Source organism: Carassius gibelio, chromosome A4 (genome assembly GCF_023724105.1).
Source record: "Carassius gibelio isolate Cgi1373 ecotype wild population from Czech Republic chromosome A4, carGib1.2-hapl.c, whole genome shotgun sequence".
In the NCBI taxonomy this organism is placed as follows: domain Eukaryota; kingdom Metazoa; phylum Chordata; class Actinopteri; order Cypriniformes; family Cyprinidae; genus Carassius; species Carassius gibelio.
This window is the reverse complement of record NC_068374.1, coordinates 20,668,661-20,740,749: the sequence shown is the minus strand read 5'-3', so window position 1 is coordinate 20,740,749 and position 72,089 is coordinate 20,668,661. Positions and strand designations below refer to the sequence as shown.

Here is a 72,089-nt window from a genome sequence, read left to right as displayed (position 1 = left end):
ATAATCATAGCATAAGATGTAATAATCCAGTGAAGTGGCAACATGTTGTCATGTTGTAAGACATCATCAGTATTGCAAACCTTGTTGGTTGGGTGTAGGCAGACCAACATTGACACATAAACCAATGCAGATATGCATTAATATGATCTGAACAGTTGAGATGCACAGTTTGGACAGTCGTTTAGACCAGATTTCAATTGGATACTCAAATAATCGGATTTGGATTGTCATGGGGGAACACGGTTTTAAATATTTTTCATTCCATGAAATATACCAGCCAAAATGATATACCACATATTTGATCAACTTCCATCTAATGTCCCTAATCTCACCCTCTTCTCTTTTAATATTTTCATAAAATGAATAAAGTTTTATATTGTTTTTAAACCATGGTCTTTGTATGTATATTGTTCAATGACAAAACGCACAAGCAACTTTTAGATCAGTGTTTCTCATGTAGTAAATTTATAGATGGTTAGCAGCATCAGCAATTTCTGGTTGACGCTGGTATTTAAACTATGTGACTGCAAACATTGTCAGTCAATGTAAATCATTTTTATGCAAGCACACTTATGTCTCTATATCTGTCAGGTGTTGGTGCTGTAAAGAGCACAGCATTCCAGGCAGCATTCCAAGGCTGAGCGGCAGTGTGTCTGGGAACCGGAAAAAAAAAAATTTTCATCCTTTTCTCTCGCCTCGTCTGTCTGTCCTTACCCCCAGGTACTCTGCGGCCACCGTGATCGGCTCCCCCGGAGGGGGGAGGGGGGTTGAGAGCAGTCTCATGAGTACCCCCTGGCCTGCGAGGGGCGATGGGGGGGTATGTGACCAGAGGGGCGGGCCGAGAGCCGTGGGAATGGAACGAGGCCGGTGGAGTGAGACTGATAACATTTGTTCACCAGTTCTCATGTCCTTCTTCCCGACTTATAAACTGTGTTACAATTACATTAGGATTTTGTGGTTTTAACAAAACCCATACAACAGAAGGAGACCAATTAACAGTAGAGACCAACAGGCCCCATTAGAATTTCCATGAAAACAAATACAGTTTCATTATAACCAGTAACATGCATTGGGATCATTGTCATTTTGGAAGGTAAACCTTCTTCCCATTGACAATTTTCTGCCAAAGGGCAGCACATTTTCCTCAAAAATTTGATGGTATTTTGCCCCATTCATTTTTCCTTCTGTCCTGAAAAGTGCTCCAGTCCCTGCTGCAGATAAAGCACCTCCATACTTTACGGGAGGAATGCTGTAATTTGGATGGTGAGCTGTATTGAATTTACACCAGACCTATCGTTTGGTGTTGAGGCCAAATAATTTAATTTTAGTCTCATCTGCCTTACAATCTTCAAGGTGTGTTGTGGCAAAGCTCAGACGTGACTGCACGTGGCCTTTCTTGAGGAGTGGCTTTTTTCTTGCAATCCTCCCATACAATTCACATTTGTGGAGAACTTGTGATATTGTTGTCACATGCACACAATGACCATTATTTGTCAATTTCCTGCAACTGCTTCAGAGGTGCTGTAGGCCTCTTGGTAGTCTCTCTGACCAGTTTTCTAATGGCTCTTTCATCCAGTTTGTAGGGTCTGTGTTGTATCAAAAACCTTTCATTTCTTAGTAACAGACTTCACTGTGCTTCCAGGCATTGACAAAGCCTTTGATTTTATTTATTTATTTGTTTTGTATTCATCTCCTGACTTCTGCCTGTCCAGTACTTTATCCTGGAGATCTTTGGACAGTGCCCTTCCACCCGTAGTTGATTTTTTTGCTTCAGTTGCACTATCAAGGGCTGAAATGCTCCACGAAAGTTATTTTCATGCTGAGCTAAACATAATGACCACAGGAGATCACAGTTGAAAGTCAAATGGCTCTCTGTGCCAAAAGGTGATTAGCTATAACTGTTTGAGTTTACTCATTTTCAGGAGGGGGTGATTTTCCAAATAAGTGATCCCGTTTTTTTTTTTTATTATTATTATTATTTTATTTATTTATTTTTCTGACATGTTTGTCTATTTTTCACTTGAATGTTATAAGCTGTTATACAGCTGGATAAAACAAAAAACTGTGTCAGACTTCATTTCAGGCTGCAAAGCAACAAAATGTGATTGCTTTAAGTGGCGGGGGTGTGGGGGGGGGGTATTTTCTTTACCTATTATTTAGAATGTGATGTCATTAAAGTCTGTGTTGGTGTAATGGTCTGATGTCCAAATATACAGTCATGGCCAAAAGTTATGTCAGTGACATAATGTTTTTTGCAAAGCTGCTTAAGCTGTTGTGATGTTCATTCACATTGTTTCTAGATTATTGTGTAGAGTGATCAGATGCATTTTAAATAACTGCACAAAATTACTTTTCACAAAAAATTATATTAATAATAATTCATTGTTTTTGGACCATCACACAAAAGGACCAGCTAACATTAATTAACATTAATTGACTTTCAAAAGTGCATATCAACAGCACTTGTGAATGTGTGAATGAGTACTAATCAGGTTAATTACTATCATACTTATTAGATTGTAAGAGCAGACTGATTGCTGTAAAGGGAGGGAAGAAGCACTTTCAATCATTGTGTTCTTGTTAGCAATGGTTACTTTCAAAGAAAAAAATGCTTTGCATCAAAATGTCTTCACATGCAAGGAAATCGTGCTGAAAGAAACATTTACCGGATCATCAAGAACTTCAAGAAAAGAGGTTCAAATGCAGTGATAAGCTTCAGGTGTGGCAGCCGCAGTGAAAATGCTGTTTGCCTTTCAGTTTACTTTCATTTTTTCACTTTGCGTGTTTGGGGTGGAGCGTCTCAATTTTCAGAAGGAAAGAGTGTATATAAGGAAGTAAGTCATACCTTAAACTGTAGTAATCATGTCATCAGGACAAGATTTCAGTAGTGTGGGAGTGATGGTTTGGAGAACCCTGCAAGGTGGAAAGGTAGCCATTTGTTCAAAAGTTGGCTTTTCTTGTAAGTGATATCTGGTGTGTTGTGAAGTTCCAAATTCCTTTTAAACGTGGCACTGCCTGATCATCTGCACTTAAAGTTTTTCTGGAGACAACTATCGGCTGCTCATCCACCTTTCCTGGTGTCTGAAAATCCCGTTTCACTCTCCAGTTTCGTCATGACTGCAAACTTGGTCAGTACTCTCTGCTTCTATTACACATACTCATTTCACTCACTACTACACCTAAATGCACTCGCACCACATTCACTTTCGCACATTCTGTGTGCATATTGCTTTCTTTTAAGTGCTAAATGATTAGCTTTGAGATTGTTGTTTGATAATTATGAAATGACCAAATGCTTAATGTTGCTATTTTTTATTTTTCCTCAATGGACAATTTATAAACCGTTCTGGATGTGAATCTGCTGTGTTGGAAAAGTACACTAGTGTGACACAATTCCTATGTGGACTTAAAAACAAAACTTAATTTGAACTGTTGTAACAGGTGTTTTTTTAAGTTTGCTATCCTGTGTTAAAAGGTGAATGCTAACATGAGTCTTGTGGTGTGCCAACAGTGAAGCATCCTGAGACCCTCCTTATTTTGGGGTTGCTTTTCAACCAAGGGAGTGGGCTCTCTCATAATTCTGCTCTAAAACACTGCCATGAATAAAGAACTGTGTCAAAACATCCTGCAAGAGCGGTTTCTTCCAATGATCCATGAGCAATTTGGTGATGATCCATGCATTTTACAGCATGATGGAGCACCATGTAACAAAGCAAGAGTGATAAAGAACTGGCTCAAAGAACATTATGTTGAAATTTTGGATCCGTGGCTAAGCAACTCCTCAAAAGTCCTCAAAAGACGAGTGGATAAGCTGAATCCCACAAATTATAATAAACTCTGAGAATTAATAAGGCAAGAATCGATCGCCATCAGTCAGGATTTGGCCCTTAAATTAATATCCAGCATGCCAGAGTGAATTGCAGAGGTTATGAAAAACAAGGGTTAACACTGTAAATATCGACTATATATATATAGCCAATGAAAGCCTTTAAAACTTATGACATGCTTATCATTGTTTTTCAGTATGCCACAGAAATGGGGAAAAATATTCTACTGTTAAAAATGCATAAGATTCAATGACCAATAATTTTTTTCCTATTTAATTCGGATAAGACAGAGATTACTTTTTTTGACCAAAAAACAATACACAAAATCTTGTACACTACAGTTTGCAACTAAATGAATGCTCTATTACTTCCTCTGTAGCCAAAAATCTGGGTGTTATATTAGACAGCAACTTGTCTTTTAAAAAAAAAACACATTTCCCATGTTTCAAAAACAGCATTCGAAACCCTATGAAACATGTTACCTGTTTCTGATGCAGACAAGCTAGTTCATGACCTCTAGACTGGACTATTGTAATGCACTAGGTGGTTGTCCCAGATGTTTTGTTCCTCCCTTGTTTTTCTTGGCATTGCTTTATCCTTTTTGGAGAGTGTACGTGCTCTATCTTTCTCTTCGATAGACGCACCTGTCTGTGGTTTGAATGGCTGATTGATACGGTAAAAACGTCAATGAGGAGGAGAAAGGAGATGGACCGATCTTGTGGGCTAGACAGCAAACAAGCATCTTTATTTGTATTTAGTTTTCTTCTTTGTATGTTGTTGTCTGCTCTGTATAATTTCGTTCCTGGGTTGGTATGTTCGTTATTATTGTGACGTCTGTTGGGAGTGAGTGAATAAACAGATTTGAGCGATTTCGCTATTTATTTGTTTTTGTTTTTTTAAGCTACGTAGATCTCTTCCCTCTGAGCTGATATTTTCATGAGAGGTCATAACACCACATCTTCAATAAAAAAAAAAGCTACAGGTAGTCCAAAATGTAATGGCTAGAGTCCTTACCAGGTCAAGAAAATATGATGATATTACCCAAATTTTACAGTATCTGCACTGACAACCTCATTTACAAATGATTACCTATAAGGCCCTAAATGGTTAAGCTCCTGTGTGCCACTAGCCTTATACCATGCTACAATCCACCACGTTCACTAAGGTCAGAAAACACTAGACTTTTGGTAGTTTCTAGGATAGCAAAGTCCACTTCAGGAGGTAGAGCTTTTACTCTGGAATAGCCTTCTTGATAATATTTGGGATTCAGACACACTCTCTCTGTTTAAATCTAGATTTAAAACATATCTCTTTGGCCAAGCAATCAAATAATGCATCTCATAATTTGTGACTACAGTTGTATCTGATCAAATGCACATTATTATTCTTTAGCTTGGGTTAAACTAATTAATTTCACTTGGTTGGAACAGCAGCTATGCTAATTATGTCTATTTGTTTCTCTGTTTTGCCACGGGATGCAACTAAGATTTACACAAGCTACAGTCTGGATACAGAACACCTGAAACGAGATGATGCCAACCCCTCAGAAGACCTCAGATGATGCTAACTCTGAAACAACATACAGAACTAACAAATATTGCCTAAAGTGTGATTGCATCATATAATATTTGCTGTTAATAGTGTTCATCATCTGGTTGACTATGTCTTATATTATGCACATATGCACATAAACTGACAGTCACCACTGATAAGCTACTACCATATATTGTAGAATTTTGTATATTGTATATATTTTCTGTAAAGTTGCTTTGCAATGATTTTAATCGTAAAAAGCGCTAACAGATTAACAGCTCAGTACCCCATTGTACCTTCTCCACAAAACTTTTGAGTTGGCACAATGCAGTCAGACAAGTAATGTTCTCCTGGCATCTGCCAAACCCAGACTAACCCAAACAAGGTGATTTATCATTCCACAGAACACGTTTCCACTGCAACACGGTCTATTGGCAGCATGCTTAACCATACGCCATCCAATGCGTGGCATCATATTTGTTGATGTGAGGCTTGCATGCAGCTGCTCAGCCGTGGGAACCCATTTAATGAAGCTTCCATGTATTTGAGTATATTCTTTTTAAAAAATGTGTGTGCTTTGGTGTTTGGTTCTTTGAAGTTCTTTTGGAGTGTCCAAGTGTCTGTATTATTTTTTTTTAGGACATCTAAATTTATCTTGAAATAGGCTTGCATAAAATACAGTTTTCTGATAATCACCCTTTAATATTTTGATCAACTTTGTTGGATATAGCAAAGTATTTCAGTCATTAATTTAGTGAAAAGGTATTTAGTTCACAAAAGGTGTTATGTACTTTGTTCATTTGGAAATTTGTATTTGAGTTTAATAAAACTAGGCAATAGTGACACCTAGAGGTGAAATATGTGCAACGTTAGTTGAATTTCTCGTGATCTTGTTAGCTGTGTAACTATACATTTACATTTATTCATTTAGCAGACACTTTTATCCAAAGCGACTTACAGATGAAGACAGTGGAAGCAATCAAAAACAACAAAAAGAGCAATGATATATAAGTGCTATAACAAGTCTCAGTTAGGTTAACACAGTACACGTAGCATAGGATTTTAAATAATATAATAAATAAAAAGAAAACAGATAGAATAAAAAAATTAAAAATAAAAGAATAGAGCAAGCTAGTTAGAGGTCTTTACACATACACACACACATACATATACAATTGCATAATAAATTAAAAGAATATAGAATACAAAAAGAACTATAAGATCCACAAAGAAATGCTGAAGAAAAAGAAACCTGAGAGGTGTCTGATTGTAAGATTATTTGTTAGAAGGAATGCTTACAAATGTCCCAAGATGTCGATGGATGACAATGATTCTTTTTTATATATATTTTTTTTTTATTCCCAGTCCCCTTCAGTACTTACTGAAACCACTCAGACACCTGCATGTCGAGGTGGACTGGGCCTGCGTAGTAGCTCTGGCCCCTTGGAAAGACTCTCAGTGGATGGATGGAGAGTGCCCCTGGGAAAGGTCTGCAGAAAGAAGGTGGTCTTAACAAATGCTTCCAACATGGGATGGGGAGTGCTGTGCAATGGCAAACTGGTCATTGGTCAAAAGAGGAGGGTCAGCTTCATATCAACCGCCTGGAAATGCTGGGCCATATGTTTGGGCCTCCACACCTTTCTGCTAGACCTAAGGGGATACCACAAGCTAGTCAGTTCAGACAGCATGACAGTGGTGTCATATATAAATCACAAGGGTGGTCTCTATTTGAAGTGCCTCTTCATTCTGGTAGAGCGCCTCTTGCAATAAGCTCAGCTCAACTTGCATTCGCTGAGAACAGCACATGTGCCGGGCAGGTTGAACCTAGGCCTAAACATCTCGGAGTAACATTCCCTCAGAGGAGTGGATGTTCAATTCACATTTGGTTCAGAGAATCTGGGTGATCTTCGTCAAGGCAGTGATTGATATCTTCGCCCCAGAAGGCAACTGATGAGTTGACCTGCAACTGGCCAAACCTCCTCCTTTATGCTTTCCCCCCGATTACCCTGATCCCACATCTGCCCTTTCCACCTGGGGGTCCTGCCCATGGAGCAAAATCTTGCGACATATCCTGCGGGGAAATCGTGGCTTAGGTGTTAGAGGGGCTCTGCAAACCCTACATTTGAGCCACTACAGTCCGTTGACCTTCATTTCCTTGACTCTTTTCAGAGGACAGGTAATAGCTCTATTGGCGCTTCTTGTTTCGGAGCAGGACCAAGAGCTGAATTAACTCTGTGCCATCAGTGCATTTTAACAGGTTCTATAATCTGGATGTCCCAGCCTTACAGGCAGTGGTCCTTTCTGCATAATCAAACTCACTCTGGCCATATAGAAAAACCAGTGCTTCAGGCATTTGGCTTCTTCACTGGACACTCTTGGCCCCCACTGGGTGTCGAGGTTGTACAATTTCTCTTGGAACGATTACTCACTGCCCCCACCTCTGTGAGTTTGGCTCTCATGCCTCCTGCGGGGCTTCGCTGCAAAATACTTGGTCCCTCTGGTCCTCATTTGGTGCTAAATTCAAGTTCATTTTTAGTCATTCCTCTAGCATAGCATGGTGGGATTGTACCATGCTAAACCTTGGCTCCCTGAGATAAGGGAATGAGTACTGCGTTGCTTGCCATGTTATGTACCTGCACGACATAAAGACATAATGAGTTGTCACTTCAGTCACAGTGAGCTTAGGATCCTATGGCAAAGTGCCCGCTTATATAGCCAGATGCCTCGCCCATTCTTGTGAGCTTTGTCACCAGAATAGGTTTTTGAAATCACTACACGAAACAATGGCCATGCAGTTACATTGCATTATTGAAAAGAGTTTTCTCATAGCATCTTAGCAGACGCAGTAATCGTTCCCGTATCTCAGGGAAACAAACCTTAGTAACAATACAATTTTCAAAGATTTACACACACTGTTTTTTTTTTTTGTTTTTTTTTTTATCAATTTCTTTATTTTTGCAATCTTTTATTTTTTAATTAGAAAGTACACAGTGTGTTTGATTGAAAAAAAAGACAGACACTCTAAAGATGACATTAAAAGCACAGAACTTTCAGGCGCAGATGACTTACTATTGTTGTAAATGAAGGTCCCTAAATGAGCATGGATTTATAGGTCAAAATTATAATTTAAAATCAGTAAGAGCTAGATTTATACACATTTACTCAAAGACTCGACTACTTTCTATGTTGTTTTGAAATTCTCGCACTCTGAGAGAAGGTAATGTTAAATTCCTTCAAACTGGTTAGCTATATAGTAGTTCGCACAAATTAACCAAAAACATTAAACAACTGGAAGTTTACAACAACTGGCTTGCGTTCATATATGTGTGATCTCTATCAGTGTTTTTCTGGGATTGCCCCCCTCACAGATTTAACAAATTATGTAACAAGTTTGAAAAATGCCTATCCCAGTTTGAAAACACCCCAGAATTGAGAAATGCATTTTTTGGTTCTGCAGAGACCTCATTCTCCACCCAACGACTCAACACGGTCCCCAAACCACGTTTTGTCATAAAAAACACATGCAAGAAGTTGAACAGGAATGACATGAAACAACATGTGAAACAGGAGTTGTTTATTTGAAAATGGACATCAGGAAGAAATTAGAGCTGCAAGCTGTTTGTGTGATATGTTCTGAAAAATTAGCTCAATTTTTTGTGTCCAAACTTTTCTTAAAGCCATGTTGCTGCATCTGTTTCTTCTGCTGACCTTAACCCATGCCTTACTCTCTCAATGGCTGTAGCTTGTTGTGACACTTGACACCACGTGATGTTAATCGGCTGACCGGTCCAGATATTTAACTAGATATTCACCTTGCCGACATGTCAGCGAGCCTTTTTGATGTGTTGTTGAGTAGTTCACACATAAAGATTGCAGCGCGCTGAACACCCACTGATTTCCCCCATCACAACCCGACCTGTCGGCAAGCTCATTAACTTACAATTTGGGCTTAAAGCAGGCTTAAAATCCTGTAGTGTGAACTAGGCATGAGTTTTTCAAAGTACAATTGTAGGTTATTTTTATAAAGCACACTGACACAGAGTCAGTTGTACAAGTTTCCTCAGCTCCTCCCACCAGATCAGTCACCGGAATTCTAACCACCCCCAGACAGCAACATAGTGTTGGCCCAGATCCGGCCCACATCTGGCCCACATGAAATCCATGCGGGCCAGATGTGGGCCAGATCTGGCACGAAACTGCTTGCTGTCTGGTCCCACACCTGCACCAGTTAATCAAGTAACATTTTTAAGCAGCCACTTTTCATCACATTAAGGGAGCACTTCTACGTCAGCTCAGTACTGCATTAATTAAACATTCTTTGAAGTGGAACTTTGATGCTGTTGAATGTTGATGCTATGGGAATGCCTTCATTGGGTGCCAGTGTCCGTATGAAATCCATGCGGGCCAGATGTGGGCCAGATCTGGCACGAAACTGCTTGCTGTCTGGGTTTAATCGTGATCACTGATATCTAGCTAATTTAGCTCTTCAAACATGTTAGCAAATTTGATTGAAATATTTTTATTAAATTGTGCAGATACAGGGTCGATAAATCAATCCGGGCAGTGAATGTGTGCACGGCCTTATATAATGCGGGGCTCGTGTTGGGAGACATGAGTGGATACAAAACAGCTTGTTACGCTCTCCGACGAGCTGTGAGAACTGCTAAACAACAGTACAGAGAAAAAGTGGAGTCTCATTTCCTACTGAATGACTCCAGGTGCATATGGCAATGACAGAGAACTATCAGTTCTTTTAAAAGTAAACCCTCCGTCACGGTGAGTGCTGACTCTTCACTGGTCAACAAGCTGAACACTTTTTATGCAGGTTTCGAAGCAAACTGCTCTGGTGATATCAACAGTCTGCTGACGTTCACAGAGGAAAATAACAGCGAATCAGTGACAAATGCGCAATCACTGTATTGGAGGACATGGTTCATCGAGCACTAAAGTGTGTGAACATCAGGAAAGTGTATTTCCGGTCATGTATTGAGATCATGTGCCGATCAGCTGGATAGATTGTTTACGTTAATCTTTAACTAAGTCCCTTGAACAGTTAGTGGTCATTACATGCTTTAAAAAAAAATCATGATTCTTGTACCAAAAAACAACAATCCATTTTGCCTAAATGACTATCGACCAGTGGCACTCACATCAGTAAGTATGAAGGTTTTGAGAGGCTTATCACTATCTGCTCCACTATCCCTAACAACATTGACCCACTCCAGTTTGCCTATCCCCATAATAGGTCTTCTGAGGATGCTGTCTCCAATCTCCTGCATGCCACTCTCACCCACACTGACAGCAATAAAGGGAATTATGTGAGGCTGCTGTTCATAGATTATAGCTCAGCCTTCAGTCCCCAACAATCTGGTCTCCAAACTCAAAAAACCTCAGACTGAACGTCCCACACTGTGACTGGATACTTGATTTTCTATTATGCAGACCTCAGGTAGTGAGGGTGGGTCAGACCACCTCCAACATCCTCACCCTGAGTACAGGAACCCCACAAGGTGTTTTGAGCCCGCTGCTCTCCAACAACAATGGTCTCAATGACTACCTTGATGAGGTAGAAAGCCTGACATCATGGTGTCAAACAAACTGGTGTCTCTTTCTGAATGTCAGCAAAACCAAGGAGCTGGTAGTGGACTTTAGTATGAGGCAGCAGCGGATCTACACACCACTCATCATTAAAGGGACCTCTGTGGAGAGAGTAAGCAGCTTCAAATACCTTCATGTACACATTTCTGAGGACCTGACCTGGACTAATCAAGACTAAGCTCAAGTTAAAAAAGCTTTACCCTGGAATCCTGAAAACTTTCTATATCGGGGCAATAGAAAGTATATTGACTTGATATTTCATCATGGTATGGAAACAGCTCAGCCCAGAATCATAAAGCCCTGCAAAGGGTAGTTCACTCAGCTGAGCGCATCTCCAGAACATCTCTCCCCTCTCTGCAAGACATCCACACCAGGAGATGTAAATCTAGTTAAGATCCTCTGTTAAGATCCTCAAAGACTCCATCCACCCTGGAAACCCAATGTTAAATCTGCCAGTCAGGCAGATGCTTCTGCAGTCTGATGGCAAAAAACGGAGAGGTTAAGAAGGAGTTTCTTCCCTCATCAGACTAGTAAACATGGACATTAAACACACTGCACTTTAGAAACTCTGGTAGAGCAAACTAATAACTCTCTGCACAGTGCACTTTTTTGAGATAACCTATCTATGCAACTCATCACATTGTTTACATCTCTGCACATCATCTGTGTAGCAGTTTACACATCATTCTCGACCATAACATAAAATAGGAGCACTTGTTCAGACTGATTGACTTGCAAGATTCTTTATTGAAGTGTCAAAATGATACAATACCAAAGTAATATAACAATGTCTAGGGCTTAACCTGTTAACTGTCACCCCGTCCCGAATAGGGGATGCCTACATTTACTATACTATATTACAATCAAATCTAATCTAATCTTGCCAAACTATATATCGTTGGAAAGGTCTAAGACTCCCAAATATATATTTTACCAATATTTTTTGTTAAAAATTATGTAGGAAAAGTAATAGATTAATTTATGACAAGAGTGCACCCTCAGAAATCTACATTACAAAAGGAGTTTTGACCTTTGTTTAAAAAAAAAAAGACTTCCTCGTTGCCTTTTTCTCTATCATCAGAAGTTATTTATCACTTGAAAACATAAAATCTCAAAATTCATCCTTTAAAACCCATTCTAAAATCAGACATTGCATTACCATGTAAATGGCACATCAAAATCATCTTACAAAATGTTTTCAGTCATGAATTATAAAAATGTAGGTTTGTAACATGCACATTCAAGTCTATGTCAAAAACGTGAGTGACAGTTAAAGCTGTGGTAGGGAACTTCTGACGCTCTAGCGGTTAATAAACAGAACTGCTTGCGTCTTGCGGAAGAACATCGTAGCCGGAGCTACTTCTCTCTGTTTATGTCTATGAAGAATCACAAAGGTACTGGGTTACTCCGCCGCGGTATCCCCGAAGCAATCTAAAATAGTCCGAATATAAACACTTATTATAGGTGCACCCTAGTGATTCAGGACAAGCCAAAAACACGGTTTGGAAAATGGATTTGGAGCGATGGAGTTTCTGCAAATGGCAATAGGACCACTGGGAGGAGCCAGAGGAGCTTGATTTTTTCACAGATTATCTGTCTCATATTCTACTGTCAGGACATAATAACAGGTTTAATAAATATGTAAAAAATATTTTTTTACAAAAGTTCCCTACAGCACCTTTAAGGGGTTTAAATATTATAATCCAAATGGTGAGGACATGTTGATAGGCTACAACAAAACAAAAGTTCAAGCTGATGACTTCTCCTGAGGACTTCCGATCCCCTGGAGGAAGTGAAATTGAGAGGATCTCAAGGGTTATGATCTGTATAAACGATGATTGGGTAGAGTAGACTCGTTGATGCTGTTTAAACATCTTTGGAAAGTAACTAAGAGGATGTTGAATCCCATTCGAAACTTCTTGCAAGAAAACTGCACCTGCTCTGGAAGCGCTAGCATCAATTGCAAAACTAAATGACTTTTCAAAATTTGGGGCTGTCAAAACAGGGACACATGCCAGTAAAGCTACAATTTTCAAAAGCCTGCTGACATGTCTCAGACCACTGAAAATGTATTTTCGGACTCAATAAATCAGTGAGAGGGGAGACTACAGTAGCAAGATTCTCGCAAAAACTCCTAGAATATCCCACCATGCAGAGAAATAGTCACAATTCACGACGAGTGGTGGGGGTTGGGAAGCTACAAATAGCTTCTACCTTAGTCTCAATAGGTTTTAGACATCCATTTCCCACTATCTTACCCATATACCTAAAGGTCGCCTTTCCGAATTCAGACTTAGCAAGACTGATAGTAAGGTTAGCTTTAGTTAAGCGGGAAAAGAGTTCTTTTATCTGGTCAAGATGCTCAAACCAGGAGGAACTGTACAGAACAATGTCATCAAAATTAAAAGAAATAAACATTTGAAATGTATCAGTCTGTGTGTAATGAATGGATATAATATACAGTTTTCACTTTTTTAATGGAATAAGTAAGATAAAAAAACATTTTGATGATATTCTAATTATAGGACCAGCACCTGTTTATCTATTTACAGAGTAAAAAAAATAACCAGACAATAATGACATTAAAAACATTATTTTATCTTGTTGAAATTTAATGGCAAAGATGAAAGTTTGGATGGCACCTATGAAGGCACAGAGCAAATGGGATTGCTATTGAGCATGAGTGACTCTTACAAAACATGTCAAGGTCATATTTCTCCCCAAAATGATCAACATGTAAGCATTTTTTTTTCCCTAACTTTTTTATTTTAACAACTGCAGTTTTCAGGGAGTTTGAAATACTGAAGGATGACAGATGGAGAGGTATAAACATAGTCCTTAAACACGCTTGCACCAAGTTCGTTGTTCACATCAGAGAAGGAGGACGGCATAATTTTGTTGTATTTCTGCTACTGATGTTTCTGATAATGGAGTTGTCCACTATCAGAGTCCTGGGCTCGGCTGCGCTCTGAACTGAATGCGGTTGTCTACTCAAACTTGAGCGCCTGTTAGTAGCGGTGTTAGCTGCTGGCTGATCTGATACATGTTTAATCACATTTGGGGATTCCTCACCCACATTCATTAATGCTTCAAATAGGTTCCCAAGGTGTGTAGGGGGTAGTAGAATACCAGTTTTCACAAGCCTTGTCATAGCTGTATCTGGGTAAAGGATACTAAGACAGCAATATGAGAAAACTGATCCTAATGATAAACAGTAACAAGTTATATTTTTTGCAGGTATATACAGTATATAGGGTACGTGTGAATGAGGAGAACCAAATAGTACAAACCCCATTCCAAAAAAGTTTCAAATGTCAATTTTTTTTTCTCAGAATACAGCATAGATGACATATCAAATGTTTAAACTGAGAAAAGGTACAATTTTAAGCGAAAAAAAGTAGATTTTAAATTTCATGGCATCAACACACCTCAAAAAAGTTGGGACAAGGCCATGTTTACCACTGTGTGGCATCCCCTTTTCTTTTTAAAACAGTCTGCAAACGTCTGGGGACTGAGGAGACAAGTTGCTCAATTTAAGGAATAGGAATGTTGTCCCATTCTTGTCTAATACAGGCTTCTAGTTGCTCAACTTTCTTAGGTCTTCTTTGTCACATCTTCCTCTTTATGATGTGCCAAATGTTTTCTATGGGTGAAAGACCTGGACTGCAGTCTGGCCATTTCAGTACCCGGATCCTTCTTCTACACAGCCATGATGTTGTAATTGATGCCGTATGTGGTCTGGCATTGTCATGCATTGTCAAGGTCTTCCCTGAAAGAGACAACGTCTGGATGGGAGAATATGTTTTTCTAGAACTTGGATATACCTTTCAACATTGATGGTGGCTTTCCAGATGTGTAAGCTGTTGCCACACGCACTCATGCAACCCCATACCATCAGAGATGCAGGCTTCTGAACTGAGCGCTGATAACAACTTGGGTTGTCCTTGTCCTCTGTAGTCCGGATGTCATGGTTTATCTGCACTATTTGTTCACTTCACTGGTTCGCACTCTATCTGCCATGTGCTTTGCGCTGCTTTATTTAACTTTATTTTTCATTTTATTATATGTCTTTTTTTACATTCCCTTATTGTATAGTTTTATCTTATATTTTATATTTGATCTAGATTTTTAGGCTTAACTGTTAACGTTATCTGTATGCACCAGGGGTCTGAGAGTAACGCAATTTCAATTCTCTGTATGTATATACTGTGCATGTGGAAGAATTGACAATAAAGCAGACTTGACTTGACTTATTGATTACTAAAAGTGTTAAAAGCCTAAATAAAATATAAAATTAGATTTTAGTGACCATTAATTTCTTTGTAAGTGGGAAAACTAACAAAATCAGCAGGGGATGGAATAAATATTTTCCCCACTGTACATGTTTGGTACATCATGGGGGTGAATATATATGATAACGGAATTTTCATATTTTGAACTGTCCTTTTAACATGCGGTATCAACTTTGGCCACCAGGTGCCACTAACACTATAAATACAAAATCTGCTTAGGACTTTAAATACATTTACAGTGAATGGGTGAATAACTTTCAACCTTCAAAAAGGACATGAACCATGCATTAAAATGTGCAGCATTACAAAAAATTAAAGGTCATACCATTGAATGAGTAACAAATCTAAATTTGTTATTCTTCTCCAAATATAGACAATATATTTACAAATTATAGACCAATTTCGTTATTATCTCAATTATCTCAAAGTCCTTGAAAAAAATTTTGTGCAAAAATTAGATGAATTTATTGAAAAAACAAAACAAAACAGTTGTTAAACGAGAGTCAGTATGGATTCCGTTCAGGTAGATCTACAGCTTCTGTGACCATGAACATAGTTGAGGACATAGTAAATGCAACTGACAACAAGAAACACACAATAGGTGTGTTTATTGACTTAAAGAAAGCATTTGATACAGTTGATCATTCAATCTTGTTATCAAAGCTACAATTATATGGTGTGAGAGGAATAGTATTGTATTGGTTAAGTAGTTATTTGAACAAAAGACAACAGTATGTTCAGTATAGTAATAACAAATCCAATAATATGCACATTAAATGTGTTTAAATCACTTTTAGGACCAAAATTATTTATACTTTACATTAATGACATTTGTGATGTATCTAAGTTATTGAATTTTGTTCTATTTGCAGATGACACAAACATTTACCTCTCAGGAAATGACTTGGTAATTAGTATGGAACAACAAATGGTTAAAGTGAAGGAATGGTTTGACATTAATAGGTTGTCATTAAATCTAAAGAAAACAAAGTTTATGATTTTTGGTAATAGAAAAAAAGATGATAGTATTATACTATCAATAGCAGGAACAAATAATGAAAGTTAGGGAAATTAGGTTTTTGGGTGTGCTATTAGATTAAGGGTTGACTTGGAAACCACATATATTATACATACAATCTAAGATATCTAAGAGTATTATTATATTATACATACAATCTAAGATATCTAAGAGTATTTTTGTACTAAATAAGGTAAAATATGTGTTAGATTATAAGGCATTGAGAACTTTGTATTGTGCACTGGTGTTGCCCTACATCAGCTACTGTGTGGAGGTGTGGGGAAACAAATATCAAAGCAATACAAAGTCACTCTTTCTATTACAAAAGAGAGTCATACGAATTATATTCAAATCAGATTATAGAGAGCACACAAATGCCTTATTTTTTGGTTCTAAATTGTTAAAATTTAAAGAATTGGTCGAATTACACTGTTAAAAATCGCTGTAAAAAAACGGCCAAATTTCGACAGTAAAATACTGTTTTTCATTTAAACAGTGCATTCTGGGTAATATTCATCGTTTTCGAGAAGTAGCCTGCTGCTATATATCGTAAAATAACAACGTTCAAATTCGACACTCAGCGGCTGTGTTTCAAATCACACCCTACACCCTCATTCACTATTCCCTACATGAGTATACTAATATAGTCCACCTGACAGAGAGAACGAACACTAATGAGTGAATTCAGACAATGATCAACAGCTGCTGTTAATGAGAAGAATCACTGAAGAAAAAAAAAACATAACAAGACAAACACATGAAATACAACTGACTTCAGCCACATGAAATCAACTGAAGATTTAAACGATCAACAAACAGCTTCACCAACTTCACACATTACTAACCAGACTGACTTTATTTCTGTCAGATCAGAGAACAGAGATCAAAAGATCTTATTGAGAATTAAAGAGATTTAGATGATAATGTTACTGTTTCATTTAGCGTCACCATTTTGGAGATCAGTGTTTGCTTTAGTTGGGCTCCTGACCATTGACTTGTACACTATACATTTTGTTTTATTGCTGTATTTGTATCTTTATGATGCATCTGTTACAGCAGTATTAATTTTGATAGTCAAGTGATTATGGTTGTTTCTAACAGGCATGATCTTCTAGACTGACTTAAAGTGTTGCTATAATAATCAAATATTAATTTGGTGTTGAAATATTTGAGTCAATGACACTTCAATTTAGTAAGATTGAAAAGTAGTGAGATAACCAGTATTTATGGATTTAACGACTAGTTTTAGTTAAAAAGTATTTCGGGCAGCAGTCCCCACAACACTCAAAGAGAGAAATCAACAATCAGCATATGAATCTCAACAATGGTGACAATCAAAAGGTTCATGATGCAATGCATGCTGGGTACCAGCACAGGATAAAACTCATCCATGATTCCCAGCATGCATTGCGGCATGAATAAATTATGCCCCTGAATTGTTCACTTATTTTCTTGAATTCGTATGTGCTTATAATTTTGCATTTGTTTTAAGTTTTAGTAGCATGTGTTGTGATGTTCAGAACTGATCTGTTCATTTATTTTGTGGATTGTCACCATTGTTGTGATTCATACGCTGATTCTTGATATTTCTGTCTAAATTTCAGCAAAGGTTTTTTTTTTTTTTTATTATGAGTGACATTTTCTTAACAGTCTTTCATAACTTATGGCTCAGCAGTGTTCCTTCTCATGCTGTAGTATCAATATTCAATAAGAGAAGAGATATGGGATTAGATCAGAAATAATAGTATTTGTTCTGGTCAATCTATAAACAACAATATCAGATTTTTTTTCTTCTGTGTACTTTTGTTTTGCTATAACAGGTTCCAAAGGCGCATTGTTACAGCATGAAAAAAAAAAAAAAAAACCTTAGTTGTTGAAAAGTCACATTCAAGAGCCCAACTAAAGTAAACACTGATCTCCATCATGGTAGTGAAAAAAACACCTAAACCTATTTAACTCTCCATAAGTTCTTCTGTAGACATCTGACAGAAATAAAGTCAGTCTGGTTAGTAATGTGAATCTGGTGAAGCTGTTTTAGTAGTTGTTTAATCAGATCTTGAGAGATTTGATGTATTATTTTATTCAGTTGATTTCATCTAAGGCTGTGGCTGAAGTCATTTGTAGATCTTGTGTTTCTCTTTCCTTCAGTGATTCTGCAGGTGTTTATCACTAATGCTCAATCATCAATTAATCACCGAATTATCTCATTAACTTCACTGATTCAGTGTTACTCTAACACTCTGTAGTGTGCACACATTATAAGTGTTCATTTAAAACGGAGGATTTTCTTGTGGGGTTTAAAGGGTTAAAGATTTAAGATGAAGAAAAAACAGAATGAAACATAATTTAACAGTAATAAGCTGTAATTAATTTACAGGAAACAAACTGTAGAAAAACAGTTATTTACTGGCACCCCTGCTGCCAGTAAATAACTGTTTTTCTACTGTTTCTTGCCGTAAATTAATGGTTGCCAGCAAAAAAATGTGTTTTTCTACAGTTTTTTGCCGTCAAGTCAAGGAAAAACAGTAATATACTGTAAAATGTAAACGTCAGATTTACCAAATGAAAAATAAGTTAATTTAACTAAAATATTTGTGAACATCCATAGAAAAAAAATTAGGCAAAGTCATACACTGATAATGAGAGTAAATACTGAACTTGACTGTATTAATGTGTGTTTGCACAAGAGAGATCGTTTAGTTTAATGTAGTTTGGTTGTTCACCATTGTGCTGGAGAGTAGAGCCTGTGCTTCAGTCAATGATGAGCCACAAATTCTGATCTTCTGCTGCTTTATATAAACACAGTAAATGTGGAGTCGCTGATACAGTGGTGATCTCTGTGTTAAGTACTTCAGCACATACATGTGTAATACAGCTGACAATGAGCTGCAGTGATTTGAGTAAAAGTCATGTATTTAGTTACTTTATTACTGCACATTAAGTGTAAGAAATATTCCTTCTCAGTGGACTCAAATGAAATAAGTTCATAGTACTAACATCGTAGGAATGCTAGTTTAAAAACTCGAACTGTTTGAAGCAGTGGGAGTGGAGTTAATTTCCATGGTAGAATTTACGGTAAAATACTGTTAAAAAATAAGAGTGGTAAATTAATGGTTAAGAGCTGTAAATTAACAGTACTTTACTGGCACCCCTGCTGCCAGAAAATTACTGTTATTTAACGGCAAAATTTTTTACAGTGTACGGACTCTTATTGTTATGTTTAAAGCAAAAAATAGAGTATTGCCCACAAACCTTCAACACTTGTTTGTCCTTATAGAAAATGAAGGAAGAAGAAAGGGACATTTTAGGTATCAAACTGTAAGGACAACAGCAAAACAAATGTGTACTTCAGTGGTGGGAGTGAAAGTTTGGAATTCACTACAAAATGAACTAAAGCAATGTAAAAATATATTTCAGTTTAAAAAAAGATTTAAAGAGAAAACAATGGATTTGTATGAACACTTATAGAAATTGATGATGATGATGATGATGATGATGATGGTTGTGATCATGGTTTGCTTTTGCTTTGAAATCTGTTTTAGGTTGATGTTTTGGTTTCTAGTTTGTTTCATTTGTTATCGTCATGCATTGACAGGGACTTGATATGTTGAGTTTTTTTTTATTATTGTTGAGGGGGCAGGAAATATAAGATATTCTTCACCCTGCCTCCTTTTCATCATGGTTTTATAAATTATATATATGAGGATGATGAAGTAAGTTTTGTTGGAAAAAAAAAATATCCATGAATGAAATAAACATTATCAATCAATCAAAAATAAGCTGTGACTACATCTCTTACGTAATAGAGAGAACTACTATGATTACATTGTGTGAATGTGGCAGAGAAAGCTTACACAGATATCAAGATTTTCAGTAATACTTAAAAATGCCAGTCCCCATAAAAAAGAACAACAAAGCAATAATTTATTTTTCATTTAGAGTCACACAAGGTAATAAAATAAATAGTTTAATTTATATTTTTGGGTGAACTGTCCCTTTAAATTGACTTACAGCAGTTAATATTGGTGTAGTGTTCTCACCTATGACTGAAGTCCTCTGATCTGAATTGGATCTTTCATATGGGTCTTTTACACCTAGATGGTGAAGATGATGGAGAAGGCAGGAAATCAACACCTGTTGAAGGTCCTGACATATCCTGGCGTTGGTCATCTAATTGAACCTCCGTACTCACCTCACTTCTGAGCAACTAACTTCATCCTGCAGGATATAAAAGAGAAGGGTAAGCATGCATTTTTCATATAGGATAAATATATTTAGACCTTCTTAAATGTCTGGTTGTATGTGCATGTACCTGTCATCTGAATGTGATATGGTAGCTGCAGTTGTCATGCTGTGGGGGTGGACAGACTAAACCGCATACGCACAGGAGGACGCTTTGGAGAAGATTTGAGCATTTCTGCGCCAGCACCACAGTCTATGGCTGCACCTCTATTTCAGTTCAAACTTCGCAGTAAAAGTGAAACTGTATATATATATACATATATATATATATATATATATATATATATATATGTGTGTGTGTGTGTGTGTGTGTGTGTGTGTGTGTGTGTGTGAATAAATGCAATGGTTGCCTTCAAAAAGTTATGATTCTTTCATTTATTTATTTATTTTTATTTTATTTTTTTGGATGTAACATCAGATGTAATGTTTTTGCCATGTTGCATGTCATTGTTTTTACATTTGCAGATCAGTTGTGGATGAATAAATATACTTTAAAAGTCCTTTAAATTTTCTTTATGTTTTATTTACGTTAGAGTGTATTATTTATTGTTGAAGTAATTACAATTATAATGTATTTTATTTATTTAATTGTTTACTTAATTTTTTTGCAACATAAAGTTCAGTGTCAAATGTAAATGTTGGATCGATTATTATATGTAAAATTCTTCTCATTAAAAAATACTTTAATTTACTTACAATTTTATCCCGTTAACATTGCCCGAGAACTATAGGATAATTATTGATGTTTTACATTGTTCATACGCCAGACAGAAAAATATTTAAGAAGCAGTTTTATTTATTTAATTCTGTTGCTGTCGTTGTTTTTGCAAAACGTAGTTTGGCACCGCGCCTGCATGATGCGTCATAAAATTTTAAAAGGATGTCCCGAAGTACTGTCTTATTAAGCATCTCACAAGGATTTGAGACCCCGTCAGATTGTTTGGCGTGATACAGTGTTTTTAGCAGCACTTCAGGCGTGAATAAGTGTTGTTTAAAGTCATGGGCGGGAGCTTCTCCTCGCTTCTCCCACGCTCCACACACACTGTTAATCAGCTCTGAAAAAACACTGATGGAGAACAAGAGCAACAATGTGGATTATCCAGATCACAGCTCTTACTATATGTAAGTTTTGTTTATCAATATCCTCCATTCACAACGCAAATAACAGACACTTATTTTCATGTATAGTACAGTTTATGTTTGACTTGGAGTTTGATGGTGACGCAGAAATAGGTTGTTTTTACACAAGATCAATGTTTTGTAAGGTACCTGGGAAGATTTCGAAAGAGCTACAGAATAGCTAGAAGTGGACTTCCTATCATTATTCAAGGGTTTTAGTTTTGTTTTGAAACTTTATTTCACTTATTATTTCTGCTTATTAAGTAGGGTACAAGTATGTAAAGAAAGGTTCAGGTGTAGTATTTGTGAAATGTTATGTGTTCCAAAGTCAGCATCCAATATAAATGTATTTCATTTTGTTCTGTAACGTCAGGTTTGGTGTCTGGAGGTTTGTGTGCATCCTATCTGGATTCTTGCATGCCCCATTCAGCTCTCCACGTTCTCATGTGATATTCATTTAAATAATTAGAAACAGACTCTACAGTAACCAGAAGCCAAAATGATTAACCATGTACAAAGTTCACACAATGTTTTAGTGATGTGATAGTTTACGCAATAAGATTAAATAGAAATAATGTACGAGTTACATAACTAAGGGGCTAGTTGTCACAAGAGTTGTATAAGTTACTATTTTCTGAATTCTGAATCAAAAACTAAACACTTTATTTTTTCTAGTATTGGTTCAGTAAGTTTGTTTAATTAATTATATTGTATCATTCTTTGCATCTTATTTATTTATTATTTGCTTGTTATTTATAAAATTGAAAAACATGGAACAAAAATCACCCTGAAAACATTCACTGGAGCAATATGAGTGTGAAAATACACATAAAGAGGTTCACACATACAAACGAATTGTTTGACTTGCAAGATTATTTATTCGATATAAAATAACATGTTTCAGAAATATAACACAAGGTCTAGGGATTTAAATAAACAAAATAAATTAACAATCCAATGTGCAAGAAATGTTGATAAATTATAACCAACAAGTGGGAGCAAATGACTGAAAAAAGTACTGTTGGGCAGTTCAGCCAAACATTTATACTCTCCACCCATGAGTTATCCAATTTACATTGACGTCATGACGATGATTATGATGATGGTGATCCTGCCACCACCAGGTAAAGAAAGGAAAGACAAGGTCATAACAGTGTTACAGCTATAAATGAGCTTTATAATGTCTTTGGTTATGAGATTTATAACACTTGTTATGCCACTCATGTTCAAAAAATATTTGTATGCAATCTAATTAATACAATCAATGTGATTCCCACAGCTATTGCTTTGCACGGATTGGCACAATCACCCAATCACAATGACAAGTGCAGAGAGGGTAGTTGTTACCCTGCTTCAGGTGATTTGCTGATAGGGAGAGCACATCGTCTTACGGCCTCCTCCACCTGCGGACTGGATGGACCAGAGACATTCTGCATTGTGAGTCATTTAGAGGCAATGCATAGTTAAACATGCAGTCAAGCAGTATAAAAGAAAGATATGCACCTAAGAATTAATATATTTATAATTACTTTTATGCACTATATATATATATATATATATATATATATATATATATATATATATATATATATATATATATATATATATATATATATATATATATATTAGGGCTGTCAAATGATTACAATTTTTAATCAAATTAATCTGAATTTTCAGTGGATTAATCAGGATTAATCACTATTTGCAATTACACCTGAATCCTAACCATTTTTTTCTGAAATGCATACCAAAAGACACAATAAATAACAGGACACAGATACATAATTTTCATGTATTGATTCATCAATATGTCATTCTTTTTTTCTGAATTTCAAAAGTTTAACATTTACTTAGATCAAATTTATCTGAGCACTATATCAAACCATGCCATTTAACTACAGATAGTGTAAGAGTTTTAGGTGAACCAGTGGTTAAATATAGCCACATATCCATGAAATTATGCATATAGAAACTCGAAAGAATGAACTCAGAAACACAAACATGCGCCCTCTGCACTCTGGGCACTCTTGTTTTTGGGAGGTGTTCATTTGCTCTGCCACAATACTTTAGGATCGATATTTTCACGTTTTGAAGGCTTCAAGTGCCAGTAAAACCAAGTAAAAATGCATATGCTTTTTCAAACAGCTGTAATTTTCGCTGCATTGCATGTAGGCGTTCTGCGCATGCGCAGTGTGAAACACAGGACGCTTTAACAGGAAGAAGCTCCAGCGTATCAACTACCAAAGTCGTCTCTGTTTATCGAGCTTGGCATGAATGTATTTGAGAGTAACTGGGGTAAAACCTTAAGCTTATTCTGTGTTTTCGTCGCGGCGAAATTTATTTTGCTTTGAATATTTTCATTTCATTTTCATACTTTGAATAGACATTTCAAGCGTTCTGTAATATATTGCCTATATTTCTTTTTAAACCCACCGACTAAAAGATTAAGACACTACCTGTCCCAAAATATCACCCAAAGTTTCTACAGCTTTTTTCTTAGCTATTTCAGAATCTGGAAAAATGACTGGGGCTAACTTGTTACTGCAGTAGAGCGACATGAATGTGTGTGACGTACGGCATGATAAATGCCAGTCACTTCTGCTGCCCAAACTTTGTCAGCCTGTGGGTCATTTGGTTTATTGTAAAACGATTGCACTGATTTGCATGTTTCTTGATGATGCGCTTTTTTCTGTGGTACTCACATGCACCATGACGCTTCACGTCATATTCTCCACCATGTCCACTTAACCAAGGGTAGGCTATGTAGCAGTCCATTCGCTATTAAAAGTGCATCTTCTCTTTTTCTTGGCCACACTGGCCATGACTGCTTAACCTGACTGAACAGCGCTCGCGCTCTCCAATTTGAGATTGTTGAGGAGGCGTTAATGCACCAGTCAACAGTTTGATTGACGTACGACTCAGCCTATCGACTAACGCTTTTATTGCTCTCCTCTAAAATATTGGACCTAGTTAACAGTACGCCTATGGACGTATCCGTGTATTCGCGCCAGTTATTCAGCCAATAAAGTGTAGGCCTATGTATTTCAAAATTGTGTCTAGTACTATATAAATTACAAAGGTATTTCAAATGACCCGACCGACCGCAACCCGAATATCATTAAAAATATTTTTGGATGACTCGTAACTGCGGGTAACCACGGGTGACCGCAGGCACCCACTCATTTCGGATCAATCCGCGCACCACTGTTGGGCACCCCTTGTACATGGCTTATGTACTAAAATTTATAAACAAAATTTTATTATAATGACTACAAATGATTGTTTTACAATAATGATAATCACCATTGAGAATAATGAAGAAAAACACAGAAGTGAAAAGCATTGGAGTAATGACAAATTTGGGGTAAGCAGATTGGATTGTACATTTTAATTAGATTCATGGTGCATAAATTATAAATAAATAGGCTTGTTTATAATTATGTTTTAATTGTTCAATCATTTTTTACATCTCTTATACATAAAAAAATCTAACCTAAAAACCTGATTATAGATCTGATTATAATATTTCTATGTTGTTGGGTGGGTTTCTTTTCACACTTACATTCACTGTCTGATAAACAATCAGATCTTTGTGTGGAGAGTATGTGGTGGGAGGATGAAGGCCGTGTCAGATGTTCCAGACCCCCTTAGGTCACAGTTTTGCTCATTTCACATCTGTGTGGCCCATTTATTCAGTGTCTTCTGAGTTATATATTGTGAGTGATGAATTAAGCAGTGGCGAGAAGCACAGACTAAAGTCAGACTGTAAATGCGATGTGTGATATGTGTGTGTGATCTGAATTGTGTTTAGATTTTATCTGGAACTTAATAGTCCATTGTCTAGCACACACTGGATTTGTAAATATGAGATGCTATCAAACCTTAAAGTAATAGTTTCAACATTTCCTCATTTACTGAACCTCATTTGTGAGCTATAATTACAAGTTTTTGAAAGTTATGGGATGTAGGATTGTGTAAGGAAAATGCAAAAATTTAAATCAAAATCTTGCTCTCTGCCATTGATTTCAAATCTCATTCACACTTAAAGGGATAGTTCACCCAAAAATGTATTTTAATCTGCTTTACCCCACGGGCATCCAAGATGTTGGTGACTTTGTTTCTTCAGTAGAACACATACCAAGATTTTGAACTCAAACTGTTGCAGTCTTATAATGTAACAAAACCAAATTAAACCCTGCAGCTTGTAAAGATACGTTAATGTGTAAAGACACAAAACGATCAGTCTGTGCAAGATACTGAACAGTATTTATTTATTTATTTTTTTACCTCTGATTAACACAATGTGCAAACTGTTTGATCTCTTCTGAGCCCATCCTACTGAGCGCATTCCCAGCAGCAGGTGCATGAGACATCTTCTTCTTCTTGATTGTAGACAGTGTCAATGGTCTATTTGAGAGAGAGGTGGCGGTAATGCACTTATAAGTCTGCTATCAGCCATAAAGCAAGAAGAAGAAGATATATCATGCACCTGCTGCTGGGAATGCGCTTAGTAGGGCGGGCTCAAAAGAGATCAAACAGTTTGCACATTGTGTTAATCAGAGGTAAAAAATAAATAAATAAATACTGTTCAGTATCTTGCACAGACTGATCGTTTTGTGTCTTTACACATCAATCATCACAAACTGCAGGGTTTAAATTGGTTTCGTTTGTGTATTTTTTTTATGTTTTAACCACTTACATTATACGACTGACAGACTGCAACGGTTTGAGTTAAAAATCATAATTTGTGTTCTACTGAAGAAACAAAGTCACCTACATCTAGGATGCCCTGGGGGTTAGCAGATGAACATCACATTTTCATTATTGGGTGAACTATCCCTTTAAGCAAGGCTCGAGACTAGGACCAATGACTTTTGTCTTAACTGATGACAAAGCTGGTGAATTATATTTCAGCATTTCAGTCTAATGGAATATCATTAGTTTCAATTTTACAGCAAAATCCAGACACAACTGAATAACTTCATAAGACTATAATTTATAGAATATAGCAAATTATTCTATGCTATATTCTATTCTATGTATTCACATGCTGAATACATGTGTTTATGTTAATGAGTCACGTGCAAGAGAGGGTGAGAAAAACAGGTTCACGTCCAGAACATCTGGATCCCTGGTGTACGCATGAATGTGTTTTTCATTCTATTAAACCCCAGAAGACTCTATATGCCTCACATGCTCCACTAACATCTGCATCTTGATCCCTGTCCATCATTAGGATGAGAAAAACTATTTTGAATGTGATTCCCGAGAGACGTACAATGAGTTCACCAGCCCCAACAGCCACACCATTGAGAATGTGGTGACAACCTTCGCTCCCAACCGCCTCAAAACCTGGTGGCAGTCCGAGAACGGTAAGATCTCACACAACAGTAAGAACAATCACAAATAAGATCTCATTGATATCTCAGTTGTCTCTCACTAATCTCATATGCCTCCTGTGGAGTTTCAGAGGAGATCTCAACAAAGCTTCAAACGTAGCTTAGATTTACAAAGACACCAAAGTTGTGTAAGGTTACCTAAAATGCCTTTAAGGTTACCTTTTTTTTTTCGTTTGGAACGACGTAAGAGTGAGAAAATGATGACAGAATTATAATTTGGGATGAATTGTTCCTTCTCAAATCACTCAGTTATTTTGAAAACTAATGAAACACACCTTCAGGTCTCTGAAAAATACACACTACTCATGTCATTGGTGCCAAAACAATATACACTGGAAGAACAAACAATACTATGTATCATTGCAGAAACTTGGATAGACACGAAGAGAAAGGGAAAGGAATAATGTGTGAATGTGAAAGTAAGAGCTGGGATGAGCTGAGCGTAGGAAACAGCTGGTCTGCTCTCTCCCTTGCGACAGGCTTTCACAACAGTCACGCTACTGGACTGAATCTAAGGGTGTGGCAAGGCATCACTAATTCAAGGAATTTATGACTTTGGATGCTTTATTTGGCATAGTACTGCTTTTATGTTACAGCCTTGTTCCAACTAAATATCAAGAAAAACATGTTCTATTTTTCAAGCATGTTTGTTTGATTTTAAGTGCGTCATATTGTGTTTTTTATTTTATTTTCAACTTCCTTTAGTTTGTCACAGTTAAATTTTTTATTTATAAAATTGTCATAATTTAGTTTTTCATATTAGTTTTCCATCTGACTACTAGAATTGAACATGGAGCCCCTGAAAAGGACATGGTGATGAAAAAAAATGGATGGGAGGAAAAATTATATTTCAATGCTTTTGTTTTCTCTTGCTCAAAAGGATGCAAAATTTTGAGCGAAAAGCATTGAAATAGGAGCTCCATATCTATGCACACAAAATCAATTATACTGTTTACTTATTGGCTGTTGTTTTTCCATGAAGTCTAATATTCCCTCTCTTTGCAATTTTAGTTTAAACTGTGGGTCAAAAAAACGATGTTGCCATCAACCACTATGTGGACTATGTTAAAGTTTAGCATTCCTGAACATGAGCATGATTCATTGAGCATGTTTTCCATTTCCTTGTACTCACAATATCGTCTTCTGGTGTTTTTGGAATATTGGTGTTTTCTCTGCTTCCTTTTTATTACTTCACAATGACTGGATGATTCTCAACACTCAACAAGGGTCGTTCATGGTGCTGTTTTTGCCTACAATATATTAGGAATGCAGGAATATTCGGGCACTGGGATATTTTCAGACTCGAGAGGAACTGTTTATATAAGAGAGTAAAGTCTTTTGTTTCCAAAGACCAAGGACTTTATTTTTTCATGAAATAACCCACTGACATTGATATTTTTAACTTTTAATCTGTACCGGATCCTTTGGAATGAAATAAAATGTAAAATATTACTGTGCTTTTCTTAAAAAAATAAATAATAATAATATATATATATATATATATATATATACACACACACACACACATACACGCACAAAAGGTGCATATCAGCACATATTCAGTTCATATTTGTCCAATCAGAATAGAGGATTGGAACTAACTTGCATTAAATATTTCAAAAGAGTCCAGTAAATTTCAACCTCTCTTCCTAACCTCATTTGTTTCTTTCCTCACTCATGTATCCATTCCTCTATATCAGGAGTTGAAAATGTGACCATTCAGCTGGATTTGGAAGCCGAATTCCACTTCACACACCTCATCATGACCTTTAAGGTGAGACAGACACTCTCACTCATAAACACACTGAACTAGAGCAGTCTTAAGGAATGTAGAACATGTGTGCAGATATGTTTGAAGTGCTTCACTTCAAGTCTAAAGCTGTGTTTCCAAAATTATTTTAAGCAGATGATAGAATCCGCTGGGACAAGTGGTTTCTATGATCTACTTGCTTCAATGCTTTTCAGAAGTTTAGCATTTATTATTTTATTTTTTCAGTATCTATCAGACCATAAGACAATTACAGCATTTGTTTTTATTCCACAGACCTTCCGGCCAGCAGCCATGCTGATTGAGCATTCGGCAGATTATGGAAGGAGCTGGCAGGTGTATCGTTACTATGCTTTTAACTGCACTGAATCCTATCCGCACGTCCCTCAGGGGCCAATCAGAAAAGTGTATGATGTCATTTGTGACAGCCGCTATTCAGGCATTCAGCCATCAACAGGAGGAGAAGTGTGTAGTACTTATGCATATAGACAAATATGCATAAAACTACTTATACGTACAATGCAAACAGTAGTCTGCAAACTAATGGGTAACTGTTCTTGTGTACTTGTGCACAGGTCATCTTTAGGGCACTTGATCCTGCTTTAAAGATTCCTGACCCTTACAGCCCACACATTCAGAGTAAGTAACTCATAACAGAAATTTGAAAAGATTGCTACTGAATTTTAACACAATTGTTTTTATTTTACTGCCTTAGTAACCCACTAGCTTAAATACAATACAAATAAAAATCACTTGCTTAATTATGATGACAGAAAGATTCTTAAAAGTGAAAAATGGCATTAAAGCATTGAACACCAGGTCAGGGATAAAGAAAATAAGCCTTTTTCATTTAAAGCGTTAAAAAATGTGAAGCATTTAAAAAAAAAAAACTTCATAATGAAAGGAAAATACTGTATTTGAATTTTAATTAAAGGAACATTTAGGTAGACTTAGATTTTTTTTTTTAAATAAAAAAAATTGAATGGTGAGAAATGGAATGATATTCAATTAAAGGCAAACATAAAAAATTATTTATTTATTAATTTATTTATTTTACATTATAGTTAAATTGATTAAATAATGTGAAATGAATTAGAAAAAAATTCTATTTGTTGTCTTTTAGTGTGTGTATATATTTTTGGTGTGACTACTGATATTTGTTTGTGTGTGTGTATTACATGCCTGTAGACTTACTGAAGATCACAAACTTGCGGATACGGATGGAAAAGTTGCATACTTTAGATGATGATCTGTTTGATGAGCGAGAGGAGGTTAAAGAGAAATACTATTATGCTCTATACGACATGGTTGTCCGTGGCAACTGTTTCTGCTATGGCCACGCCTCCAAGTGTGCGCCAGTCGGGGATAAGGCAGGGGTCGAGGGCATGGTGAGTAAAAACAATAACAACAATGACAATGGAGATTAATTTGCACTGTTCAACTGTGTCTGTGTGTGCAGGTTCATAGTCATTGCATGTGCAATCACCACACCACTGGACTGAACTGTGAAGAGTGTGAGGACTTTTACCAAGATCTGCCCTGGAGACCAGCAGTGGGCAGAGAGACAAATGCTTGCAAGAGTATGACGGCCCACAGTTAATCACAAAACATAACATTATTTCCCACTGCAATTTCTGATTTCTGAAATTAAATGCTTTAAATTTGCTTAGTTCAATCGTCTTTTTACTTTCTCTCAGGATGTGAGTGTAACCATCACTCGCATTCCTGTCATTTCGACATGGCGGCGTATCTGTCATCGGGAAATAGAAGTGGAGGAGTGTGTGATGACTGTCAGCACAACACAGAGGGCCAGTGGTGTGAGAACTGCAAGCCCTTCTACTACAAGCACCCTGGCAGGGACATCAGAGACCCCAGGATCTGTGAGCGTAAGTGTGTTTAACACTTTCAAGTGGATAGATTATGTTCTGATACAATGTAGAAGAGATGCTGTTAATCTTTTTATGATATGCATTACTTGAAGGCATGTTGTGGGTTAATTACAATTCAATAGCTTAATTCTGACTTTTAAAAAAATGAAAAGTAAACTTTGTTCTGCATATTAAAATGGGATAAAAGAAAAGTAATTTAATTATTTTGTTTTATTTTAGCCTGTGATTGTGACCCACGTGGTTCTCTGAACGGAGGCTTATGTGACAGTGCTACACATGTTCTAAGAGATATGATTGCCGGACAGTGTCGTTGCAAAGCTAATGTGGAGGGACAACGTTGTGACCACTGCAAAAAGGGACACTATGGCCTCAGTGACGACCCATTAGGCTGTCAGCGTGCGTAAACACACACATATTCTCACCAGCAGCTTTGTTCATGTTCTTTCAAGGCTTTGACCTCTGGCTTCCTGTTTGTCTATTGTCAGTGAGTATGATCATGTTCATCTTACGCTTTCATTGTGTGTGTTTTGGTCGACCCAGCATGCAGCTGTAATCCTCTAGGTACATTCCCAAAAGGAAGCCCCTGTAATATACAGACAGGAAGTTGCTACTGCAAACGTCTTGTGACCGGACGAAACTGTGACCTGTGTCTGGTAATAGAGTGTTATTATATGTTTGTGTAATCTGGTTTGTGTATTTGCGCGTGTGTGTGTAACACAGCTTTCCCTTTCAGCCACAGCACTGGGGTCTCAGTAATGATATGGATGGCTGCAGACCTTGTGACTGTGACGTAGGTGGGGCTTTGAATAATAAGTAAGTACCCATATCAGCTTTGGTAAAATTAATTGTTTTTCATAACTTTGTCAATTAATTTCTAATGTTTTTCTCCTAACTGAATTCATCCAGGCTTACATTAACATCCTTCCTTATATTTTTGTCTGCTTTGTAGTTGTTCTAGGGAGACAGGGCAGTGTGCATGTAAGAAACATATGTTTGGTAGGCGTTGTGACCAGGTGCATTCTGGATACTACATTCCGGCACTGGACCACTATATTTATGAGGCTGAGGATGCTTTGTTTGGACCAGTAAGTGTAACATTGGCCTTCATTCATCCAACATAAGTATATATATATATATATATATATATATATATATATATATATATATATATATATATATATATAAAATGTAGAATTTTAAAATTTACATACCGGTAATATAGTTTTACGAATATATTAAATCTGACAATTTATGTAACAAAGATTTTTGAAAAAGAATGCATATGAAAGTTTACTTAAGGTTTCATGAATGTGAAAATTTGTGTAACAGTGAACAAACTGTAAGTGACAGTCTTACGTAAAAATTATTTTACAAATTAATTGAATGCTATAATTTATATAAGAATGGCTTTACAAACTAATTGATTTTGACTGTACATTGTGATTGTAAAATTTACAATAATAGTTTTATAAACAAATTATTCGCAATAATTTACTTAAGTATATTTTTCAATACACATTAAATTGGTTTGTTTTTGTAAGAATGGTTTTACAAACTACAGGTAATAGCGATAATTTACACATAAATATTCATACTAATTGACAATTTGAATGCTGTTTGAATGGTTTTATGAACAAATTGAGGGCAACAAATGCATGTTTGCTTTTATGAATACATGAGAAAACTGAGAACATTTGAAAGAGGGAATTTATGTAAAAATTGTTTTATAAAGGATATACACAGAAGTTTTTTTTTAAATGCTTTTCCATAAGAGATGTCCAATGAGTGTTTGAGTTCACCATACTTCATGATAAGTGTTTACTGATTTTATGCAGGAAGTAAAAGTGGTTCAAAGAACATTACCTTTGGATCGTAAACCCACCTGGACGGGTAATGGATTTGTGAATATACCAGAGGGTGAAACACTGAGGTTCAACATTTACAATTTACCACGATCTATGGAATACAACTTAATGATCCGCTATGAACCACTGGTAATAAGCACACATACTATATTCAGTTTAAAACTTATCTGTGACACAGGAAGCATACACAAGTAAATCCATGTGTACGATGCATTTATTGTAGTTGCCAGATGAATGGGAGAAGGTTGTAGTACAGAGAGAGCGCCCCAGAGACACTTACCCATCAGCACACTGCACTTCTACATATAGTGATGAGCAGACCATCTCACTGCACCCTGGATCCAGGTAATGTTGCATTAGTGCGTGTGAAGTGTTTAGTTTTGTTTATTGTGTATTTAACTGCTGCTTGTGTGTTTCTGTGTTTCAGATATGTAGTTCTGCCTGGTCCAGTGTGTTTGGAGAAGGGTCAGAATTACACAGTAAAAATTAACTTCCGCCAGTACTCATCATACAGCTATCACACTTCTCCTCACACACTTGTTGATTCAGTAAGTTTATTTAATTTATATATTAAGTATTCATTCATTAATTACTTGTATTGATTAACAGCTTTTTTAGAATTAAACCAAAAACATGATGTACTTTACAAATTATGTACTGTACCAATCAAATGGTCAGGTAAAATAAAATAAACTAATTTCTGTTATGGTCATGACTTTCCATGAACTTTAAGTGGTTTTAATGATATTTTGTTAACCTCTATCCCCAAACCAAACCCAGGTATGTTGTTGCATTTTTAATTTTAATTGAAACTTAACTTTTATTAAGCCTAAAGGCAGCCAAATGCAAATGCCTACCAACGCAGCTAGTATTTTTAGATCTGACATAAGACATTATAATTATATAAAGATGTTTGTATGCTGAAATATGGTACATTTGGCAAATTGAACACCATTTTTAGAGCTTTCCCACACGGAAAAAAAGTGTACTTACTTTTAAATGTGGTCAGTTTACTTTGAAAAATTTTAACGCAACAATTCACAAATAACTATAAAGAAACAGCTCAGGATACACAAGACCTTTGCTTTCTGAACAGGGAATGGGACGCTCCGTAGTTATTACTCAACAAGAATGCCCCTTGGGTGTGCCGATTGTCTGAAGCACATATGGAATCACGTCAATTCACTGGAAAATGGCGCTGGCTCCACATCGACATCACTATGTCACCCACTCTTATACTACCGGCCACGCCATTCACACCTCAGATTTCTGGGTTGAAGAAGTCCTTTTGGCAGAGAACGAGGAATTTGGCAGCGAATGCAGCCTTTTGTTCCCTAATCAGAGAGAACATTCAGTTCTGCGTAGCTATGATGCAATGGGAACCATATACCACACTTGCCAAGCTAAGCGCTGCCACATCTTGCCTGATGTAAAAAAGGCCAGGCTAACCTCAAATGGCTGGTTCAAACAGAAATAATCTGGGAACCAGGAGCCGCATCTAAATCCAAGCAATACAACCTGATAAAAGTGTGAGGAAAGGACCACCCTGCTGCTGCACAGATATCCTCTAGGGGAAGTCTTCTGAAAGGGCTTGAGATAAAGCAACAATCACAATAAAATTAAATAGGCTTAAATAGGGCACACCAAAGACTGCCAGAATCAACATGATTGGTGGAAATACATACAGCCTCAGATCCGGCCACAAGTGAGCCAAAGCATATATATCTCCAGAGGTGACATAGGGAGAAACAAAGGGGACATTGGGTCAATTCCTGTGTCACAAATAATTCTACCTCCACCCTGCACAAAAGGTCAGAGATCTGAGCCAAGATTAGCCATTTGTACAGGTAGTTTAGCAGACCAATGCTTTGGTCCCTCAATGGGGCCAGAACATCATCCATGCACTTTGTGAACATCCGTGGAGCCAAAGCCAGTCCGAAGTGAAGAATCCTGTACTCGTACACCATTCCTCCAAAGACAAACATGAGGAACTTTCTGTGCCACTGAACAACTTGAATATGAAAGTAAGCATCCTTCAAGTCTACAGTAATGAACCAATCCCCACGCAAACCTGAGCTAGAATAGCGTTCAATGTTAGCATTTTGAATATCGCTTTGTAAAGACAAAAATTCAGCCAGCACATATCTAGAATGTCATAGACTGCCATCCTTTTTCAGAAGGAGGAAATAGCATCTGAAGATGTGATTCAAGTCTTTTGTAGGGACCTCCTCTATCGCACCCTTGAGGAGGAGTGAGGAGACTTCCTGCTGGAGAACAGAAGCCTCTGAGGCCCTCTTTACCGCAGTAAGATGAACCTTATTGAAGCGTTGGGTTGTGAATTGGATTATGTGGAGAATCCAAGTCAACACTCCTGGAAGATCCCTCCATCCATGTAGGTAGCATGATAGAGGCTGCATATGAGTGAAGTCCAGTGGGTATGCTAGCACCAGGTCCCCAAGACGGTCATGCACCTGTGTACACGGGTATGGCATTAACAGCGGCAGAAGAGGGCTTGTGGTGATGGGTTGGCCCATGAGAACTGGAACAGGGGCACGGTCTGGTTATGAGTAAGGGTGGCTGATGCATGGAAATGCTGCAAGCAGCTCCCATCGTGTAAGCAGCAGCCGTAATGGAAACGGGTTATGAGGAGAGAAAGCCTGATGCCTTAATGACTGCTTCTGAAGGAAGGAAATCTGAGGAGCGGTCACTAGTATTAGAGAGTGGTGCCCATGCCCACGCCATCAGCCAATGAACTGGCATGATTGGGCCATCACACATCCAAGGGGTGCTCCCATTGTGTCATAGTTATGCAGCAATGAGCGAACCTATGAAAGAGAATATAAACCAACTCATATATGCAATTACACATACCCACTAATGCAAATCAGTTTTTCCTCTAGCTCTGCATTTACAGCATAGTGGTTTGTTGCCATATTCATTACCATTGACTTTGACCTTGACCTCGGACATCTGTAGATGGTGCTTTTGCCAGAGGTGCAAGACCTGGATCTATTTTCTGGTGGAGCCCAGCAGTGGGAAAACTGGGAGATGTTCCAGAAATACCGATGTATGGAACGCAGCCAGGGTGTTATTAAAATCCCCTTAACCAATATTTGCAAAGATTTTATCTTCAGTGTGTCGGCACTACTGCACAATGGAGCTCTTGGTGAGAAAGACAGAAGAATTACAAATGTAGCAAAATTTATTAAAACTAAGCAAGAAATAGAGGTTTTATGTTTTATTTAATACATGTTTATGCATTTCGAGTTAATTTTTCCCCCAAATCTTTGCTGCTGTTTTTGGGAATTCTGTTTTAAAGCAATCAATATTTTGCTGTTTAGTTTGGTAATGCTAGTGATGAAGAAATTGCATACCTCAGCTGTAAAAGTACATTATTTTTAAACCTTTTATCCTTCAGCCAATTTTCTAATTAAAGTAGGCATGGACTGGAAACTTAGAGTTTTGCTGAATAAAAGCCATTTGTCTCTCAATTATTTATCATTGGCAGAGTGTAAGTGTGACCCCCAAGGTTCTCTGAGCACAGTGTGTGACAATATCGGTGGACAGTGTCGGTGTCGACCCAACGTTTTAGGTAGGAACTGTGACACCTGTGCCCCGGACACCTACCTATTTGGACCCTCGGGATGTAGACGTTAGTGAACTCTATGCATATGCACATATACACAAACAATTAACACCAGCATATCCATTAGCATAGAATAACATTAACAATGTTTTTCTGATCATTAGCATGTGACTGTAACCCACTTGGCTCTCAGAACCCTTTCTGCCACCCCACGACGGGCCAATGTTTATGTGTGCCAGGGGCATTTGGGCGCCAGTGTGGCAACTGTAAGCCCAACCATTGGGACTTCCCTCAGTGCCAGCCCTGCTTCTGTAATGGGAACAGTGAACAATGCCACACGGTTACGGGCGAGTGTCTGAACTGCAGGGGTCACACCACAGGCCACAACTGTGAGAGGTAAGAAAGGAAAACATATTGTTTAATACGTCTGATAAATGTGATTTGGTGGTATAATGCCACTTTGATGGCATATGATTTTTCACACTAGATTTAACCTTAGGTTAACATATTTTTAAATCCACAGTAAATACTGGATTTTACCTTTTAATTATGAAAAACCTACTCCAGACCAGTTAGCACACTTTTCTTGCTTTAACACTACATTTTGGTATCAAATATAAAGTATAAAGCATGAAAATGTTAAAGTGGGTGGTTTAGCAAGGCACAACCAATCATAAACTACCATAGTCCTTAAATCATTAAATACTCATGCTTAATCTACTTGTCTGAACAAAACAGTGAGAAAAAAAAAAGTCAAATAGTGATCAAGTGATTTTTTATTATTTTTGTTGTTTCAAAAGAGAGCAAGTGCAACATTTTAACCGAAAGAAGAGCAGTTATTTAAACAAGTTGCATGCTCACTGTGTGCTGTATATTTATTCAAAAGTTAGAACTCCCTAGGCCATGTGGTGCAGCTCTGCCTTAGGGCTCACTGGGCTCCAGGTCGCAGCTCAGCCTCTGGGCTCAGTGGACTCTGACAAGCCAATGACAAGCATCCTGCAAGTGCATTTAAAATGCCTTGCAAAATGTAAAGTTGCTGCTTTGTTCTGTTGTAAGCCGTGGTTTAAGTACATAGATTCATAGGTTAATCATAATTGTGTAATCATAATTGTTTATATTTTAAGTTTATTTAAATGAAAATTTATTTCCATAATTAAATGTACATGAATTCCTCAAAAAGGTCAAAACTGACACAATGTTGACTTTTATTTTAAAGAGGAATGTTTTGTGTGTGTTTATAAAGGGAATATTAGTATTTGAATAGTACAGTTTATTTCATTTTTCATTTAATTTATTCATTGTTAATTTATTCATGTATTGTTTACTTGTTATAACTCATTTATTAATTATAATAGTTGCTTTTGAAATTTGTAATTAATGAGTAACTTTACTCAGAAACTTATATTATATTAAGTAACATTTAGTTGTGATTAATGCATCTTATATCCAAATCAACTTGGACTAAAGGTATTCTTTTTTTGTTGTTGGTTCATGCATTCCTTTGAAATTGACCCTATTATGTGTTTGAGCTATATGGAATACTTCTTAAAGACGCTTGTGTTTCTTTGAACCCTCTGTTCCAGGTGTGAAAGTGGTTATCACCGTAACACACTGCTGGGCTCCAGTGAGCCATGTCTCCCTTGTATGTGTCCTAATGGACCTGGAAGCGGAATGGAGTTTGCTGAGAGCTGTTACCAAAATCCCAGCTCTCTCCAAATGGTCTGTGTCTGCAACTCAGGCTACAAAGGTAACTACACAGTCTGAGAAATGAACAGATCAAGCTATTTCTTAAAACCCACATAAAACAAATCTCAGTCCTATTCCTTCCTGCAGGACCTAAGTGTGAGGAATGTGCCTCTGGTTATTATGGTGACCCTCAGGTACCAGGAGGGCGTTGCCATCCGTGTCAGTGTAATGGAAATATTAACATGCAGGACCCTGGATCATGTGATGCCCGCACTGGTGCCTGTCTCAAATGCCTGTTTCACACTGATGGCAATGCATGCCAGTACTGCAGTCATGGGTATTATGGAGACGCCCATACTCAGAACTGCAGGAGTGAGTATACAGTCTAAACAAGCACAGCATTCAGCATTTGATTGGCTACATGTATGCGTATATTTAGGTGTGCACGTTTGTTTAAAATCTGTACATTCTTCATTATGTGGTATAATCTTCTTGTCCTTTTCTACATCATATCCTTCTGTGGAACACGAAAGAAGATATTTTGAAGAATATTTTAAACTGTTTTCTTCCAAGCAGTGAAAGTTGAAGGAGTCCAAAACAACAAATGATTTAAAAAAAAAAAATCTTTGTTTGTGTTCCACCAAAGAAATGTTGGCAGAATATATATTTTTGAGTGAGCTATGAAAGAGCAACCTTTGAGCAACAAAGAGTTTTAACCTTTATGCATGTTAAAACATCTTTTAAATATTTTAAGGCATTTTGTTTGTATTGTTTTGTCTTCAGAATGTATGTGCCATCTCGTGGGAAGTTCCAGGCAAAGTTGTGCTGACGGCCTGTGTGAGTGTGACAGGGTTAGCGGGCAGTGCCCATGTCTGCCTGGTGTGGTGGGTCAGCAATGTGACCGCTGTGCCCCCAACACATGGAACATCAACAGTGGAAAAGGATGCCTACCTTGCCAGTGCAACCCTGAGCATTCTTACACAGCCTCGTGCGACCGGGTATGAATACACTTACATTTAAATCACAAATCAACTTAATCATGAATGAAACAGTATTTTTTTTGTGTGTGTTTTTTTGCTTGTCTCAGCTGACCGGTGAGTGTTCCTGTAAGCCTGGTTTTGGAGGTACAACATGTGAGGAATGCAGGGAACTGTTCTGGGGCAATCCTGAGGTCCAGTGCCACGGTGAGTATGCACTGCATCATTAAAACTGCTCTGTGCTGTGCTATCAGTGGATGGAATCTGATAACCACTGCATTAATATTTGTGCAAACTGTACAGTGCAGTCGAATAGTGCGTTTTCACCCTCAATTTTATGCAGTACATGTACTTTAATTCCCAATAGCAGAGTTTTCTTCAACACATTTGTTATGCAAAATTTGGGCTTGGAAAAGATCCAAGTATTCAAAAATACAAAAACTAAAATGTTCAAAAATACAAATTTTACTTCAGTTCCTAAAAAATTTCTTGAACACATTAAATTGCTGTAATGCATTGCTGTAATGCTTTTTTTTTTTTTTAGGTTTCATAGTTATCCTCAATTACAACACTAGCTTTTCATTAAATTATTCTTATTTCAAAATAAAATTATATAAAAAAAAATAGATTATTACTCTGTAAATTAAGAATTTATGATATTAATGATATTGTAATAAATAAAATTTGCAACTTGGATGAAAACATAGTTAATAGTTCATAAAATCTCATGCATTTGTTATCATGACCTGAACGTCAAGTGAAGATTTCAGACCAGACTGGAAAACTTAGGTTATCCCCTATTTAAAGATATCCCTGATAAGCATGACAAATATGAAACAGCTGACAGTTTAAAAGTCACATAGAATATTTAACCACATTCAAATACAACACTTTACCACCTCAAATTATGTTGGATATTTTTATGTGAATTGGTTCTTTTTATGTGAGAAATATTTTTTATTTCTTATTCTTATGTAACTCAAATGCAAGCTAGCATCCAAAAACGTAATGGATTCCTCCAATGCATGGTTAAAATGTTCCCAGAAAATTTTTCCGTGGTAAACTGACAAAGTTTCCCTTGTGAGACTGGGTTGCTACAAACAAATACATGCATACAAACAAAGACATGTCGAAAAAGCACTGTTCTTTTATCGGAGAAAGATCATAAACCTGATATACAGCTAAAATATTGTGTTTATGTTTCAAGAGCAAGAGTCAAGAGCAAATAAAAAGAGAAGGATGAAATTCCAGTTACACTAGCTCTCTTAATGCCAAAAAAAAAAAAAACTTTTTGCAAAGGAATCCTCTGTTATGAACCAAACACAACATATACATTTTACCCCCAAATTCTCACAATTGTAATGAGTTTTTGTGGTTCTCCTCCATGACTTCTCTTATAAGATTCTCATTTCTGCAATCTACAATGACTCTAATTTCATTAATTAATTTTCATTCAGTTGATTAAATCATAAGAATTTTTGCATCATTTCATTTTTTAAATCATTTGTGCCTGTTTGTGTTCCAGCATGTGACTGTGATCCACGAGGCATTGCCACTCAACAGTGTGATAAGATGACTGGCGAGTGTGTGTGTGTAGAGGGTGTAGCCGGCCGGAGGTGTGACTCATGTGGTCGTGGCTACGTTGGGACCTTTCCTGACTGTGGGCCCTGTCATCATTGTTTCAGCGAATGGGATGTTAATGTGGGAGAGCTGACCAATCGCACGCAGAGACTGGTAGATACAGTAGAGGACATGAAAGAGACTGGTGTGGCTACGCCCTATAAAGACATCATATCAAGTCTGGATGATGAAACCAGGCAGCTCGGACAAATTCTGGAAGATGGCAAGGTTCAGCAAATGCTCACACACATGCAGAGGATGCTGCAGCAAGCCAAGTATGTATTACACATTCACATACATATCACTCCATTGTTTTCTTTATATATATACATACATACTGCACTCTCCTCTATCTTTTAAAGGAATGGTTCAACAAAAAATTAACATTCTAACAAAATGTATTAACCCTTATGTTATCCCAAACCATTTCCTTTCTTCTTCAAAACACAGTGCAGCAGTCTGGTTCCAGAAGAAAAAAAATATATAAATTTTCATTTATTTTTAAATAGAACTTATAAACTATTAAAGATAGACTTGCTAAGAGTTACAAGGTTGTTAATCAATAATATATGCTTTTGTTGAAGCTGTCAGTCTGCCTTATTTAAACAGTGGAATTCCTGGTATATATATATATATATATATATAAAACTGTGATTCTGCAAAGAAATCAACACCAACCACACCAGAAAACACCTTAGTGCCCAGAGATTGTAATGCTGTGGTTCTGCTCAACCTGTTTGGTTTGGTTCATGCTTAAAGCTCTTGAACCAGGATTTTATAAATCTTTATAAATATCTTTTGAAATTACTTAGGTGATAGCTTTAAAGAAGTGACATAAATGTAACTAATATGACTTGCACGTTATTTAAAAATATTGTCACACAAACATTTTTTCTTGGTGTCAGACTGGGGCCAGTTTAACTCCAATCCATCCAGGCAACCCACCGACTAGTTGATTTTGAAAATATGCAATTTTTCTGCATATCATGAAATTAGCATTTAACTAATATTTCATTGATCTTCATGTGTGAAAACAACAGTGTGAATGGAACGTGGACTGAATCCCAATCACAACTAATCTAAGTCTGCTTTCAAGACCAGGGACAGTGTGAATGCAAAGGTTTATTTTTTTTAGATATTTCAGTTTCTTTCTCCTGATCTTAGTGAGATGGCTTCAGTCCTGAGAATGTCTATAGACCGATCTGAAAAAGATCTGGAGAATGTATCTGCTGACAATCAGCACGCTCTGGAGAGCCTTAAAAACCTGACAGAGGAGGCCCAAAACCTACAAGAGATCTCCTCTGATAAACAGCAGCAGATTCTGAACATCAAACATTCAGACCCCAGAGGTGAGCAGAGCACACACACCTACAGGTTTAAATTCAACACACACATGCTGTATCTGAAGTGTGTGGTGATCATCTCCTGTAGGTGCGGCGGACAGCATCAGAGAGTATAACAAGGAATCTGGCGAGGCAGAGTTTCGTGTCAATAAAGCTGTCTCTGACCCAAAAAGTACGGTTAAAGAGTCTGCTCAGATACGGAAAGCTGCTGAGACCAAACTAGAAAGCAAAGAGGAAGAATTTAACCGGACGCATCAGCTGCATTTACAGAGGCTGGACAAAATTGGATCTGAAATGGACTCCACAGACCTTTCACAACTAAGCCATCGGGTAATTTAACTACATAAAAAAATAATAATAATAATAATAATAAAAACAAGTTAGTGGTTACCCCAATCAAGGTGGCCAAGGTTCCCTGACCTTCTGCCATCAGTCTGAGTCATGATACGCAAGACTACTATTTTGGTGCTTATCACATAGCATACATACTTATGATAAATATTAAAATTGAAACAATATGCTTTTTATTTGAATGTATTAAACGTATGTTTTGATGAGTTATTGAATGTGTAAATGTGTGTGTAGCTGTGTGGAGGGGCGTCTGGTCTAGATGGTTGCGGAAACTGTGGTGGTCTGGGATGTGTGAGCGAGGATGGCATGTCCCAGTGTGGGGGGGAAGGATGTGAGACCATTGTGACTCAAATTCAAGAGACCTTGAACAAAGTCAAAAAAAAAGATGCCCTGCACGCTATAGGAGAAATAGGCAAGCTTAGCAAGATGGTAGGTATTCACAACAGTATTATTATAATTTATTGATTTATTTATTAAATCCCCTGAAATTCATGTGTATGTATATATATATATATATATATATATATATATATATATATATATATATATATATATGTATATATATATATATATATATATATATGTATATATATATATATATATATATATATATATATACACACACAAACACATTTCTATTTTAAAGTTTTGGGTAAGTACTTTTTTTTCTTTTTTATTAATACTTTTATTTCGCAAACAATTATTCAATTGTTCAAAAGTGACAGTAAAGACTTTTACATTGGCTTTGACCTGAAAAATGGATCACAGTTTCCACAAAAATATGAATTAGCAAAATTGTTTTCAATTTTCATAATAACTTCGATTTTAAGTATGGACGTGCATATAAGGACATGCATGGGTGTTTCTTGCAGGTGTCAGATGCTCGAGGACATGCAGATAAGTCCAAGCTTAATGCTCAGGATGTGTTAGTGAGAGCCAATCAGAGCAAGGCACGAGTGGAACAGGCCAATGAGGAGCTCAGAGACCTCATTCAGCAAATACGAGACTTCCTCACAAGTATGAATTGTCACATATAGTACACTCACACTTTGGCTGTGTCCAGAATAGCATACTAACAGACTTTCTTCAAATACACAAATGTATAGTCTGCAAGGTATGCAGATCTGCATGACACACCACTATATTTGTCAAAAGTATAACTTATACCAACTGTCTTTTTGCTACAAACCATTGATATATACAGTACTACTATAAGACCATGGTAGACGTTATATATAAATGATTATATGATGTCACAAATACAGTAAAAATATGATTGTGTGTGTAGACGAAACTGAACCAAAGCGTATAGAGGAAGTAGCTGATGAGGTGATGAAACTGAGTTTGCCAGTGTCACTGCCTGGTGCTCTGAAGAACGTGACCACAGAGATCCGCGAGCATGTGGCCAGACTGACCCAGGTGGATGATATTCTGGCCCAGACGGCAGAGAACGCACACACTGCAGAGAGAATCCTGCAAGAAGCACAGGCTGCCGAGTGAGTAATCACACACACTCTATGTAGGATTTTTGACCCTGGGGACTTTTAGACATTGAACTTTCAAAAATATACTTTTAAAACACTAATGACAATGTAAACATTAGATACAAAACAAGATTCTAAACCTTTTTGACTCCAGGGCCCTGTTTTACAATAGAAAGACAGAAGTGCTTTCTATTGTATGTTGATATCTACCTGCGGTACCTCTGGTTATTATAAAATGTTTTTTTCACCTTTTTAAGGGGGACACTGCAGGCAAAGACAAAATTGTGAAAATATATTGTTTTCTGGCTGTTCAAAGTATTTTCTGAATTATGAAGTGACAAAAAGAGATACCCAGAATTCCATTTGTAAAGACATTTGACTCTAATATGTCAAAAAAATAATAATAATAATTAACAAGATTTTTGAAATTGACTTCATCCAGTGTTCAGATTTTTGTACTAGAAATGTATGCAAATTAAAAAGTATTAAATAATGCCTCATTTGCATATTTAAACACAACATTTTAGAAAACTTGTAATGCAGTACAAATTTATTTTTTTGCAATTATCAGTGTAATCAACCAGTAAGGTGATAACTATTCGTTTTTTTTTACCCTATTCACCTGCAGTGTCTCACGTTAACATGACAAATATAACTGAATATGACTAACTTTAGGACTACTACAGCTTGATTGTAAATGATGCAAAAATAATAAATATTACCGATTAATCGCATTCAAAATAAAAGTTTTTGTTTACATAATAAATGTGTCTGTACTGTGTATATATTCTGTAAATATAAAACCACACACACATTAATGTATATATTTAGAAAATATTTACATGCATATATTTATATTCCTATCATTGATATTATTTATAAATATATTGAATATATAAACAAAAAAAATTCTCACACGTGTGTGTATTCATATATACATAATTAATATACACAGTACACACATTATGTAAACAAAATCGCAATCAAACATTTGACAGCACTAGTAAAAATTCTATAAATTATTTTCCCTCAGTAGATATTGAAATGGTTCACATTTCATTCCATGTTTAGATTATGGTTATAGGCCTATATAATAAGAATATTTTAATGTGACCTTCAAAAACACATAAAGTCTGTTACATGTACTCTAATAAAACCCCTGCAACACAAAAACCTACTTTATTACATAACGGTGTGCGTTTTGTGTGTGTATCACAGTGAGAGAGCTACTGCACTGAAACAGGCCACTGATGAGGTGAAGGAAACTCTAGAGGATACTGAGCGTGCTCAGACTGCTGCCAGCGAAAAACTGAAAGAGGTGGAGAAAGGCATAAACCAAACAAAACATCAAATCGCTGATGTGAGTATATATACATTTCTTATATCTCTTATGTCCTTTAAACATAATCTGTTTTTTATTTATTTTATTTTATGAAATGTGTGTCTACAGGTACAATCAAAAACTGAAGCGACTGAGTTCAAACTGAGTAGCAGCACAGTAACACTTCTGGATATTGAGAGAGAGGTTAATGAACTCCAACAGAAAACTCTAGAAACGTACAGCAGTGAAAATCAAACTCAGAAACAAACTGATAACATCAACGCAGAAATCAAGCACACAGAACGGGTAACTGGCTTTTAAACAGTGATGTTGTTCATTTATTAAAATCAAAATGTACACATACAAATTCTTGAATACACAATAATATTTTGAACATTTTTCCAATTTATGTATATATTAAAATACATTTTGATAATGTTTTGGGGAACATAAAGTTAAAAATGTGATACAACTGTCCTGATATTATCATGAAGAATAAAGTAAAAAACATTATCAAGTAGTTAGGCATAATATTTTATTATTAGTCATTATATAAAAAATTTGGGACACTCTTAAATGCTTTTGACCCATGCATTTGTATATTTGTCTATTTTAGGAGTTTGACTCACTCATGCAACATGAGTACAAACTGGCCAGTGGTGTCATAGATCAGAAGGGAGCAGCTGTGTTTAATGCTCATCAGAAAGCTGAGCAACTCCGTCAGGAAGCAAAGGATCTACTGAAAGATGCCACAAAGAAACTACAGAGACTGAGTGGTAAAACTGCTCACTGACTTGAATATTAGATTATAGATTTGCCTATGATTCCTAACTTTTCTTCCTCTTTAACTCTTCCAGAGTTGGAGAAATCATTTGTGGCATATCAGCGCATTCTGGTGGAGAAAGCTCAGGAGATGGATGGGCTGGAGAGTGAGGCCAGAGATGTACTGCAAGATCTCAGTCAGAAAATCACTATCTACAGCACCTGCGCTTAACTATATGATCAAAAATGAATTGATAATGTTATAAGCTCAGACTTTAATCAGATTTCAACCATATAAATGCAGTTTTGTATTGTCAAAAATAAGTTACTGCCTGTACCACACTTAAAGAACAATGGCATTGTATATATATATATATATATATATATATATATATATATATATATATATATATATATATATATATATATATATATATATATATATTTGCCTTTTCTATGAAACTATGAAGAAGCACATCTAGTTTACTGTGTCCTATATATATATATATATATATATATATATATATATATATATATATATATATATATATATATATATATATATGAGGAATATTGCAGTGTGCAATATCAAGCCCCATCCATTGTTGTGAACAGCAAATCAGGTTGGATCTTCTTGATAAAACTAAGTATGGTAACAATGAGATGCCAAAATAAAAATTCCATTAAATTATGTGATGAAGCTATAAACCACTGTGGCTTCTGGTTTTTATTACATTCATAAAACTCTGGAAACAGCAAAGTGATCGAAACAACTTAGCCTTTCAGCCTTTAAGATGTTTATGAACTATTTCAACGCATTAATATTGATAATACAATAACTATTTATTATTAGTCATAATAAAAAGCTTGAGTCAACTGCATATGTGACCTGTGCTTGCAAAATGAGTCACAATGAGCAAACTTTCAAAATTGAGTTATTTTTTTCACATTCTCTATTAAAAGACCTGAATGGGACTCAGAATGATGTATGGACTGAGACTGAGCTACACTGTTTTAAGTTGATAGAAAAAGTAGAAAAAGTATACGCTAGGCCTCAGAAAACCTACTGTACAAATAAAAATAATTAAACATCTAAAATTATAATTTGGAGCATTTGGGACTGCTAGACGAGGGCTTAATGAACCAATTTCCCCTTTTTGTTGTTAGTTTTTTGCCTCTAGCTCAAAATTAGCCCAACTCATATGTAAATTACGTTGTGACGCAATCTTCTCTAACGGTCGGTTTAATCGATTTCATTGTTGAAGCTGCAGAGTGACATATGAGATTGAAAAAAGTAAGTAAATCGACAGACGCAATGACAGCCTAACTCAAGATTCAAGAAAAATGGTTTGTGAATAACTAATTTGACAAAAAACGAATTAGTCATGACTGAAATATCTTTAAACATTGAGTTAAGTTAATGTAAGGTTAGCTAACTAATGTTTGGCTGTCTTATCTACATTCTCAGTAGATACTCTGTTTGTATGTGTTTTGTATCTGTTTGTATATATATATATATATATATATATATATATATATATATATAATTAAATAATTCAACCATTGAATTATAAAATTGTTTCTAGAATATGTAACGTACTAGCAATGTCCTATTAGCACATTTTTTAATCGGCTCTTGGATGAATCTGTCAAACAGCTAAATTAATCGATAATTACTCAGACTGAATCAATTTACTCAAGTACTGAATCGTTTGGGGTAAATTCGAGGTTTGGCAGTGTTTTCTGATTTATTTGTATTTAGCCTGGAGTTTTGTTAAATATAGTGGAGTGGATTGTCATGTTTGTAAGGCTGATGATACCAGCAACTTTTTTTAGTTGGTCACTTTCCCATTGAGAATGGGTAACATTCTTACTGGATACTTCAGATCGGTCCCGAGTCTCACTAAGAGAGAAGCTTTTGAGCTGATTTGGGCTAGATTTCACTTCATTTGAACAGAAGCAATATTTCAACATTAGTGTCTCAGAAACCTGTAAACTGACAATCTTGAGCATTGAAGCTCTAACATAAGTTTTTGTGCATATAACTTCTAACACATTAAAAACTGTCTTACAGCATTGTAAAAACATTGTATTTCATAAGGCATAAGCACCTGTCAGTTTGGCAAGATTTGCACTGAATGTTGAATGAAGCAGCTTTCTCTCATAGAGAGACAAGGTTTTGAGCAGATTTGGGCTAGATTTCACTTCATTTGAACAAAAGCACTATTTCAACATAACTGGTCTCAGAAACCTGAAAACGGACAAACCTGAGCATTGAAGCTCTAACATAAGTTTTTGTGCATATAACTTCTAAAACATTAAAAACTCTTACAGCATTGTAAAAACATTGTATTTCATAAGGCATAAGCACCTGTCAGTTTGGCAAGATTTGCACTGAATATTGAATGAAGCAGCTTTCTCTCATAGAGAGACAAGGTTTCGAGCAGGTTTGGGCTAGATTTCACTTAATATGAACCGAAGCACTATTTCAACATAACTGGTCTCAGAAACCTGAAGAAGGACAAACCTGAGCATTGAAGCTCTAACATAAGTTTTTGTGCATATAACTTCTAAGACATTAAAAACTGTTTTACAGCATTGCAAAAACATTGTATTTCATAAGGCATAAGCACCTGTCAGTTTGGCAAGATTTGCACTGAATATTGAATGAAGCAACTTTCTCTCATAAAGAGACAAGCTTATGAGCAGATTTGGGCTAGATTTCACTTCATTTGAACAAACGCACTCTTTCAACATAACAGGTCTCAGAAACCTGTAAACTGACAATCTTGAGCATTGAAGCTCTAACATAAGATTTTGTGCATATAACTTCTAACACATTAAAAACTGTTTTACAGCATTGTAAAAACATTGTATTTCATACGGAATAAGCACCTGTCAGTTTGGCAAGATTTGCACTGAATATTGAATGAAGCAGCTTTCTCTCATAGAGAGACAAGGTTTTGAGCAGATTTGGGGTAGATTTCACTTCATTTGAACAGAAGCACTATTTCAACATAACTGGTCTCAGAAACCTGAAAACGGACAAACATGAGCATTGAAACTTTAACATAAGTTTTTGTGCATATAACTTCTAACACATTAAAAACTGTCTTACAGCATTGTAAAAACATTGTATTTCATAAGGCATAAGCACCTGTCAGTTTGGCACGATTTGCACTGAATATTGAATGAAGCAGCTTTCTCTCATAGAGAGACAAGGTTTTGAGCAGATTTGGGCTAGAATTCACTTCATTTGAACAGAAGCACTATTTCAACATAACTGGTCTCAGAAACCTGAAAACGGACAAACCTGAGCATTGAAGCTATAACATAAGTTTTTGTGCATATAACTTCTAACACATTAAAAACTGTTTTACAGCATTGCAAAAACATTGTATTTCATAAGGCATAAGCACCTGTCAGTTTGGCAAGATTTGCACTGAATATTGAATGAAGCAGCTTTCTCTAATAGAGAGACAAGGTTTTGAGCAGATTTGGGCTAGATTTCACTTCATTTGAACAGAAGCACTATTTCAACATAACTGGTCTCAGAAACCTGAAAACGGCCAAACCTGAGCATTGAAGCTCTAACATAAGTTTTTGTGCATATCACTTCTAACACATTAAAACCTGTTTTACAGCATTGCAAAAACATTGTATTTCATAAGGCATAAGCACCTGTCAGTTTGGCAAGATTTGCACTGAATATTGAATGAAGCAGCTTTCTCTCATAGAGAGACAAGCTTATGAGCAGATTTGGGCTAGATTTCACTTCATTTGAACAGAAGCACCATTTCAACATAACTGGTCTCAGAAACCTGAAAAAGGACAAACCTGAGCATTGAAGCTCTAACATAAGTTTTTGTGCATATAACTTCTAACACATTAAAAACTGTTTTACAGCATTGCAAAAACATTGTATTTCATAAGGCATAAGCACCTGTCAGTTTGCCATATAACTTCTAACACATTGAAAACTGTTTTACAGCATTGCAAATACATTGTATTTCATAAGACATAAGCACCTGTCAGTTTGGCAAGATTTGCACTGAATATTGAATGAAGCAGCTTTCTCTCATAGACTGACAAGCTTATGAGCAGATTTGGGCTAAATTTCACTTCATTTGAACAGAAGCACCATTTCAACATAACTGGTCTCAGAAACCTGAAAACGGACAAACCTGAGCATTGAAGCTCTAACATAAGTTTTTGTGCATATAACTTCTAACACATTAAAAACTGTTTTACAGCATTGCAAAAACATTGTATTTCATAAGGCATAAGCACCTGTCAGTTTGGCAAGATTTGCACTGAATATTGAATGAAGCAGCTTTCTCTCATAAAGAGACAAGCTTATGAGCAGATTTGGGCTAGATTTCACTTCATTTGAACAAACGCACTCTTTCAACATAACAGGTCTCAGAAACCTGTAAACTGACAATCTTGAGCATTGAAGCTCTAACATAAGATTTTGTGCATATAACTTCTAACACATTAAAAACTGTTTTACAGCATTGTAAAAACATTGTATTTCATACGGAATAAGCACCTGTCAGTTTGGCAAGATTTGCACTGAATATTGAATGAAGCAGCTTTCTCTCATAGAGAGACAAGGTTTTGAGCAGATTTGGGGTAGATTTCACTTCATTTGAACAGAAGCACTATTTCAACATAACTGGTCTCAGAAACCTGAAAACGGACAAACATGAGCATTGAAACTTTAACATAAGTTTTTGTGCATATAACTTCTAACACATTAAAAACTGTTTTACAGCATTGCAAAAACATTGTATTTCATATGGCATAAGCACCTGTCATTTTGGCAAGATTTGCACTGTATATTGAATGAAGCAGCTTTCTCTCATAGAGAGACAAGCTTATGAGCAGATTTGGGCTAGATTTCACTTCATTTGAACAGAAGCACCATTTCAACATAACTGGTCTCAGAAACCTGAAAACGGACAAACCTGAGCATTGAAGCTCTAACATAAGTTTTTGTGCATATAATTTCTAACACATTAAAAACTGTTTTACAGCATTGCAAAACATTGTATTCCATAAGGCATAAGCACCTGTCAGTTTGGCAAGATTTGCACTGAATATTGAATGAAGCAGCTTTCTCTCATAGAGAGACAAGGTTTTGAGCAGATTTGGCCTAGATTTCACTTCATTTGAACAGAAGCACTATTTCAACATAACTGGTCTCAGAAACCAGAAAACGGACAAACCTGAGCATTGACGCTCTAACATAAGTTTTTTTGCATATAACTTCTAACACATTAAAAACTGTTTTACAGCATTGCAAAAACATTGTATTTCATAAGGCATAAGCACCTGTCAGTTTGGCAAGATTTGCACTGTATATTGAATGAAGCAGCTTTCTCTCATAGAGAGACAAGGTTTTGAGCAGATTTGGGCTAGATTTCACTTCATTTGAACAGAAGCACTATTTCAACATAACTGGTCTCAGAAACCTGAAAAAGGACAGACCTGGGCACTGAAGCTCGAACAGAAGTTTTTGTGTATATAACTTCTAACACATTAAAAACTGTTTTACAGCATTGCAAAAACATTGTATTTCATATGGCATAAGCACCTGTCATTTTGGCAAGATTTGCACTGTATATTGAATGAAGCAGCTTTCTCTCATAGAGAGACAAGCTTATGAGCAGATTTGGGCTAGATTTCACTTCATTTGAACAGAAGCACCATTTCAACATAACTGGTCTCAGAAACCTGAAAACGGACAAACCTGGGCATTGAAGCTCTAACATAAGTTTTTTTGCATATAACTTCTAACACATTAAAAACTGTTTTACAGCATTGCAAAAACATTGTATTTCATAAGGCATAAGCACCTGTCAGTTTGGCAAGATTTGCACTGTATATTGAATGAAGCAGCTTTCTCTCATAGAGAGACAAGGTTTTGAGAAGATTTGAGCTAGATTTCACTTCATTTGAACAGAAGCACTATTTCAACATAACTGTTCTCAGAAACCTGAAAACGGACAGACCTGAGCATTGAAGCTCTAACATAAGTTTTTGTGCATATAACTTCTAACACATTAAAAACTGTTTTACAGCATTGCAAAAATATTGTATTTCATAAGGCATAAGCACCTGTCAGTTTGGCAAGATTTGCACTGTATATTGAATGAAGCAGCTTTCTCTCATAGAGAGACAAGCTTTTGAGCAGATTTGGGCTAGATTTCACTTCATTTGAACAGATGCACTATTTCAACATAACTGGTCTCAGAAACCTGAAAACAGACAGACCTGAGCATTGAAGCTCTAACATAAGTTTTTGTGCATATAACTTCTAACACATTAAAAACTGTTTTACAGCATTGCAAAAACATTGTATTTCATAAGGCATAAGCACCTGTCATTTTGGCAAGATTTGCACTGTATATTGAATGAAGCAGCTTTCTCTCATAGAGAGACAAGGTTTTGAGCAGATTTGGGCTAGATTTCACTTCATTTGAACAGAAGCACTTTTTCAACATAACTGGTCTCAGAAACCTGAAAACGGACAAACCTGAGCATTGAAGCTCTAACATAAGTTTTTGTGCATATAAATTCTAACACATTAAAAACTGTTTTACAGCATTGCAAAAGCATTGTATTTCGTAAGGCATAAGCACCTGTCAGTTTGGCAAGATTTGCACTGAATATTGAATGAAACTGCTTTCTCTCATAGAGAGACAAGGTTTTGAGCAGATTTGGCCTAGATTTCACTTCATTTGAACAGAAGCACTATTTCAACATAACTGGTCTCAGAAACCTGAAAACGGACAAACCTGAGAATTGAAGCTCTAACATAAGTTTATGTGCATATGAATTCTAACACATTAAAAACTGTCTTTCTGTCTTGCAAAAAGCATCTCTAATCACAAGACAGAGGCATCTTTCATTCTGGCAAGATTTGTATTTAACATGGAATGAAGCAACATTAACTAACTGAGAAAGATGGTTTTTAGCATATTTGGGCTTGTTTCCACTTCATTTCAACAGAAACACTATTTCAGCATTAGTGATCTCAGAATGCTATGAACTGACAAACCTGAGCATTGAAACTTTAACATAAGTTTTTGTGTATATAACTTCTAACACATTAAAAACTGTTTTACAGCATTGCAAAAACATTGTATTTCATATGGCATAAGCACCTGTCATTTTGGCAAGATTTGCACTGTATATTGAATGAAGCAGCTTTCTCTCATAGAGAGACAAGCTTATGAGCAGATTTGGGCTAGATTTCACTTCATTTGAACAGAAGCACTATTTCAACATAACTGGTCTCAGAAACCTGAAAAAGGACAGACCTGAGCACTGAAGCTCGAACATAAGTTTTCGTGTATATAATTTCTAACACATTAAAAACTGTTTTACAGCATTGCAAAACATTGTATTTCATAAGGCATAAGCACCTGTCAGTTTGGCAAGATTTGCACTGAATATTGAATGAAGCAGCTTTCTCTCATAGAGAGACAAGGTTTTGAGCAGATTTGGCCTAGATTTCACTTCATTTGAACAGAAGCACTATTTCAACATAACTGGTCTCAGAAACCAGAAAACGGACAAACCTGAGCATTGACGCTCTAACATAAGTTTTTTTGCATATAACTTCTAACACATTAAAAACTGTTTTACAGCATTGCAAAAACATTGTATTTCATAAGGCATAAGCATCTGTCAGTTTGGCAAGATTTGCAGTGTATATTGAATGAAGCAGCTTTCTCTCATAGAGAGACAAGGTTTTGAGCAGATTTGGGCTAGATTTCACTTCATTTGAACAGAAGCACTATTTCAACATAACTGGTCTCAGAAACCTGAAAACGGACAAACCTGAGCATTGAGGCTCTAACATAAGTTTTTGTGCATATAACTTCTAACACATTAAAAACTGTTTTACAGCATTGCAAAAACATTGTATTTCATATGGCATAAGCACCTGTCATTTTGGCAAGATTTGCACTGTATATTGAATGAAGCAGCTTGCTCTCATTGAGACAAGGTTTTGAGCAGATTTGGGCTAGATTTCACTAGTGATGGGATTTATGGCTCTTTGAGGGGATCCGGATCTTCGCGATCCGTTCCTTTCAAAGAGCCGTTCAAAAGAATGGCTCTTTTGGCTCTTTTTAAATATTTAGTCAGTTTTAAGAAGCCAGCTTGGGAGCATCTCAGTTTATCCTGGAAATAATCACTGGGAGGTATTATGAGGTGAGATTTGTAGTCAAATAATTAAAGCTCAGATATCACACACCAATATCTGAGTTTGAATTATTCTGAAATATTGATTATTACCTCATTTCTCATGTGTCGACTATATTCCATAGGGTTGCACAAATCCCTCTGCTTAGACAGTGACATCATTATTTTGATTTACCTTTAGTACAAAGTGTGTGTGTGTGTGTGTGTGTGTGTGTGTGTGTGTGTGTGTGTAAAACTACGTTGACTTATGTTATTCATACAATACCTACTCACAAATAAACATAAAAAACAAAGCCGGCTGCAATGAATTTCTGTGCAAAACAGCTTTTACTACAAACACTTCCACACAAGAACATTGTTATTACACAAGAACATTTTGATAGAAAACTAATTTTTTTTTTAAGTAGATAAAATTAGAATAAATAAAATGGAAATGTCTACATACTACATACTATTACTACTGTAAACTTTGCAAATAGGACATCAGCCCCTTCAAGTCAATGAACAATAACAAAGTGGGCTGCAATGAATGTCTGTGGAAAACAGCTTTTAGTGAAACATTTCTATACAAGTACAGTATCACAAAAGAACATTTTTAATGATTTTAAAATAAGTTTTAAATGAACACAAAATGCAATGTAAATGCATGCACAACTAATAACTAATATCATCACGCTATAAAGGGTTGGCCTGCGCTGAGTGCGCCCCTCCCCCTATAACTGTTCTGTCTCCTGGAGGAGCTCATTTGTATGAATCTGTGTGAAACACGCATAGGAAAAAAGAACGATAGAAAGAACGGCTCCTCTCCAGTCGCGACTCGGCTCCCATCGTTCATGTTTATGAGCCGTTCAAAAGAATCGGTTCGTTCGCGAACGTCACAACTCTAGATTTCACTTCATTTGAACAGAAGCACTATTTCAACATAACTGGTCTCAGAAACCTGAAAAAGGACAAACCTGAACACTGAAGCTCGAACATAAGTTTTTGTGTATATAACTTCTAACACATTAAAAACTGTCTTACAGCATTGCAAAAACATTGTATTTCATATGGCATAAGCACATGTCATTTTGGCAAGATTTGCACTGTATATTGAATGAAGCAGCTTTCTCTCATACAGAGACAAGCTTATGAGCAGATTTGGGCTAGGTTTCACTTCATTTGAACAGAAGCACCATTTCAACATAACTGGTCTCAGAAACCTGAAAATGGACAAACCTGAGCATTGAAGCTCTAACATAAGTTTTTGTGCATATAACTTCTAACACATTAAAAACTGTTTTACAGCATTGCAAAAACATTGTATTTCATAAAGGCATAAGCACCTGTCAGTTTGGCAAGATTTGCACTGTATATTGAATGAAGCAGCTTTCTCTCATAGAGAGACAAGCTTTTGAGCAGATTTGGGCTAGATTTCACTTCATTTGAACAGATGCACTATTTCAACATAACTGGTCTCAGAAACCTGAAAACGGACAGACCTGAGCATTGAAGCTCTAACATAAGTTTTTGTGCATATAACTTCTAACACATTAAAATCTGTTTTACAGCATTGCAAAAACATTGTATTTCATATGGCATAAGCACCTGTCATTTTGGCAAGATTTGCACTGTATATTGAATGAAGCAGCTTTCTCTCATAGAGAGACAAGGTTTTGAGCAGATTTGGGCTAGATTTCACTTCATTTGAACAGAAGCACTTTTTCAACATAACTGGTCTCAGAAACCTGAAAACGGACAAACCTGAGCATTGAAGCTCTAACATAAGTTTTTGTGCATATAAATTCTAACACATTAAAAACTGTTTTACAGCATTGCAAAAACATTGTATTTCGTAAGGCATAAGCACCTGTCAGTTTGGCAAGATTTGCACTGAATATTGAATGAAACTGCTTTCTCTCATAGAGAGACAAGGTTTTGAGCAGATTTGGCCTAGATTTCACTTCATTTGAACAGAAGCACTATTTCAACATAACTGGTCTCAGAAACCTGAAAACGGACAAACCTGAGAATTGAAGCTCTAACATAAGTTTATGTGCATATGAATTCTAACACATTAAAAACTGTCTTTCTGTCTTGCAAAAAGCATCTCTAATCACAAGACAGAGGCATCTTTCATTCTGGCAAGATTTGTATTTAACATGGAATGAAGCAACATTAACTAACTGAGAAAGATGGTTTTTAGCATATTTGGGCTTGTTTCCACTTCATTTCAACAGAAACACTATTTCAGCATTAGTGATCTCAGAATGCTATGAACTGACAAACCTGAGCATTGTGACTCTAACATAAGTTTATGTGCATAGGAATTCTAACACATTAAAAACTGTCTTTCTGTCTTGCAAAAAGCATTTCTAATCACAAGACAGAGGCATGTTTCATTCTGGCACGATTTGTATTTAACATGGAATGAAGCAACATTAACTAACTGAGAAAGATGGTTTTTAGCATATTTGGGCTTGTTTCAACTTCATTTCAACAGAAACACTATTTCAGCATTAGTGATCTCAGAATGCTGTGAACTGACAATCCTGAGCATTGTGGCTCTAACATAAGTTTATGTGGATAGGAATTCTAACACATTAAAAACTGTGTTTCTGTCTTGCAAAAAGCATTTCTAATCACAAGACAGAGGCATCTTTCATTCTGGCAAGATTTGTATTTAACATGGAATGAAGCAACATTAACTAACTGAAAAAGATGGTTTTTAGCATATTTGGGCTTGTTTCCACTTCATTTCCACAGAAACACTATTTTAGCATTAGTGATCTCAGAATGCTGTGAACTGACAAACCTGAGCATTGTTGATCTAACATAAGTTTACGTGCATAGGAATTCTAACACATTAAAAACTGTCTTTCTGTCTTGCAAAAAGCATTTCTAATCACAAGACAGAGGCATCTTTCATTCTTGCAAGATTTGTATTTAACATGGAATGAAGCAACATTAACTAACTGAGAAAGATGGTTTTTAGCATATTTGGGCTTGTTTCCACTTCATTTCAACAGAAACACTATTTCAGCATTAGTGATCTCAGAATGCTGTGAACTGACAAACCTGAGCATTTAGGCTCTAACATTATTTTTTGTGCATATAACTTCTAACACATTAAAAACTGTCTTACAGCATTGCAGAAAACATTGTATTTCATATGGCATAAGCATCTATCAGTTTGGCAAAATTTGCACTGAATACTGAATGAAACAGCTTTCTCTATTAGAGAGACAAGCTTTTGAGCAGATTTGGGCTTGATTTCACTTCATTTGAACAGAAGCACTATTTCAACATTACTGGACTCAGAAAGCTGTAAACTGACAATCTTGATCATTGAAGTCCTAACATTAGTTTTTGTGTATATAACTTCTAACACATTAAAAACTGTCTTACAGCATTGCAAAAACATTGTATTTCATATGGCATAAGCACCTGTCATTTTGGCAAGATTTGCACTGTATATTGAATGAAGCAGCTTTCTCTCATAGAGAGACAAGGTTTTGAGCAGATTTGGGCTAGATTTCACTTCATTTGAACAGAAGCACTTTTTCAACATAACTGGTCTCAGAAACCTGAAAACGGACAAACCTGAGCATTGAAGCTCTAACATAAGTTTTTGTGCATATAAATTCTAACACATTAAAAACTGTTTTACAGCATTGCAAAAACATTGTATTTCGTAAGGCATAAGCACCTGTCAGTTTGGCAAGATTTGCACTGAATATTGAATGAAACTGCTTTCTCTCATAGAGAGACAAGGTTTTGAGCAGATTTGGCCTAGATTTCACTTCATTTGAACAGAAGCACTATTTCAACATAACTGGTCTCAGAAACCTGAAAACGGACAAACCTAAGAATTGAAGCTCTAACATAAGTTTATGTGCATATGAATTCTAACACATTAAAAACTGTCTTTCTGTCTTGCAAAAAGCATCTCTAATCACAAGACAGAGGCATCTTTCATTCTGGCAAGATTTGTATTTAACATGGAATGAAGCAACATTAACTAACTGAGAAAGATGGTTTTTAGCATATTTGGGCTTGTTTCCACTTCATTTCAACAGAAACACTATTTCAGCATTAGTGATCTCAGAATGCTATGAACTGACAAACCTGAGCATTGTGACTCTAACATAAGTTTATGTGCATAGGAATTCTAACACATTAAAAACTGTCTTTCTGTCTTGCAAAAAGCATTTCTAATCACAAGACAGAGGCATGTTTCATTCTGGCACGATTTGTATTTAACATGGAATGAAGCAACATTAACTAACTGAGAAAGATGGTTTTTAGCATATTTGGGCTTGTTTCAACTTCATTTCAACAGAAACACTATTTCAGCATTAGTGATCTCAGAATGCTGTGAACTGACAATCCTGAGCATTGTGGCTCTAACATAAGTTTATGTGGATAGGAATTCTAACACATTAAAAACTGTGTTTCTGTCTTGCAAAAAGCATTTCTAATCACAAGACAGAGGCATCTTTCATTCTGGCAAGATTTGTATTTAACATGGAATGAAGCAACATTAACTAACTGAAAAAGATGGTTTTTAGCATATTTGGGCTTGTTTCCACTTCATTTCCACAGAAACACTATTTTAGCATTAGTGATCTCAGAATGCTGTGAACTGACAAACCTGAGCATTGTTGATCTAACATAAGTTTACGTGCATAGGAATTCTAACACATTAAAAACTGTCTTTCTGTCTTGCAAAAAGCATTTCTAATCACAAGACAGAGGCATCTTTCATTCTTGCAAGATTTGTATTTAACATGGAATGAAGCAACATTAACTAACTGAGAAAGATGGTTTTTAGCATATTTGGGCTTGTTTCCACTTCATTTCAACAGAAACACTATTTCAGCATTAGTGATCTCAGAATGCTGTGAACTGACAAACCTGAGCATTTAGGCTCTAACATTATTTTTTGTGCATATAACTTCTAACACATTAAAAACTGTCTTACAGCATTGCAGAAAACATTGTATTTCATATGGCATAAGCATCTATCAGTTTGGCAAAATTTGCACTGAATACTGAATGAAACAGCTTTCTCTATTAGAGAGACAAGCTTTTGAGCAGATTTGGGCTTGATTTCACTTCATTTGAACAGAAGCACTATTTCAACATTACTGGACTCAGAAAGCTGTAAACTGACAATCTTGATCATTGAAGTCCTAACATTAGTTTTTGTGTATATAACTTCTAACACATTAAAAACTGTCTTACAGCATTGCAGAAAACATTTTATTTCATAAGACATAAGCATGTTTCAGTTTGGCAAGATTTGCACTGAATATTGAATGAAACAGCTTTCTCTAATAGAGAGACAAGCTTTTGAGCAGATTTGGGCTAGATTTCACTTCATTTGAAAGGAAGCAATATTTCAACATTACGGGACTCAGAAAGCTGTAAACTGACATTCTTGATCATTGAAGTCCTGACATTCGTTTTTGTGCATATAACTTCTAACACATTAAAAACTGTCTTACAACATTGCAGAAAACATTGTATTTCATAAGGCATAAGCATCTATCAGTTTGGCAAGATTTGCACTGAATATTGAATGAAACAGCTTTCTCTATTAGAGAGACAAGCTTTTGAGCAGATTTGGGCTAGATTTCACTTCATTTGAACAGAAGCACTATTTCAACATTACTGGACTCAGAAAGCTGTAAACTGACGATCTTGATCATTGAAGTCCTAACATAAGTTTTTTTGCATTTAACTTCTAACACATTAAAAACTGCCTTACAGCATTGCAAAAAACATTGTATTTCATAAGGCATAAACATCTTTCAGTTTGGCAAGATTTGCACTGAATATTGAATGAAACAGCTTTCTCTAATAGAGAGAAAAGCTTTTGAGCAGATTTGGGCTAGATTTCACTTCATTTGAACAGAAACACTATTTCAGCATTACTGGACTCAGAAAGCTGTAAACTGACAATCTTGATCATTGAAGTCCTAGCATCAGTTTGTGTGCATATAACTTCTAACACATTAAAAACTGTCTTACAGCATTGCAGAAAACATTGTATTTCATAAGGCATAAGCATGTTTCAGTTTTGCAAGATTTGCACTGAATATTGAATGAAACAGCTTTCTCTAATAGAGAGACAAGCTTTTGAGCGGATTTGGGCTAGATTTCACTTCATTTGAACAGAAGCACTATTTCAACATTACTGGACTCAGAAAGCTGTAAACTGACAATCTTGATCATTGAAGTCCTAACATAAGTTTTTGTGCATATAACTTCTAGCACATTAAAAACTGTCTTACAGCATTGCAGAAAACATTGTATTTCATAAGGCATAAGCATGTTTCAGTTTGGCAAGATTTGCACTGAATATTGAATGAAACAGCTTTCTCTAATAGAGAGACAAGCTTTTGAGCAGATTTGGGCTAGATTTCGCTTCATTTGAACAGAAGCACTATTTCAACATTACTGGACTCAGAAAGCTGTAAACTGACAATCTTGATCATTGAAGTCCTAACATAAGTTTTTGTGCATATAACTTCTAACACATTAAAAACTGTCTTACAGCATTGCAGAAAACATTGTATTTCGTAAGGCATAAGCATCTTTCAGTTTGGCAAGATTTGCACTGAATACTGAATGAAACAGCTTTCTTTAATAGAGAGAAAAGCTTTTGAGTAGATTTGGGCTAGATTTCACTTCATTTGAACAGAAGCACTATTTCAACATTACGGGACTCAGAAAGCTGTAAACTGACATTCTTGATCATTGAAGTCCTAACATTCGTTTTTGTGCATATAACTTCTAACACATTAAAAACTGTCTTACAGCATTGCAGAAAACATTGTATTTCATAAGGCATAAGCATCTATCAGTTTGGCAAGATTTGCACTGAATATTGAATGAAACAGCTTTCTCTATTAGAGAGACAAGCTTTTGAGCAGATTTGGGCTAGATTTCACTTCATTTGAACAGAAGCACTATTTCAACATTACTGGACTCAGAAAGCTGTAAACTGACAATCTTGATCATTGAAGTCCTAACATAAGTTTTTGTGCATTTAACTTCTAACACATTAAAAACTGTCTTACAGCATTGCAGAAAACATTGTATTTCATAAGGCATAAACATCTTTCAGTTTGGCAAGATTTGCACTTAATACTGAATGAAACAGCTTTCTCTAATAGAGAGAAAAGCTTTTGAGCAGATTTGGGCTAGATTTCACTTCATTTGAACAGAAGCACTATTTCAACATTACTGGACTCAGAAAGCTGTAAACTGACAATCTTGATCATTGAAGTCCTAACATTAGTTTTTGTGCATATAACTTCTAACACATTAAAAACTGTCTTACAGCATTGCAAAAACATTGTATTTCATATGACATAAGCATCTTTCAGTTTGGCAAGATTTGCACTGAATACTGAATGAAACAGCTTTCTCTAAAAGAGAGACAAGCTTTTAAGCAGATTTGGGCTTGATTTCACTTCATTTGAACAGATGCACTATTTCAACATTACTGGACTCAGAAAGCTGTAAACTGACAATCTTGATCATTGAAGTCCTAACAGAAGTTTTTGTGGATATTACTTCTAACACATTAAAAACTGTCTTTCTGTCTTGCAAAAAGCATTTCTAATCACAAGACAGAGGCATGTTTCATTCTGGCAAGATTTGTATTTAACATGGAATGAAGCAACATTAACTAACTGAGAAACATGGTTTTTAGCATATTTGGGCTTGTTTCCACTTCATTTAAACAGAAACACTATTTCAGCATTAGTGATCTCAGAATGCTGTGAACTGACAAAACTTAGCATTGTGGCTCTAACATAAGTTTATGTGCATAGGAATTCTAACACATAAAAAACTGTGTTTCTGTCTTGCAAAAAGCATTTCTAATCACAAGACAGAGGCATCTTTCATTCTGGCAAGATTTGTATTTAACATGGAATGAAGCAACATTAACTAACTGAGAAAGATGGTTTTTAGCATATTTGGGCTCGTTTCCACGTCATTTCAACAGAAACACTATTTCAGCATTAGTGATCTCAGAATGCTGTGACCTGACAAACCTGAGCATTGTGACTCTAACATAAGTTTATGTGCATAGGAATTCTAACACATTAAAAACTGTCTTACTGTCTTGCAAAAAGCATTTCTAATCACAAGACAGAGGCATCTTTCATTCTGGAAAAATTTGTATTTAACATGGAATGAAGCAACATTAACTAACTGAGAAAGATGGTTTTTAGCATATTTGGGCTTGTTTCCACTTCATTTCAACAGAAACACTATTTCAGCATTAGTGATCTCAGAATGCTGTGAACTGACAAACCTGAGCATTGAGGCTCTAACGTTAGTTTACGAGCATATTAATTCTAACACATTAAAAACTGTCTTTCTGTCTTGCAAAAAGCATTTCTAATCACAAGACAGAGGCATCTTTCATTCTGGCAAGATTTGTATTTAACATGGAATCAAGCAACATTAACTAACTGAGAAAGATGGTTTTTAGAATATCTGGGCTTGTTTCCACTTCATTTCAACAGAAACACCATTTCAGCATTAGTGATCTCAGAATGCTGTGAACAATGCTCAGAAAGACAGTTTCCTTTCGATACTTCACTCATACTGCGTATGGGGAAAAGCTCCTTTTTTCCTCGATACTGAAGCCTTTTTTGTCAACTGCACTGCCATTGGTTTAATCATTGGTAAACTTTTTTAAACCAATGACAGCGCTGCGTAGCTGCGCGAGCCTGTGGCGATGCAGCGCGCCAAAGCCCGCCAAAATGGGCGGGGCGAATGGCTATATAAGCAGGCAATCGCCAGAGGAAATCAGATCTTACTCCTTCAGCGACGACTTGACTTCGCTGGAACTCTGCTGAACGCCTTTGCCTTCGCCTGGAACGAGCTCTCGCCGTCGAAGAGGCACCGCAGCGGACCAGCTGAGACCGCCGACCGCCTGCAGCGCCGGCGTACTCATAGATAGCCGCTCTCAGCGCCGATCTCGGGCCGCCCGCTTCCGGCCGCTTCTCAGCGATCTCCTGCCGCCATCCGGCGATCGTAAAAGAGCTTTTCCAGCGGTTTTCACCTCTCTAAAAGAGTGTTTCTAACGCCATTTTAATGGCGACGGCCATGCCGCGCCACAGCTGTGGCACATGCAGAGCCCCTCTGCATGAGGACAATGGCCATGGTGAGTGTGTTTTCTGCCTGGGTAAACCCCATGCTGAGGCTGCACTCACTGAGACTTCATGCTGCTTTTGTGAAAGCATGAGTCTCGCCTCTCTGCGCTTGCGGATTGATTTCTTTAATGAAAGTAATCCCGCCCCTCGCGCCCTCCCGTCTTTTTCCTCCCATGAGCCGGCCAGGAAAAGACAGCGGGGAAGAGGGGCTCAGCGCCCGGATTTGGGTGAGCTCACGCCGGCTCAGCGCCGCGTGCCTCACCCTCTCCAATGAGAGAGCCGTCCCCTGTCCTCTTCTCACGCCCAGAGCAGCGTCCCTCGGCTGAAGCGAGCGACCTCGTCTCTTTTGGCGGATCGGAGGACGAGCCGCTTGACGACTCCATGTCTCTCGCGGCTTCTGAAACGGAGGACTGGGCTGGCGATTCTGACCCCGCCCACTTGCCGTCACTGGAGCCCATCGACGCCAGAGCTGGGATGGATGCCGAGCTTCTCCGCATCCTCTCCAAGGCCCCCCTGAAGAGCCGACACGCAGCAGGCTGGACGAGTGGTACCTGCCAGGACGCCGCCAGGCCCCCCGCCAGCGACCTGCCCCATTCTTCCCTGAGGTTCATGATGAGCTGACAAAGTCGTGGCGCGCCCCCTACTCGGCCCGCCTACGCACTTCCTCTGCAGCTCTCAGCTCAGTAGATGGCTCTCAGGAGAAGGGCTATGAGCAATTGCCGCCCCTGGACGAGGCCGTGGCTGCTCACCTCTGTCCCCCTGCGGTTGTGGGGTGGAAAAATAAGAGAGCCTTTCCTTCCAAGCCCTGCAGGACGACCTCTGCCATGGCTGGCAGGGCCTACACTTCTGCGGGCCAAGCCGCTTCATCTCTGCACACCATGGCCATATTGCAGATGTTCCAGGCAAAGCTTCTCCGTTCCCTGGATGAGTCTAGCTCTAGTGAACCTGCTTTCCGTGACCTCCGCAGCGCCACTGATTTGGCTCTGCGCGCCACGAAAGACACGGCCCAGGCCATCGGGCGATCCCGCAGTGGCCTTTCTCGATGCCCCAGTCTCTCCATGCGGCCTCTTCGGACCAGCGGTAGAAGGGTTTACAGAACGCTTCACTGCAGCACAGAAGTCGTCCCAAGCCATGCGACACTTCCTGCCCAAGCGCTCCACCTCTGCCCCGAGTCGCCCCAGGACTGCGCCGACTCAGCACCAGAGCAAACCTGCCCCTTCTACCCCCCAGGCGGCGCCCCCTAAGGAGCAGCACCCAGCTCGCCCCACTAGGCAGGCTAAACCGCCTAGACGTCAGGGCCCCCGGCAAAGGATTGTGCTGGACCCGACGCCCTCTAAATCCTCCTGATCGTTGGGGAAGAAAGAGGAAGGGGCAAAGTCCCGCCACGGCCGGACCACCCCAGAAGCTCTCTCGCCTGTCTGCTGTGTGACCTGGGCCCACTGTTGTTGCGTCCACGCAAAGCGCCGTTGTTATGGCGAACACAATAAATATTTCACATTTTCAAAAAGAGAGCAGTTTTCCTCTTCCACACTCGTCAGTGTTCAGGCCCCTAATCAGCGGTCTGCCATCCGACACTATCCAGCCCCTTGTCACGCGGGCCGAGGCCTGGCAGGCCATCCCCGGAGTGTCCAAGTGGGTGTTGGGGATAATAAAACACGGCTACTCACTGCAGTTCGCCCGAAGACCCCCGCGTTTTTGCGGAGTGATTCCCACCTCGGTAGAGCCGGACGACGCTCAGGTCCTCCGCACCGAAGTGATGACGCTGTTAAGGAATGGAGCCATAGAGATAGTTCCTCCCTCAGAGAGCGGGTCAGGGTTCTACAGCCGTTATTTCCTTGTGCCCAAGAAAGATGGCGGTCTCAGACCCATCTTAGACCTCAGACACCTGAACCTTTCCCTCATGAAACGGAAGTTCAAGATGTTGACACTGAAGCAGATCCTCATGCAGATTTGCCCCGAAGACTGGTTCTTCTTGCTGGACCTGAAAGATGCTTACTTTCACATCCAGATAGCCCCCCATCACAGACGATTCTTGAGATTCGCGTTCGAGGGTGTGGCTTACCAATATACAGTCCTTCCCTTTGGGCTGTCTCTAGCTCCCCGCACTTTCACGAAGTGCATGAACGAGGCGCTTTCCCCTCTGAGACAGATGGGAATCCGCATTCTGAACTATCTCGACGACTGGCTCATTCTAGCCCAGTCACGAACCGAGCTAGACCTCAACAGATCCGTGCTCCTGAGCCACTTACAGTGCCTAGGACTCAGGGTCAATTTCGCCAAGAGCTCACTGCTCCCCAGCCAACGTATTACGTTCCTGGGAGCAGTTTTCGACTCCGTCAATATGAGGGCGGTCATATCACCAGAGCGCGCTCTGGTACTTCAGCAGCTCGCGGCCTCTGTCAAGAACAAAGCCTGTTTCCCTCTGAAGTTCTTTCAGAGGATGCTAGGGCTGATGGCTTCCGCCTCCCCAGTTTTACAGCTCGGCCTCCTACGAATGCGGCCCTTGCAGTACTGGCTGAAACTCCGGGTCCCACCTCATGCTTGGCGGCACGGCCGCTTTCGCATCAGGGTCAACCAGGCCTGTCTAACAGCCCTGGAGCCTTGGATGAACCCTGTTTGGTTCAGTCGTGGAGTACCCCTACAGGCGGTTTCCAGAAGTGCTCTCAACAGATGCATCCAACCTGGGTTGGGGTGCTCTGTGCGAGGGCAGACCAGCCTTCGGTTCGTGGTCACACGAAGAAAGCCATCTCCATATCAACTGCCTCGAGATGCTGGCAGTAGAACGAGCCCTTCAATCCTTTCAGGCAATCTTGGAAGGGCGCCACATCCTAGTCCAGTCGGACAGCATGACAGTGGTGTCCTACATAAATCACCAAGGCGGCCTTTCGTCCAGCCACCTCTGCGCACTGGCAAAGCGCCTCTTGGAATGGGCATTACCCAGGTTGCGATCGCTCAAGGCGACACACATACCTGGCAAGACGAATCTGGGAGCAGACATGCTTTCACGGAGCAATGTCCCCTCGGACGTGTGGATGCTCCATCCCCAGACGGTTCTCAAAATCTGGGAGATTTTCGGGAAGGCAGAGGTCGACCTCTTCACCTCAGAAAGCAACTCTCATTGCCCAACTTATTTTTCAAAGGAAACAGATGCGCTGGCCCACAACTGGCCCAGCCTCCTTCTTTATGCTTTTCCCCCGATCGCTCTGATCCCTCAGGTCATCAGACGAGTCAGGGAAGACAGACACAGAGTCCTCCTAGTGGCCCCACTCTGGAGGACCCAAGTTTGGTCCTCGGAGCTTTTCAGGCTTTCCATGAAAGCCCCATGGCCGATCCCCCTGAGGCGGGACCTCCTCTCTCAGGCGAACAGGACAATCTGGCATCCACAGCCAGAACTCTGGGCTCTGCATGTATGGTCCCTCGATGGGAGCCTCTAAGCCTCCCCAGGGACGTGCTACACACCATTGCTCAGGCAAGAGCCCCGTCTACAAGACGCCTCTATGCCCAAAAATGGTCAGTCTTTGTTGACTGGTGCTTAGCACAAAACAAAGACCCTGTTGAGTGTGATGTATCTCCGATACTGTCATTTCTCCAGGAGCGTCTAGAAAAGGGTCTCACCCCTTCCACACTCAAAGTTTACGTAGCAGCCATTGCAGCATTTCATGCTCCTATTGCTGGCCAATCAGTGGGTCGAAACAGCCTCATTGTGCGTTTCCTGAGAGGTTCTAGGCGGTTGAAGCCCCCACGTCCTCTCACCGTTCCCACTTGGGACCTTCACACGGTCCTTGGAGCACTCAAAGGACCTCCCTTTGAACCGCTGCGGTCAGCTGACCTTCGGCCCCTAACGCTCAAAACCGCTCTGCTACTTGCTCTAGCATCGGTCAAGCGTGTTGGCGATTTGCAGGCCCTCTCGGTGAGCCCTGCATGCCTTGAGTTTGGGCCCAATGACTCTAAGGTCATTTTAAAACCCAGGCATGGCTACGTACCTAAAGTGCTCTCGACGCCATTCAGAACACAGGTAATTTCCCTCTCAGCTCTGCCTCCGTTGTCAGGTGAGCGAGAGCTGGATTTACTCTGCCCAGTGAGGGCTTTGAGAATTTACATTGAGCGGTCGCAGCCGTTCAGGCAATCTGACCAGCTTTTTGTCTGCTTTGGTGACCGCACCAAAGGGTCTTCGGTCTCAAAGCAACGCCTCTCGCGTTGGATAGTTGAAGCTATCGCTCTATGTTACTCCTCTATGGGCCTTGAGTGCCCCATAGGAGTTAGAGCCCACTCTACTAGAGGGATGGCCTCTTCATGGGCCTGGTCTAGTGGTGTCTCTATCAAGGACATCTGTGAGGCGGCCGGCTGGTCCTCGCCGTCCACTTTTGTCAGGTTCTATAACTTGGATATCCCGACCTTGCATGCTCGGGTTCTTTCGGTTTGATACGACGGCCTCTAGCAGACTCTGTCATCATACCACCTCCAGGGAGCTAGCTCCCTCTCAGCAGTGTAGCGTCAAGGGTTCGATGGCTCCGGCCCTCTCACTTATCCTCTGGACCCCAGGGTGTTCAAGTTAAGTCTTGTCGTTCCCTACCGTGGCACGGCGTGGTTGAATTCATTCCCCATATGCAGTATGAGTGAAGTATCGAAAGGGAACGTACTCGGTTACGAACGTAAACTCGGTTCCCTGAGATACGGAACGAGTACTGCATTATATGCCGTGCCACGAGGCTGCGGGTTCAGTGTCGTCGCTTCAGTCGTATGACCTGATTTCCTCTGGCGATTGCCTGCTTATATAGCCATTCGCCCCGCCCATTTTGGCGGGCTTTGGCGCGCTGCATCGCCACAGGCTCGTGCAGCTACGCAGCGCTGTCATTGGTTTAAAAAAGTTTACAGATTAAACCAATGGCAGTGCAGTTGCACTGCGTTATTGAAAAAAGGCTTCAGTATCGAGGAAAAAAGGAGCTTTTCCCCATACGCAGTACTCGTTCCGTATCTCAGGGAACCGAGGTTACGTTCTTAACCGAGTACATTTTAATGTGTTAGAATTTATATGCACGTAAACTAACGTTAGAGCCTCAATGCTCAGGTTTGTCAGTTCACAGCATTCTTAGATCACTAATCACTAAAAACCATCTTACTCAGTTAGTTAATGTTGCTTCATTCCATGTTAAATACAAATCTTGCCAGAATGAAAGATGCCTCTGTCTTGTGATTAGAAATGCTTTTTGCAAGACAGAAAGACAGTTTTTAATGTGTTAGATTTCCTATGCACATAAACTTATGTTAAGAGCCACAATGCTCAGGTTTGTCAGTTCACAGCATTCTGAGATCACTAATGCTGAAATAGTGTTTCTGTTGAAATGAAGTGGAAACAAGCCCAAATATGCTAAAAACCATCTTTCTCAGTTAGTTAATGTTGCTTCATTCCATGTTAAATACAAATCTTGCCAGAATGAAAGATGCCTCTGTCTTGTGATTAGAAATGCTTTTTTGCAAGACAGAAAGACAGTTTTTAATTTGTTGGAATTCCTATGCACATAAACTTATGTTAGAGCCACAATGCTCAGGTTTGTCAGTTCACAGCATTCTGAGATAACTAATGCTGAAATAGTGTTTCTGTTGAAATGAAATGGAAACAAGCCCAAATATGCTAAAAACCATCTTTCTCAGTTAGTTAATGTTCTTTCATTCCATGTTAAATACAAATCTTGCCAGAATGAAAGATGCCTCTGTCTTGTGATTAGAAATGCTTTTTGCAATACTGAAAGACAGTTTTTAATGTGTTAGAATTCTTATGCACATAAACTTATGTTAAGAGCCACAATGCTCAGGTTTGTCAGTTCACAGCACTCTGAGATCACTAATGCTGAAATAGTGTTTCTGTTGAAATGAAGTGGAAACAAGCCCAAATATGCTAAAAACCATATTTCTCAGTTAGTTAATGTTGCTTAATTCCATGTTAAATACAAATCTTGCCAGAATGAAAGATGCCTCTGTCTTGTGATTAGAAATGCTTTTTGCAAGACAGAAAGACAGTTTTTAATGTGTTAGAATTCCTATGCACATAAACTTATGTTAGGACTTCAATGATCAAGATTGTCAGTTTACAGCTTTCTTAGTCCAGTAATGTTGAAATAGTGCTTCTGTTCAAATGAAGTGAAATCTAGCCCAAATCTGCTCAAAAGCTTGTCTCTCTATTAGAGAAAGCTGTTTCATTCAATATTCAGTGCAAATCTTGCCAAACTGAAACATGCTTATGTCTTATGAAATAAAATGTTTTCTGCAATGCTGTAAGACAGTTTTTAATGTGTTAGAAGTTATATACACAAAAACTAATGTTAGGACTTCAATGATCAAGATTGTCAGTTTACAGCTTTCTGAGTCCAGTAATGCTGAAATAGTGCTTCTGTTCAAATGAAGTGAAATCTAGCCCAAATCTGCTCAAAAGCTTGTCTCTCTATTAGAGAAAGCTGTTTCATTCAATATTCAGTGCAAATCTTGCCAAACTGAAACATGCTTATGTCTTATGAAATAAAATGTTTTCTGCAATGCTGTAAGACAGTTTTTAATGTGTTAGAAGTTATATACACAAAAACTAATGTTAGGACTTCAATGGTCAAGATTGTCAGTTTACAGCTTTCTGAGTCCAGTAATGTTGAAATAGTGCTTCTGTTCAAATGAAGTGAAATCAAGCCCAAATCTGCTCAAAAGCATGTCTCTCTAATGGAGAAAGCTATTTCATTCAGTATTCAGTGCAAATCTTGCCAAACTGATAGATGCTTATGCCATATGAAATACAATGTTTTCTGCAATGCTGTTAGACAGTTTTTAATGTGTTAGAAGTTATATGCACAAAAACTTATGTTAGGACTTCAATGATCAAGATTGTCAGTTTACAGCTTTCTGAGTCCAGTAATGCTGAAATAGTGCTTCTGTTCAAATGAAGTGAAATCTAGCCCAAATCTGCTCAAAAGCTTGTCTCTCTATTAGAGAAAGCTGTTTCATTCAATATTCAGTGCAAATCTTGCCAAACTGAAACATGCTTATGTCTTATGAAATAAAATGTTTTCTGCAATGCTGTAAGACAGTTTTTAATGTGTTAGAAGTTATATACACAAAAACTAATGTTAGGACTTCAATGGTCAAGATTGTCAGTTTACAGCTTTCTGAGTTCAGTAATGTTGAAATAGTGCTTCTGTTCAAATGAAGTGAAATCAAGCCCAAATCTGCTCAAAAGCATGTCTCTCTAATAGAGAAAGCTGTTTCATTCAGTATTCAGTGCAAATCTTGCCAAACTGATAGATGCTTATGCCATATGAAATACAATGTTTTCTGCAATGCTGTAAGACAGTTTTTAATGTGTTAGAAGTTATTTGCACAAAAACTAATGTTAGGACTTCAATGATCAAGATTGTCAGTTTACAGCTTTCTGAGTCCAGTAATGTTGAAATAGTGCCTCTGTTCAAATGAAGTGAAATCAAGCCCAAATCTGCTCAAGAGCTTGTCTCCCTATTAGAGAAAGCTGTTTCATTCAATATTCAGTGCAAATCTTGCCAAACTGAAACATGCTTATGTCTTATGAAATAAAATGTTTTCTGCAATGCTGTAAGACAGTTTTTAATGTGTTAGAAGTTATATACACAAAAACTAATGTTAGGACTTCAATGATCAAGATTGTCAGTTTACAGCTTTCTGAGTCCAGTAATGCTGAAATAGTGCTTCTGTTCAAATGAAGTGAAATCTAGCCCAAATCTGCTCAAAAGCTTGTCTCTCTATTAGAGAAAGCTGTTTCATTCAATATTCAGTGCAAATCTTGCCAAACTGAAACATGCTTATGTCTTATGAAATAAAATGTTTTCTGCAATGCTGTAAGACAGTTTTTAATGTGTTAGAAGTTATATACACAAAAACTAATGTTAGGACTTCAATGGTCAAGATTGTCAGTTTACAGCTTTCTGAGTCCAGTAATGTTGAAATAGTGCTTCTGTTCAAATGAAGTGAAATCAAGCCCAAATCTGCTCAAAAGCATGTCTCTCTAATAGAGAAAGCTATTTCATTCAGTATTCAGTGCAAATCTTGCCAAACTGATAGATGCTTATGCCATATGAAATACAATGTTTTCTGCAATGCTGTTAGACAGTTTTTAATGTGTTAGAAGTTATATGCACAAAAACTTATGTTAGGACTTCAATGATCAAGATTGTCAGTTTACAGCTTTCTGAGTCCAGTAATGCTGAAATAGTGCTTCTGTTCAAATGAAGTGAAATCTAGCCCAAATCTGCTCAAAAGCTTGTCTCTCTATTAGAGAAAGCTGTTTCATTCAATATTCAGTGCAAATCTTGCCAAACTGAAACATGCTTATGTCTTATGAAATAAAATGTTTTCTGCAATGCTGTAAGACAGTTTTTAATGTGTTAGAAGTTATATACACAAAAACTAATGTTAGGACTTCAATGGTCAAGATTGTCAGTTTACAGCTTTCTGAGTCCAGTAATGTTGAAATAGTGCTTCTGTTCAAATGAAGTGAAATCAAGCCCAAATCTGCTCAAAAGCATGTCTCTCTAATAGAGAAAGCTGTTTCATTCAGTATTCAGTGCAAATCTTGCCAAACTGATAGATGCTTATGCCATATGAAATACAATGTTTTCTGCAATGCTGTAAGACAGTTTTTAATGTGTTAGAAGTTATATGCACAAAAACCTATGTTAGGACTTCAATGATCAAGATTGTCAGTTTACAGCTTTCTGAGTCCATTAATGCTGAAATAGTGCTTCTGTTCAAATGAAGTGAAATCTAGCCCAAATCTGCTCAAAAGCTTGTCTCTCTATTAGAGAAAGCTGTTTCATTCAATATTCAGTGCAAATCTTGCCAAACTGAAACATGCTTATGTCTTATGAAATAAAATGTTTTCTGCAATGCTGTAAGACAGTTTTTAATGTGTTAGAAGTTATATACACAAAAACTAATGTTAGGACTTCAATGGTCAAGATTGTCAGTTTACAGCTTTCTGAGTCCAGTAATGTTGAAATAGTGCTTCTGTTCAAATGAA

The 72,089-nt window shown here is 37.6% G+C and overlaps 2 protein-coding genes across 5 annotated transcripts in view; both read left to right on the top strand.

Annotated features, from left to right (window-relative positions):
- LOC127972663 (integumentary mucin C.1-like) overlaps positions 1-387 on the top strand; it is a 15,960-nt gene extending 15,573 nt beyond the window's left edge. For both annotated transcript variants that reach the window (XM_052576355.1, XM_052576347.1), the window contains one exon: positions 1-387. This exon is cut by the window's left edge and continues 454 nt beyond it. The gene's annotated coding sequence lies outside the window, so the exon portion shown is untranslated.
- Positions 388-21,435: 21,048 nt separating this feature from the next.
- Positions 21,436-46,065, top strand: LOC127972533 (laminin subunit beta-1). Of its 3 annotated transcripts, none has more exons than XM_052576127.1 (33): positions 21,436-21,632; positions 22,909-23,066; positions 26,866-27,001; positions 28,729-28,802; positions 29,073-29,261; positions 29,372-29,435; positions 29,985-30,184; positions 30,256-30,376; positions 30,494-30,682; positions 30,905-31,081; positions 31,226-31,338; positions 31,419-31,498; positions 31,635-31,770; positions 32,521-32,679; positions 32,774-32,895; positions 32,978-33,098; positions 35,527-35,716; positions 36,059-36,202; positions 36,301-36,532; positions 37,720-37,883; positions 37,970-38,194; positions 38,606-38,820; positions 38,910-39,006; positions 40,325-40,694; positions 41,584-41,768; positions 41,851-42,092; positions 42,348-42,542; positions 42,986-43,130; positions 43,402-43,609; positions 44,816-44,957; positions 45,048-45,122; positions 45,535-45,694; positions 45,776-46,065. In XM_052576127.1, the coding sequence occupies exons 1-33, from the start codon at positions 21,599-21,601 to the stop codon at positions 45,910-45,912; spliced, it is 5,199 nt and encodes a 1,732-aa protein (XP_052432087.1). In that variant the 5' UTR covers positions 21,436-21,598; the 3' UTR covers positions 45,913-46,065. The 3 variants fall into 3 exon arrangements, with proteins under 3 accessions (XP_052432087.1, XP_052432080.1, XP_052432095.1); XM_052576120.1 differs by having other exon boundaries at positions 45,048-45,224; XM_052576135.1 differs by lacking the exons at positions 21,436-21,632; positions 22,909-23,066 and adding an exon at positions 23,831-23,924 and having other exon boundaries at positions 45,048-45,224; positions 45,776-46,064.
- The last annotated feature ends 26,024 nt before the right edge of the window (positions 46,066-72,089 follow it).

Excerpts from the sequence above, each read along its gene's own strand:
- LOC127972533 (XM_052576120.1), top strand. The coding sequence starts at position 21,599 with ATGTGGATTATCCAGATCACAGCTCTTACTATAT. Across the intron at positions 30,683-30,904 it reads AGACCCCAGGATCTGTGAGC|CCTGTGATTGTGACCCACGT; the intron begins GTAAGTGTGTTT and ends GTTTTATTTTAG. Across the intron at positions 35,717-36,058 it reads ACTGCACAATGGAGCTCTTG|AGTGTAAGTGTGACCCCCAA; the intron begins GTGAGAAAGACA and ends TATCATTGGCAG.